This window comes from Beta vulgaris, chromosome 6, assembly GCF_026745355.1.
Source record: "Beta vulgaris subsp. vulgaris cultivar EL10 chromosome 6, EL10.2, whole genome shotgun sequence".
NCBI classification, from domain to species: Eukaryota; Viridiplantae; Streptophyta; class Magnoliopsida; order Caryophyllales; family Amaranthaceae; genus Beta; species Beta vulgaris.
Window position 1 is genome coordinate 69539882 of NC_079207.1, and position 70301 is coordinate 69610182.

At 34.9% G+C, this 70301-nt stretch overlaps 8 protein-coding genes across 10 annotated transcripts in view; 6 read left to right on the plus strand and 2 right to left on the minus strand.

The window, feature by feature from the left end:
* LOC104897829 (hypothetical protein) overlaps window positions 1-1489 on the plus strand; it is a 2775-nt gene extending 1286 nt beyond the window's left edge. Inside the window, exons 2-3 of the mRNA XM_010684778.4 lie at window positions 809-863; window positions 967-1489. Coding sequence (XP_010683080.1) covers window positions 809-863; window positions 967-1346 — 435 coding nt within the window. The 3' untranslated portion in view covers window positions 1347-1489. The remainder of the gene's footprint in view (window positions 1-808; window positions 864-966) is intronic.
* A 3052-nt stretch (window positions 1490-4541) lies between these two features.
* On the minus strand, window positions 4542-12070 carry LOC104897830 (hypothetical protein). The gene is made up of 7 exons (XM_010684779.4): window positions 11639-12070; window positions 10858-10969; window positions 9656-9815; window positions 7608-7756; window positions 7339-7490; window positions 5549-5663; window positions 4542-4839 (listed from the first exon to the last, which is right to left on the minus strand). The coding sequence occupies exons 1-7, from the start codon at window positions 11947-11949 to the stop codon at window positions 4699-4701; spliced, it is 1140 nt and encodes a 379-aa protein (XP_010683081.2). The 5' UTR covers window positions 11950-12070; the 3' UTR covers window positions 4542-4698.
* Window positions 12071-14287: 2217 nt separating this feature from the next.
* On the plus strand, window positions 14288-17775 carry LOC104897831 (cell division topological specificity factor homolog, chloroplastic). The gene is made up of 2 exons (XM_010684780.4): window positions 14288-14527; window positions 16858-17775. Exons 1-2 carry the CDS (start codon window positions 14432-14434, stop codon window positions 17464-17466), a joined length of 705 nt encoding a protein of 234 aa, XP_010683082.2. The 5' UTR covers window positions 14288-14431; the 3' UTR covers window positions 17467-17775.
* Window positions 17776-21805: 4030 nt separating this feature from the next.
* Window positions 21806-24449, plus strand: LOC104897832 (eukaryotic translation initiation factor 5A). The gene is made up of 5 exons (XM_010684781.4): window positions 21806-22075; window positions 23215-23337; window positions 23422-23478; window positions 23581-23655; window positions 24123-24449. Exons 1-5 carry the CDS (start codon window positions 21953-21955, stop codon window positions 24222-24224), a joined length of 480 nt encoding a protein of 159 aa, XP_010683083.2. The 5' UTR covers window positions 21806-21952; the 3' UTR covers window positions 24225-24449.
* Window positions 24450-28026: 3577 nt separating this feature from the next.
* LOC104897833 (uncharacterized) lies at window positions 28027-43500 on the plus strand. The gene is made up of 20 exons (XM_057395871.1): window positions 28027-28158; window positions 28248-28378; window positions 29351-29433; window positions 31888-32139; window positions 32344-32404; window positions 33150-33230; window positions 33299-33380; window positions 33566-33666; window positions 34304-34387; window positions 34469-34538; window positions 35857-36042; window positions 36907-37029; window positions 37124-37180; window positions 37528-37635; window positions 37905-38008; window positions 41191-41326; window positions 42083-42205; window positions 42300-42356; window positions 42445-42519; window positions 43114-43500. The coding sequence occupies exons 1-20, from the start codon at window positions 28054-28056 to the stop codon at window positions 43213-43215; spliced, it is 2121 nt and encodes a 706-aa protein (XP_057251854.1). The 5' UTR covers window positions 28027-28053; the 3' UTR covers window positions 43216-43500.
* Window positions 35775-38240, plus strand: LOC104897834 (eukaryotic translation initiation factor 5A). Its single transcript, XM_010684783.4, has 5 exons — window positions 35775-36042; window positions 36907-37029; window positions 37124-37180; window positions 37528-37602; window positions 37905-38240. Exons 1-5 carry the CDS (start codon window positions 35920-35922, stop codon window positions 38010-38012), a joined length of 486 nt encoding a protein of 161 aa, XP_010683085.1. The 5' UTR covers window positions 35775-35919; the 3' UTR covers window positions 38013-38240.
* Window positions 43501-45929: 2429 nt separating the features above from the next.
* On the plus strand, window positions 45930-48381 carry LOC104898072 (AAA-ATPase At3g50940). The gene is given in 2 exon segments (XM_048646433.2): window positions 45930-46504; window positions 46507-48381. Coding segments are annotated over 2 exon segments (1374 nt in total). The 5' UTR covers window positions 45930-46188; the 3' UTR covers window positions 47565-48381.
* Window positions 48164-53783, minus strand: LOC104897837 (isopentenyl phosphate kinase). Of its 3 annotated transcripts, none has more exons than XM_019250510.3 (12): window positions 53476-53783; window positions 52901-53119; window positions 52478-52575; window positions 52317-52359; window positions 51597-51655; window positions 51420-51476; window positions 50015-50050; window positions 49851-49928; window positions 49350-49416; window positions 49165-49227; window positions 48846-48949; window positions 48164-48597 (listed from the first exon to the last, which is right to left on the minus strand). In XM_019250510.3, exons 1-12 carry the CDS (start codon window positions 53528-53530, stop codon window positions 48499-48501), a joined length of 978 nt encoding a protein of 325 aa, XP_019106055.1. In that variant the 5' UTR covers window positions 53531-53783; the 3' UTR covers window positions 48164-48498. The 3 variants fall into 3 exon arrangements, with proteins under 3 accessions (XP_019106055.1, XP_019106056.1, XP_010683087.1); XM_019250511.3 differs by having other exon boundaries at window positions 51597-51658; window positions 52901-53124; XM_010684785.4 differs by having other exon boundaries at window positions 51597-51658; window positions 53476-53782.
* Between the last annotated feature and the right edge of the window lie 16518 nt (window positions 53784-70301).

The following is a 70301-nucleotide window of genomic DNA, read 5'->3' on the forward strand; positions in this document are numbered from 1 at the left end:
AGGTCATCCAAATGAGCAAGTGAGTAACAAAATATCCTTGGGTACGCTACACCTAGCTTTAATTATTACCGGGGAAATACCTTTGAATTTGTCCCAGAAAATGGTATAATGGCACTATTGTTAGACGTCTGGAAAAACCTTGATGCCCTCCCTCCCCATGTCCGACAGATCGACACTTCTGAGTTCTAAATGATCAGAGACTTTTGGTAAAATGGCTAGGTTGAGTAACGTTCGTGACGTTCGTCAACTCTGTGATGATGTTTTGATCTACAGGATTTAAGTGTTTCAATCCTAATGTATGAAGCATGCAATATATGAGCTTTTGTAGTACTTTGATTTCTTAGAACCAGAGCTATGTACATTGATCAATACCTCCTTAGACCCCACTGCAGTGAGACGCTTGTTGGGTTTCCCCCAAGATATAGATCTAAATCTCTTCCTTGAATTTACTTCTGCTGTATGAACCACTATTCTTATTGTAAAAGTGTGATCTTTAGAGTTTATGTAGCTATTTGGGGATTTTTTTTTGAGATGGGAGCAAGATCTATTACCTTTTCAGCTAAATATTCTTCCTAATCTTCGTTGTATTTTGGGAAAATATGCGTTCGTATTTATGACAAAACCAAGCATCATTTGATGTTAATATATGTCTAATATATCTACCTTTCGCTCCTGGTGTAGCAAGAACCAAATTTATGCATGGCCTTTTCATTTTGATGGTTATGGTGAAAAGTTGAAAAACTTTAATATCTTTATGCTCCTGCTTATTCTTGGTAGATCCTTATCCGGAAAATCCATGTTTCTGCAGGCCGTCTCAAGTGTAGTGGAAGAGAAGGCAAAATGGCTATTCAACAAGTTAAAGGGTAATGCATATAGTGTTCTTAAAACTTACATTCCTTTGATGGAACTTAGTTACTAATACACTATCTAGTTCGAAATCTCATGAATCGCCTTGCTTATATGCAGGAAAGCCAACAAAAAGTTTACCCGAACTTTTGAGAGACTACAACCTACCAACGGGCCTCTTCCCCGAGAACATAACATGCTACGAGTTTGACGAGACAAAAGCAAAGCTAATAGTGTACCTCCCCCACCCTTCCGAGGTGAGTTTTAAGGACTCATCAGTTATAAGATATGCTACACGAGTGAAAGCGATCTTGCTTAGGGGAAAGATGATGGGTATCGAGGGAATGAAGACCAAGGTGTTAGTATGGGTAAAAATTGCAAGTGTGGGTGTTGAAGGCTCTAAGTCTGACAAAGTATGGATCACTGCAGGAGTAAAGAAATCTAAGCCTAGAGATGCTTATGATACACCTCATATTGCTCGAAGAGTTGAAGAATTTTGAGCTTTTTAGGGGTCTTGGAAATTTGTCTAGTGGGGGGTAAAGTGATTGTTTTTGATCTATAATTATCTGATTCTTCAATCCTTATATCGTACGAAATGTTGGAGCTTCAAAAATTATATGATCATGTTCTTAATTTCTCATCACATCCTATGTGGGACAGGTTTGCATACATCAACATGAATAAGGATCTATTCTCCTCATGTCATGTTATTAAAATAATAATAGTAGAAATAAGTTAAGTTCAGCAAAAATATTTCTTGTAAAATAAGTTGAATTCGACAAAAATAAATTAAGTTCAGTAAAAATAAATTTAGTTTAACAAAAATCTACTCTAAGTTTCAGCATAAATAAGTTAAACAAAAATAAGTTACTTCAACAATAATAAGTTAAGTTTAGCAAAAATAAGCTAACTTAAGTAAAAATGAATTAAGTTAAATAAAAATAAGTTGGAGAGAATAGAGTATTAAGGCTCCGTTTGGTAGGGCGTAAAACGTTTTCCCGGAAAATTGTTTTCCTCTATTTTCAGTTTTACATTGTTTGGTTGGCAAAAGAGTGTAAAACCATTTTCCCTTGGGGTAAAATTACTCTCCCAAGGATGGAAAACCATTTTCCTTTCAAAATGAAGGGAAAACCATTTTCCTTCTCTCTCTTGTACACTCCTCTCATTACCTCCTTACTTTCCCTTTCATTTTCCTTTCATTTCATCATTTTTTTTACATCGAACCAAACAACGGAAAACTAATTTTGTAATTGTGTTTTCCATTGTAAATTGTTTTCCATGAAAACCATTTTACACTGAAAATATTTTACGCCCTACCAAACGGAGCCTAAGAGTTCAAATTTAAAACCCTAGCCTCCCTCTCTTTTTCTCTCTTTCAAACCTTAGCCTCCCCTCTCTTTTTCTCTCTCTCAAACCCTAGCCTCCCCTACCCCTTCTTCATTAATTAGGGGCTGCCATGGATATTCATCCATGGTAAGCCCCTTTTCCCCTTTTATTTTCAATTTTTAGTTCATTTTCTTGTTTTGTTCAATAAATTAGTACTCCCTCTGTTTTTTTTTATCTTTCTCACTTAGAATCTTGACACTATTCATGCATAGAAAGAATCTTCTCAAATGTTCTCAATTTATAAGAAAAAACATAGTCATGTGGGGTTTTGTTTGATTCGTCTCAATTAGTACTTTATTAATATTCAATCGTTATAATTTTTACTAATATATAATGAAAGATATTTAAGTTTTAAAACGTGCATTGGCAAACGTGCAAAGTCAAAGTAGGAATGATAAAAAAAAACAGAGGGAGTATCTCTTTATGAGATTTTCTCAAACTCTGTTATGGGGTTTTTAGTTTCTGTTTTGGAAATCTCCTTCTCCTCCATGGGAGTTGTGAGTATGGTTCTTTTGTTTTTAGGTATGAGAAATTATTCTCACTAGTTGAAGTTCGAGACTCAACATGAAGGTATTGGAATCTCGGATGCGGTCAACCTGACTCGATCAAGAATGTTCTTCTCAAACTATATCAGAATGATAGACTTCCTCATCAATAGCTGCTTGATTCAGCAAATACAAGGGGATGTGTTGTATTGTTCGATCTGGTTCATTATAGTTTCTTCGAAAACGAATTTGATTTAGTCTTGTTTAATTGTATCTTGTTTTACTTTAATACCTATTGTAGATGCCATTTGGCCTTCAATTAATGAAATTTCTCTTTAAAAAAAAATTAAGAGTTCAAATTTTGAGAGCTCATGCTCATAACTTAAATGATATAATAATGTATACTTATTACCTGACTTGGAAAAAAAAGTATTAATTTGACACAAAATTGCACCCAATAGTAAATGACTAGTATATCATCCGAACCAAACCAACAATCTTATTTGTTAATCGTTTATTGTTTTATCTATAATAAATACAAAAAATAGAATTTCGAAACCATAGAAAAGAAACTAAGTAAGTATTAAAAGTATAACTAATTTTTATTGTTTTATCTATAATAAATACAAAAAATAGAATTTCGAAACCATAGAAAAGAAACTAAGTAAGTATTAAAAGTATAACTAATTTTAAGAGTATTATACAACTTATATCACGACTTCGAAAATCTTAAAACCAAAAATTGAAAATTAATTGTGTTCCCGATCGAGTTCGACTTCCCCACTATAACCGTAGGCGGTATTAGGGGTGAGCACAACTGGGTACCCGGTAGAATTTCATAGACCCAAATCCAGTGGGTACTAAAAATCTGGAATTGGAACTGGTCCAACCGGATCCTAAATTTTTGGACTCAGACCCGAAACCGCTGGGTAGCAGGTCCAGAACTGGGTGTCCAGTTGTAAGTTTAACAACATACTAAGATGGCCAATTGAGCTATAAATTGTTAAAAAAAAAAAAAAAAGGGCCTAAAGGCCTACTAAGTACTAACTTTTTACCTAACAACTATTATCCTATTACAAGCATATTCTTATGCTATCAAATATCATTCATCTACATTCACCCAATTCAGCACCTCACAATTCAGATATGACAAAAACCCTATTCTAAGTACTGGGTACTCGAACCCAGACTCACTCCCACCGGGTACCCAGATCCGGAACTGGTTAAACCAGGTACCGGATTCGACCAAATTCTACCTAGAATTGGAACCAGATGCAACCGGATCCTTTTTTTGGACCCAGACCCGAACCTAGTTGGGCCGGGTCGGGTCCATACTGGGTCTGGATACCCATAATTTCTACTCACCCCGAGACAGTACTGTGCTGGGATTTCTATAATAAACTAAGGCTTTGTTCTTTTAGACTGAATTAATAAAAATCCAATTTAGTTTAGACATATTTATTTCAGTTTAGTTCATTTTAGTTTAGTTCAATTAGTTCCCTCTCACATTTTTCATTCTTTTCAGTTCAAACAAATTCAATTCAGTTCAATTTAGCCAAAAAGAAATGCGTGTTGAAAATTGAAAAGATGCGAGCTGCATAGGAAAAAGTTACTCTTCGCATATCAGTGACCAGTTTGTATACAGAAGATTCGTAAATAAAAATTACAATCAAAAGAAACATTATTCCCATCTAAAGTAGATGTAATTTTATGAGTATTAACTGAAACCTAAGCAAGTCTTAAATTTAATGAAACCTTAGTAGAGAAAACAATTGCAACTTACAGTTAGTGAATTCGAATTCCTTTTCATATTATACAAGAAAATTGAAAATCTCATTAATATTAGACCTGATATTGCATCAGTGGTCGCTGAAACATGTAGTATATCATTTGCTATAAGTTAGATACTATAAATAAAGAATCAAGTTGAAAACCATGCAAAATTTGGTTGCTGCCAAAAAAATAAACTTCTGCTAGCTGATCACACTGAACCAGCTGCCGAGTCCCGAATGATCTCGTATAATCCAATTACGTTCTCGATACTCAACAAGATGATGATGCACCACTCCAACAGATCTGATCTCCTATTCTGCAACACTTCTTGCAGGAAATGGATGTTGTGCTGCATTATCCCAGAAATAAAGCATAATGCAATTAAAACAAACTTCAAAATAATAGTTCTATCCACAATATATATCTATATGTAACTTAGGGATGGAAAACTTTTTTCTGCCTTAGTTTTCCTTTTTAAATCCCTTCTCCAACCAAACAAGGGAAAATGGGGAAAATCATTTTTCTGGGAAACGTTTTCCTCCAAACAAACGCAGCCTAAATACATATACTGCACATGGTAGTCTCTTCTCCTTGGTATTTGGTGCTACAGTAGAGTGTAGAACATTAATGCTCCGTTTGGTTGTTTAGTGTACAGTGATTTTCAGTGTACAATGATTTTCATGGAAAACACAACTCCAAAATTAGTTTTACGTTGTTTAGTTCCATGTAAGAAGAATGATGAAACGAAAGGAAAATGAAAGGGACAGTAAGGAGGTAGAGAAAAGAGCGTACAAAAGAGATAAGGAAAGGAAAACAGTTTTCCTTCATTATGAAGGGAAGATGGTTTTCCTTCATTGAGAGAGCAAATTTTACTCCTAGGGAAAATGATTTTACACTCTTTTGCAAACCAAACAATGTAAAATTAAAAATAGAGGAAAACAATTTTCCACAAAAATGTTTTACACCTTACCAAATGGAGCCTAAGAGATGGAGGGAATACAAGTTAAGCTAACTTTCTAGTTTAGCTGACCCCATGACAATCAGAGCAGGTATCATACCTCAACAAATTTCAGCTTGATATCAAGATTTCCAAAACGCTGAGTGACCTCGTACTCTTCACGGAGATACTCATTTATTTGTGCATATTTTGCCTCCCTCCAAGCAATCTCTGATCTGAATAATGTGAAAACAGAATCAACATTAATGATTAGAACAATAATGGTTCCTTCAATTTAAACGAAGCTAGTGTGCAGAAAGTTCGGTGGTAATCAATCAGATAGTGTGTAAATGGAAGCCTTTGACTGAAATTACAGCGAAGTAGGGAAACTTTCATGCTTTTATGCTGCAAAAGGATCTTGTCCAAGCAAGCAAAAACTCCACAAAATCCTTCACGAGTAGACACAATGCTTATAGATATTTTATTCTAGCCTCTAGGAGTTCCAAAGATATTGTCATCTTGTATTCTTCTTCCTAACTAGCTCTGTAACTTAAACAGGCTATTAAGATTGACGGGTCCTTCTGAACACTCTTATAAACATAAAAGAGACGTTAATATGAGCATTCCTGTTTTTTTAAGACATTCGAAGATTGCAAATTTCTCCAGACAATTGATAAGAAAGGCGTAGGCCCAGTATTGTATTACTATCTACTGGAACTGCTGCCTTCATGACTTCTGTTGGATTTGGCCATAGTATATGTTCAACAGATATGTTTTTGGAATAGTGTTTCAGGAACATAATTTGCAAGGAACATATTCAAATAATTCATTCAGTACAGAATTGTACATTGCATCATTGCCTCTAAAGAATTTGCATAATATGAACAAACTCTCTTTTCTGGAAAAAAAAAAAAGTTCAAACTGCCTACCTCTAATAATCTTCTCTCTGTTGGATTCCTCCTACCAATTCAACTCCCACAATCAGAAACTTTGTTGCTGCTTAACCTTTGTTTTCTTTAGTAAGCAGCTAATCCCCCCCCCCCCCAAAAAAAAAAAAAAAAATCAAGATCTCTGTTGACTAGACGCAGTAGAATTTGCAACAAACACATATACAACATGACTTCTTCCCCAATTACATACTTACATAGCAATATACACAAATTCGACAGCACTTCTTCCCCAGTTGCATAACAGAATCGTAATAAGCTGTCCATCTAACACAATTTTTCCATTACAGATGGGAAAGGCTATGTCATGCTATACAACCTTAATTGACTAGATATTAGGGAAGTGGAAATGTTTCAAACATCCAAGAATAAAAGAAGTATCCTCCTACTGTGAAATGGGCAATTAGAATACAGGAAAAGCTCAGGAAAAAGTAGTATACAATGGCTCCAATCTGGGTGCAACATCTGAGCCAAGTATTAAAGTTCTCAAGCCTCATCTGATCCCCCCCCCCCCAACCCCCCCAACCCCTGCATCCATTTACCCTCGCGGTTTTAAAAAGAAAATCAAATCGGAAGGTAAAAAGATCAAAAATCTGGGGGGGGATAAGAGAGGAGAAACATGTGTAGCATTTTGTTACAAAGGTTTAATACAGTATGTTCTAGCTATCAACTGGTTAAAAAATCTTTTTGACGATGAGCTGGTATTACTATAGTCAATATCAGTGAGATTACAATCCTTGTCACATATGATGAACATCCTTTACCAACCAATTGTCTCATAGTCATACTTGAAGAGCCTAGAAAGGTGAACAAAATAGATGGTTCAAATGACCCACCCGTTACTTAAACTGCCTGCTTACAATAAAAATAATCGGCAATTAACAGCTGAGAGTACAGCATTCTCATATCATGCCACATCTTTACATGCCACATAGACAATGACAAATTATAGTTGAGAAGCTACCTATCAAAAAGTCCAACTTTGAGGATTATATCAGCAATATTTGAATTTGCTTTGCCAACTAGTTGAAAAAGCTTCATCCTAGTCATCGTAAAAGTTCCAGTCTTCTCCATTCCACGATTTATATCTGCAAATTCTTCAACCATAACATCAACCTGAAATATGCAAGCAAAATATAACATAATCATTCTTCTTCTGTATATCTCAGTAATTAGACATTACACCTTTAAATAGATATATGTATGTATGTGCAGCAGAAATAGGAGAATCACCTGAGACACAAAATAGTCTAAAGCAATGCTCTGGCCTAGCACACTTCCAATAATGCGAATACCATCAGTGTCAAGATGTTTAAGAACTATAAAGTCAGCACCACCCTGCATATCTTCAGCAAGCCCAGGCTTCTCCTTTACCATGTAGTCTGCGGAATATAGAAGCACATTAATTCTGGAGACGAGACCGAAATACAAAGATCCTAGAAAGAAAATATAAATTGTGTGGTCTAGGCTGTTTGGTCGATTACACTATAGAAAAAGACATTGAACATATATTTGCATTACAGATTCCTTGAAAAGTACCGCACCTTCCTTATATTTCTTGTAGAAAATGTTCAATCTATCTTTGTTAGAGTAGAACTTTGATAGGGAAAACATACAATTTGTGTCCTGTATACTGACATCAGATGCCAAGGAAACATTCTCTCGACAAATATTGATGAAAACTTGACCCATGAAAAATTAGAAAAAATGCTACTAGAATGGCATGTTTCTTGTGAGTACCAATTGAAGAGTTTTGAGAAAGATCAAATTGATGAATGCTTTCTTAGCTTGCAGTTAAATAAAAACAAATATCTACAAAACTTCACTTTCTACAAAATTAGCTTAAATAAAGCTTCATCAATATGCCCACTTGAACCAAAGCAAACCCATACAAAACAAGCACATGGGCAACTATTTTTTCCACAAAAACAAATAATAGAAAAGGTGTATTTATAATAGAAATCTACTCCATCAAAATCTCAAACCAATAATTGGCTCTATTTTATAGCTTAACGAAAAATGAAGTTCCTGTTTGGTTGGCATGAAGTTCCTGGGAAGTAGAAGTATGTCAAGTTGTTTGTTGGAAAACAGAAAATGAAGCTCCTATGCTGCCTTAGGAGACGGAAATACATGGGATAAACAAATTCAAAAAAGATATATCTTCCCATGTTCAACTAAAAGACCACTAACTCGAACCAAAACAGAACTACTTGTCAAGTTGTTGTACTCTTGAGTCTTGACCTTTTTCCCCCAAAGTCCTAGAGTAGAATGTCAAATTATCAAAAAGATTGCATCACATGTAAATTGAGGCATGGCCCTTGCATTTATATTCTATATTTTAGTGTATACATAGTTTCTTGTCAAGATGGATGTTCCATATTTTAGTGTATATTAGTACTTGTTCACCTCAAAAATGAAAAACTTAGAGGTTACAGTATAGCTCTTATACAATGGGAGTCAATTGTATTAATTCAGACAATAAGTAGTACATATTAGGTATCCTTGATGAAACAATGTTATAACTTTTGTGACAATCACAATATTTCTGTCTGATCTCCTATAAGCCAAACCTACCGTTAATAGCCTAAGCCACAACTAGAAGGATTGTGAATAGGAGTTCAAAAGAAGTACATCGACTTTCAAAGAATTATAAAGATATTTCAAGCTTTTGTATGATGCTGTTTTCCAAATATCATGCTAACACGATTTACTTGTAAAGATACTGATTTCAGATCATCTTTTTTCTGTTTCCTCCTACTATAATCTTTTGAATTACAACCAAATTGGTTTGTCTTGATCTGAATGTTATTGCAGCATTACTAGCCCAAAGATTTTATCCAACCCAATGTAAATTTGATCAAGTTTGCACTTTGCTTTAATAGTTTGGATTTGGGACGAAAATTTGATCAAATTTGCTGTTGGGTTGAAATTTGTAAAACGAGAAATTTTCAAGCTGATATCAAGTTATCTCTAACCTGTGCAACTAAATGTCCCATCCATTACTTTTGCACCCCGTACTTCTGATCCAGTGAAGAATTTAAAACTTTATAAATTCTTACTTTAAGATTAATTAACATTGCAAATGAGTAAATTCCAATCTCTTCAACATGGCCGACTACACTATTTATTTTTTACATTGTTCAGAAAACATAACCCACGTAATAACAGATAACTACTGTAACTTACCAAAAAAAAAAAAAAAACCCCATGTCACACAGAAAGCACACATGATATTTCATTCAAGAAGATTCTAAAACTAGGAATTTCTCAAAAGAAATTACCATCTTTCCTCATCTCTGAAAGCAATCCAGAAGCATGTCTTCTAGCAATGTTCAGGAAGAAATCAACTTCATGATCCTCAACATTGAAAAGAATAGCTGATCCATATTGAAACACCACCATGTAGCGGTTGAAAATCACACTGTTCCCAACTCCCATGCCCTGAATCAAAGGCCACATATAAAGGCAATAAATCCTTGAGCAATTTCCAAATTTAAAAGTCTCTGTTAAAAAAAGACATAACTGTGACACCCTTTGAGTTGCTCTACCCTAAGTCTAGCCTATACGCTCCAAAAATGCAAATTAATCTTTGACAAAACAACTTAAACTTGTAACATAACTAAATAAGTCCCATTTTCCATAAAATAATATATACAGTCATTAACCATCGGGATTCATTCCTTTTTGCAAATTTTTGAAACATTCCTATACTGTCAGTGATAAAAAATAGTTTCACAAGATCCCGCTGACAGCTGACATGAATTATGCCACATGTGTATATGTTGAATGAAAAGTTTCTCACTGAGTGCATGTCACTCAACTTACAACAACAATGAATGCTAACTTATTGTTTAGTGATCCAATTTCCTGAAATACACCATATGTTTTCCAACAAGCTTAGCTGACAGAAAAGAGGCTCTGAAAAGTGAAAAGCCCAATTCAGCATTTAAGCAGTTTGATTATCCAGTAGGCCTAAGGAATCTTTGTTCCCCTTTCCTCTAAACTTAAATTTCCATCTTCAGATGAATGCTCCCTCAGTTCTTCTCTCACTCAATCTAATCTGATAAAAAGGATGGAAAACGAAAAGGGAGCTTCTTTACTGTCCTTATAGTCAGATATTGAGAGGTAACAAATTCAACAGTGTGTGCTAAAGCACAACACAAGAAGTGATGAACTTTCTAGTGTCAATTATGCTATAGCTATAATGTACATAATGGTATAAAACTAGAGTACTAGACAACAAATACTAGTGTAGAGGAACTACAACTGTGGACCATATAATTTTTTACAGAAGTTTGTCGAATGAAGACACAGGTTCCGATATAAACAGCTCAATTTTTCAAAGATCTCACTTGCAATCAATAAACACGTAGCAGAGCAAATAGTGACTTACTTTAAATAAGCAAAAGCTAGGAGTAACAAGAAACAACAGCCAGCTCAAGGAGAGTGAAACAAAAAAATGAGAATCCATAAATCATCTTACAATCATTGCCGAAGGTGTATTACAAAATCTGAGCGTCACATAATTTGAGGTGCGAGAGGTTGGAGGAACAACATTCCCAGCATTCTCTGCCTGCATGCTCCTCAAATCGATACTGCCAAAATCATGATTCTGAGAGGCCAAATGATGAAAACCACAACACATAGCAATAAGGCAAAGTGAGCATGAGGGAATCAAGCCCCAGATAGTACACGCCAGGGTGAAATACATCTCAAAGGAGAGATATCATCTGCAACAACTTTCTTTCTATAAAGTATTCCTATACTCTTTGAAGTAAAATTTGCAGGCCTATACCAACAGCTTCTCTTCAATTTGTCAAAAACAGATCATAGTTCTATGCAGTTTAAGCACAGTACTTACTACATTATATACAATTTTAACTTCATATTGCTAGTGAATACAGCAGTCAGCTACACTAATAGTAATAGATTCAGAACAGATGCATAACAAAATTCAGAAAACCAAAAGAAACAGTCTTTCTGCAGGTAGATTATATTTTACATATGTATGATAGTAGTACTAATTTTATACACCCAAATTGGAAAAATTAACATGATAATGTCGTGGTAATGAGAAATTTGTTCAAACAACAATTAGAAAACCCAGAAAAATATGAACTTTCAACTAATGATTAAATGTCCCACAAAACCCACATAAAAAAAATCAAGTACAATAATAATGGGCCCCATAAATATCAAAAAAACCCAGATGAAATAAACAAGCAAAATCAAATTTTTTTTAAAAAAAGGTGAAAAGGGTAAACCTTGTGGAAAGAAAGAATGCTTTGACAGGAATCTTGGCAGCTTCTTCTTGTTGTTGTTCATCCACATCAGTGCAGGATTGAACTTCATTTACATAATTATGAGAAGAATCACGAAAGCCATAATCCAAATCATGTGCAAGAGCAGCATAAGATGAAGATGGTGCAGAAGAAAAGGGTCTAAAACGACGAAATTGGGTAGTGGGATCTGAAGATAAGAGAAAGAGAGAAAGGGGACGAATAGAGTAAGATGGTGATGGTGCTGAAAATGAGGTTAGGCGGAGGAGGAGACGGTAAGCTGCCCATCTTCCCATTCACTGTGTCTGTCACAATGATGGTGGTGGTTTGTTCATCAACTATTTTTTCAGTTGGGTAGAAAAGTTTCAGGGTTCAAGATTTTGAGGCATACCGCTTACTCCTATACTATAGGAACATTTACACTAACATGAACCCCAATAGCCCAATAACCCCCAATCCCCATAGTCATATAGCCTTGAGTTTTGACTCTTGGCTAGGAAATAGGAATTATTGGGAATCAAGTGAAAAAATTAGGGGTTGGGACTTAGGAGAGGGGAAATATAGAGGTAGTTTGGAAAAAATTAAGATGTCGTTGTGGGCAGCAACGGTTGAGACCTCCTTCACGTATGTCCCAATTAGATCGGGATGGATAGGTTTTGCCGACGATGAGGCGGAGATGGGTATTGAAAATACGGTTTTTTCACGGGGAAGGGTGGTTAGGTTTAGGTTTAGGGTTTAGGATTAGGGTTAGGGTTAGGGTTAGGTTTAGAGGTTAATCTATACTAATATATTAAAAGGCGTGCGCAAACGAGAAACGGTGCCACGTGGCGCTCTCCCTAGGGAGTTTTAGTTCATGTAATCCATGTACAATAAAAAAAATTAGAAATTGCATAGTATAGGTTTTGATCCCATGACTTCAAGTTCGTATACTAAAGTTTTAACCACTAGACCAAGTTGTATTTAGTATTATCATATCAAAATACAGTATTAATAAATGAAATTTTTTCTTACCCGAGTTGAAAACAGAAAATTAGGGTTAATGACTAACGGCGGTTAACGCCGTTAGTCATTAAGGGCATTTAAGGGTACCCCGTGTATTAGTTTGAAACTTAGGGGTACCCTGTGAATTTTGAAAACTTGGAGGGTACCAAGTGAATTTTTGGAAAACTCGGGGGTACTTGGTGAAAAAACCGTTGAAAATAATATCCGTCATTAAGGTTGTGCAAATATCATGATCGGGTCGGAATCTGAATCGGGTCAGGTAGAAAACTCTTGTCCGGTATTCCACTGAAATCCCGATCCCGAGTTTCCGACCTAATCTAAATTAAAAAAAGTCTGATCCCGATTGATGGCCGTAATTTCTTTTTTTAGTAAAAATAAAATTAATTTTATTACCTTTTTAAGATTATTGTTGTTAGAAATTTTGAATTTTAATGTATCTTAATTATAAATATGTTAAAATCTAAAATAAAACGTTTTTTACATAAATACAAATTAAGGTCCAACATGTCCAAATCCGGACTGAAAATTTTCTGACACAGTCCCCAGATTCCGGTCCAACCGATTATGGGTTGGTTTGGTCCTTACCCGATGCACCCCCATATCTGTCATAAGTGATGGGCATGGATGTGGATATTGAATTGTACTCGCTCATTCTCTACCCTCCTCGCCTCATTTTCGCTTGACTCGCCTCGTCCTCGCCCACTCGGTTTCTCCTTTGTGTTAATCTTACCTACTTAACGAGAAACAACCATATCAAAATCCCTTTTTTATTTTTTTAAAAAAGGACCTACATAATTTTTCCTTTTGCAAATTTTTTTATAACCTCTACCAAAGTTGGTATGCAATGGGGCATGTTTGGTAAAACAAATGAGGCGAGCGTAGTCGTGTGGGTACTCAAGGATAGGGTTGTACAAAGACCCGATCCGGTTCCCGGTCCACAAAAATCCCAATACGAGTTTACTGTCCTGTTCGATCCAGTACAATCCCATAAATTTTCCGATCTCAATCCAAAAAAAATCACAGATTCTGGTCCAACCGGTTCTAGTACGGTGGACACCCCTGCCCAAGGGGGTGGTGAGGTTAAGATGGTTTCTAATTTATATAGTATCCCAATTGAGACAAGGATGTATTTGGATATTTCTCCACCACAGGCGGTGAGGCGAGGATTGAGATGAACAACTCGAATCGGTAAAAAAAATTGACTCAAATTGTCCCGACTCAAGGTTAAACTCAACTAGATACATAAACAAGTCGAATTGAACTAGCCTAATCTCGACTCATTAAGTTTGTAAGCTGATCAATAAGGTTTTAATCATAATATATTCTACATTTCAAAAGTCAATTATTTCTAGCATAAAATATTAAACAAATTGTTTGTAAGTTATTTGAAAATATCAAGAAGAAAAATGTTTACATCGAATACACAAGATAATAAATTAATTTTAAAAACTTTGTCAAGTCAATGGAGGTAGAGAATTTCAAATTCGATAGAAAATAACTCAATTCAATACGTTAACGAGTCGAATCGAACACATATCAACTCATGACCAACTCGCTCGATAAGCACCTCTAACTGCCCATGTAGAGTTGTAGACCATACAATTTACTCTCCATAATGAGTAATGAGTAATGACACGAGTTTCTCCTTACTCACCCAGTCACCCTAGACAAAAACAAAAGATGGAAATTCTGAGCTTACCGTTCAACAGCGCGAGCTAAAGAGTGAATGCGCCGGTATATTCCAGTGTAGAGAGAGAAAGAAAAGGCAGAGAGAAAATGGCGATTTCAGGGGATCTACGAGTATTTGCTACACTAGCACCTCATCGGACACATCAACTTCCTCTTCGAACCTCCTCGCATTCTTCTTCTAAGGTCAATTTCTTCTCTTTTTCCCCTCTTCCTTCCTCCATTTTACCCCTTCTACTATGTTTCTTGTCATTTCTCTCTGTTTTTCATGTATTAATTGCATAGAATTTTACTGGTTATGTTTCATTCTTTTACTGTAATTGCGAATTTAAGTGGGTATGCTTGTTTTTGAGGTTTTTTGGTTTGTGGGTTTGTGAGAAGTTTGGGGTAATCGTTGTTTTATAGGGTCAAATTGCACGCATCATATGGAAGTTTGAGTACCCCTTGATTTGTATGTTGTAATGGAGCTAGGATTGGATTTTTAAGCATCGGTGTGGGTGTTTGGGAAAGTTTTGCTAGAAATTTGAAAGAAACTTAATTTGGGGTTTGAAACTTGAGGGAAGAGCTGGGGGATTATACTGTTTTACGGACCGTTTTTCCCGTTGTTCCATGGTTGTGAGTTGTGACAATGGCATAGTTTGGCTTATCTTGTGTTTTCCAGAATTTATTTCGTCGTCCATTAGCTACAACTGTCTTTTTGGTTGGTACCGTATTGGCCCTTCTTTTTAGCAACATTACCCATTGATTCCGGTGAAATACTTGGAGCTCATGTAGCCCATGCTGGATTAATTGTTTTCTAGGCTGGAGCAAGTTTGTTTCGTTGCGGTCAGTGATGAAGGGTTGCTGCACTTTCAAATTCTCGATTGAGTAGCTCCTGGTTGAAGGATGGGATGGAATGGCTAATATGAATGTTTCGATTGTGATTGCAAAATATTAGGGTTATGAGGAGGAATGAAACAAAGCTGCCATGATTAGTGATTATTAATGGAATGTTTTGATGGATACTTTTGGAGAAGGATAGAATGTGGATGGTATTGTTGCTGTTGCGAATAATGAGATGTTATGGGAAGACTGGAAGAAGGTGTTGTGATTATTGGTGTAAATTTTTGATGGACGCTTCTAACGAAGGATAGAATACTGATGTTTCAACTTTCAATTGCAGTTGTGATTGAGTAGGGGTCTGGGATGAATGAGAGAAAGCCATTGTGAAAACTAGTGTAACATTTAGATGAAAGCTTCTAAAGAAGGATAGAATATGAAAATGTCAATCGAAGATGCAAATAATTAAGGGTTCTAAAAAGAATGAAAGAAATATATTTTGGAAAATAGTGTAAAATTTTGATGAATGCTTCTAAAGAAGAATGATGAGAGTTGTAGCAAGGTGTTTTGAAAATTTAAGTGTTATTATGGACAAAGGTGTGCTGGAAAATTCTAAAAGAAAAAAAAACTTGGGAAATGTTAGAATTGATAATGATGATTTAATTTTAGAAATAAGCTGTACTCCTAGAGGGGACTGAACGCGGACAACTATTTTGGGGAATTTTGATTTTAAGGGTGAGAAAACTCAACAGAGGGTTGTGATTATTTTTACCTGGAGGACTTGGTAAACAGTCTCTTGGTGGTTTACTGACAATGTGGAACTATGATATATTTGTAGAATGTATTGGTTCTAGAAATTAGCCTTTCTACTTTTGGGCCGTTGGCCTCTCTTCTATGTCAGCCAAACATCTTCCTTGTTGTCTATGCGCATTTTGTAGACTGATATTTCTCCTATTGTTTTGTTGGCTGAAGAAATTTCTGATGTAGATTTTAATCTTGCCCTCTATTATGGAAATGCTGGTATAGTGGTATGTAAATGAAATAATTAGTCCTCACTTTCTGTCCTTTTACTTTTCTCTCCCTCTTTGCCCGAAGTTTGCTTGCTCGAAGCCGATGTTTTCTGGTAAGAAAGAAAGTTCTGGTCCTGTAGACTCTTAGCTTAAGTGTAGATAATCTGTAATTACTAGCTAGAAAAATCTGTTGCTTTATGTTACATTGCTTGTTAGTATCAGCTATCTTTATGTACTGACTGTATACAAATTATCAGTAGGATTTCTTATCAAAAAAAGAAAAGATCAGTAGGATTTATAGTGATATATGGTACACCAATCAATCAATGGCACAATGCATACTGGGCTGGGGCTGTTCCCAATTCTTGACAGTTATGAGCAAAATGTTGTTCGTAACTGGGAGCTTCTGAGAATTAAGGGGGGAAAATATAGAGGTGTTTTGGATAAGTTGGAAGGAAAGTCCATTAAAGGGTCACGTTCCTAAACACTATCAACATTAAAACTCTGATGCATAATATGAGTCATGAGATATTGTTTCGAGTTTTTTCAGGGGTAGGTGATGATACTTTCTAGAAAATGTCGATATAAAGTATCTGTTTGAATGAGAACTTTAGACGTACAACCTATCAAGAAATGCCTGTTATTTAAGCCATTAAATTTTAAAATTTACTGCTTTACGATATGCAGGTAGATGTTTCTAGTTTCCCAAGTGGAGGGCTAAGTATCTCTGAGATTTCCCCTAGAAAGTTGACTAGTGTGTCTAATGGCTCCAGTTTCCGGTGCCAGTCCAATCTGTCATTTGGAGTCACAGGAGATGATAAAACAGCTGTAAAGTCTTTCAACCAAGATGCTGAGACTTTTTTATTGCATGCTATCAACTTGAACTTTTTCGAGCGTTTAAACTTAGCTTGGAAGATCGTTTTCCCGCCACCAAAAACAAGAAGAAGCTCCAATGCAATGATTGCTAAGCAGCGACTAAAGATGATCTTGTTTGCTGATCGATGTGCTGTTAGTGACGAAGCTAAACAGAAGATCGTGAAGAGCATTGTCAGTGCTTTGTCAGATTTTGTGGAGATTGAATCTCAGGAGAAGGTGCAGCTCAATGTCGCAACTGATATAGATCTCGGAACTGTGTGTTCTGTTACCGTGCCTGTAAGGCGAGTGAAACCGGAGTATCAGGAAGATGATGAAACTGGGTCGATAATGAGTATAGACTACAAAGACAATGGTGAGACATCTGGTGCTGTTGATGTCAGGTTTGATTTCTACATGCCAAATGAGAACTCATTGACATGAGCCATATATGAGTTACCTCTATTAACCTAGTTGCATCAAGTTTCTTAGTGATGGCAACTTTTGACCCTAAATTTAGATCAAGAAGATCTGGTTTCCGCACTTAAGGGTCTTTTCAGATTGTTTTGTTACTTCTTCATAACTAGTCTTTCTGTAAATATAAGATGTATTCTCCAAAGTCGTCGAAATATTTATTCTTTTCCCCCCCTTAACCTCTTTTGGCCATTGTTTCTGAATGTATGTGTTTGTGACGGATGATCGTTATCTGCCTCAGATATCTAGTTTTGTTTTCGCCTCTTGCTCATCAGCTTACTTTGACAATGTTTCTTGTTGATGATGCGCATCTGTTGGGGAGCGGGATCGCAGCTGAAAAGCATCTCTAGAAATGACACAGCCCATAAGCTGCGTATCACAATTTGTGATGTTTTCTCCTACTAAGCCATTGCTTTTTCAACTTGAGAAGGGATCTTTTGAGAGTGTGACACAGTTTATAGCCATGTCTAGTACTAAAACATCCCGGAAGAGCTAGGCATCCGGGAAGAGCTTGACCAAGAGTCATCTTCTTCTTTTTGGGTTTAGAATTTAGATTACTTGAGATTTAGTGTTTATTTGGTTGACATTGAAGAATGAGAACTAAAAGTTACCGAAAGTATATGAAGTTGTTTTTTGACAGTAATATGGGAGTAAAACTTTGTAAGAAGTTGTATTGGTTTTGATGGTTTCGGTGCACATTTCTTCCAGGCTTATTAGCCTATTATTTGAAAATTATAAATGTATTGTTATTCAAAGTTTCTTTCACCATGGGAAGTTATTCCCGTCCCTCACGCATACTAAACAAAATGATTCCCTCATTTGGAAAAAAATTCTCGCACAAAGGCACATCTTGATAAAAGCACTAAAATGGAAAATTGACAATGAAAATTCGATTTTTCCTGGCTTGACAACTGGGTTCAAAATGACAATTTGGCTAACCTACTCAATCTTACTACCAACAACGTAGATGTTAATCTCAAAGTAGCTTACTTTATTACCAAGTTTAAGACATGGAATATCTCCTTTCTCAAACGATTCCTTCCAGATCATATTATTAAAGTTATTAAAGGATCAGAATCCTAATCCCTATTCATGAAATTGACGACTCGCTAGTTTGGGGTCCAACCTGTTCAGACAATCATTCTGTCAAATCAGCAACATGGAGAACTCATAATGTTCAAAATACTACTCCTTGGAAATTTAAATGGATTAGAAATTAGACATTTCACCAAAATTGCAAATTTTTTTATGGCAAATATGTCATCAAAGCCTTGGTGTCAGACAAACTTTACACTCAAGAAAAATTATCCCATTTGAAATTTGTCCACTTTGCAACCGTCAATCGGAAACAATAGACCATCTTTTTGTTATTTGTTGAAAAGATGTTATGTTATGGCATTCCCCTCAAATTATTATATGACTAGAGGCAGCTAAACCTCCCAGGATTACCACTCCTAACTTTACTTCATAAATTCAAAAGTAACAGGAGCATGCCTAAAATAATCTTTCTTTTATGGAGTATTTGGAAAGAGATAAACGCGGTTATATTCTCCAACGAAGCTTGGAACTTTCACATAATCTTCCGAAGAGGGAAAATCAATTACATTGAGTGGCAGGCTAGAACAAATCTAGACCTCCATGAATCTCAAGGATCTCCCGTAAGGGGAGCACTACCCTCTTCCCATCCCCCTAATCATACCTTTATTCTCATCTCTTGGTTACCCCCGGCGACCCTCAAGCTTTCTCAAGCTCAATTTTCGACGGCTTCGTCAAGCAACTTTTAGCGGCAGCAGGCTTCATAATCAAAGACCACAAGGGCCAAGCTCTACATGCTAATGCCTACCACCTTGGGCCTGCTCCAGTTCTTGTAGCCGAAGCTTCCGCTTCACATCAAGGTCTTGTATTCGCCTCCCAACTCAACATTGACAACATTCTACTCAAGGGAGACAATCTTCTATTCATCAATGATGTAAAAAGCATTTGGAATGCACCCATGGGAAATCCAGGTTAACTCCTGCCAAATCTCTCATGTATATCGGAAAGCCAATAAAGCTACAAATTGGATAGCTAATGTTGGTCACTGAGTAATGATTCTTTTTCCATTTATCTTTGTAATGCTCTGATACTTTCTAAGATTCTTGTAATGGATGCATTATGTGTTCCACTCGAGCAGAGGGTTTCTCGACTATAGACCCATTTTTCACCCGTAAACAACAACTTGAAGCATATATGAAACCCAAAAAAAAAACAACTGGTAAGAACATGGACTCGAATATGTCAAGCACGCGAAAACAACCCGAACATAACCCACACCCGCCCAAAGTGTTCCGAAAATCGTGATCCGAATCAAACCCGAAAGCAATAATGCGACCTAAACTTTCTTGGCAATCAAGTTCAACAACCAAATAGAAATAAATAAAGAAACATAAAAGCTTATATATCAAAGCAAAGTCTAAATCACATGATAGTGTGACGCCATTAATCCAAAATAATAACATAAGTAAAAGAAGTAAAACTGTATTTTTTTTAAGAAACTGCAACTATTCTAGTTACTTGACACGATTTATACTAATTAGTATTTTTTTCAGTTGCCAGGGAAAGAAAGCCAACTTTAACCGAATAGACTCGATCGATCTTTTTTAAAAAACTCGGACATATGTTGACATGAGCCATCAAATCAGCACTTGACCCGAAATGTCACTATCCCGAGATGGGCCCAAATTCAATCTGAAAGTAACTCGATCGCAAAATTGACCTAAATATGACTGATTAAGAATGACCTAACCCGTATGATCTGTTTGCTACCTCCACCTAAAATCAACCTCATGTAAGTAAAACAAAAGAAAAGAGAAACCATTTAAATTCTTAAATTCGAAAAGTAAAAATGGTTACTAAGGCTATGTTCAATTCACCTTATTTTTGCTTATTTCATATCTAATTAGATCAGATCAGAAAAAATAAGTTCAGATCAGATCAGATCAGAAAAAATAAGTTCAGATCAGATCAGATCAGAAAAAATAAGTTCAGATCATATCATGCTTAATTATATTTAAAAACTCATTATTATTATTAATACTATTATCTACTAGTACATTTGTTCAAAACGATTATTATTGTTACTGTTGTACTTATTAATTATTAATATTGGTAATTATTATCAATCTTGTTGTTATCATTATAAATGTCATTGTTATCATTATTTTAAGTTATTTTGTTGTTATTAAATAATAGAAAATTAAAAAGCCACGTGTTAAGAACATAAGATTGATGCAAAAATAAGAAATATATAAAATATGATAACTCAAATTCATGACAACGAAACTACTAAGTTCAGATTACATTTCAAAATAAGCTAAGTGCGAGATACAAATTATAAATTTAGATCCGGTACACCCCTTTGTACCGAATTCCAAATCTCTCTAACTATTTGAAGTTGCACCCTATCCATTAGTAGTAAAAGAGAAATTAGTAGTAGTGCTTAGGTAAAGTTTCATAGTTGTTTGTATATCTTATTTTATTTTATATGAAAATAATGAGTTGAGTCTGCCCGACTTCTCAGGTGTGAAACTTTTTTTTTTTAAGGAAAAGTGTGAAACATTTTCGAAGTGCTCTTATAAATTAATGATTTGGGTTATATAATTATTTTTAGTAATTATTATTATTATTATTATTATTATTATTATTATTATTATTATTATTATAACTATTGTTGTTGTTATTATAATAATGATAATAATAATAATTATCATTATTAATAAAAGTGGTGTAAGAGTTGTGATAGAAATAAAATGGTAATAATAATAATACTATAAATAAGTTTGTATAACAATGAATTAGTACAAAGTAATAATATATTTTACAAAAGATAAGATCTTGTAAAACAAATCAGATCAGATCAGATAAAAAAAATGAGTTCAGATCAGATTAGATAAGTTCATATGAGAATTCAAAAATTATTAAAAGAGACGGTCTAATTTTAATATAAAAATAGACCTAGTCACTAAATAGATTAAACTAGTGACTGAACAAAATTAACTTAGTCACTATTGGACTAATTCTATTTTTAATCTGACTTATCATTGCCTAATTTTAATTTAAATAGGCGATCTCTTACAAGACAAACTCATGAGAATTTCAGGTGAAGTAAACATAATCTAAAAGTCAAAAGTTTGATCTTTCACCCATATGTCGAATTTCTTTATCTACAAAAAGGTGAAGGAATAATTTCGTTCTCAAATCTCATACCCAATTCGTTCTTATCAAAATACTATAGTCTATAGTGTACATGGTAGAGTACATGATAAAAAAAAAATCTCTATAAAAACCCACATCATAGCTTTCATTTCACGCGCACGCTTCTTCTCTCCCTCTGGTAACCTGTTGTTGCTTACTCCAATTAGGTTTTCTCCATTTTCTCTCTCCTCGATTCGAAGCTCTAGGTGGTGAAGAAGTAGCCATGTCTGACGAAGAACACCAGTTCGAATCGAAGGCTGATGCAGGTGCCTCTAAAACCTTCCCACAACAAGCTGGTACTATTCGCAAGAACGGTTACATTGTCATCAAGAATCGCCCTTGCAAGGTATTTTTTTCTTAGGGTTTTTCATTCATGTGTATAATTGATTTAGGGATTTCTATTCTCAATTTTACTACTATGAAGTTTTTGTTATGGTTTTTGGTTTTTAGTGAGGTCTTTTTGGATTCAATTTGATTGATTTTCATCATTTTTGTTGGATGTGTGAGGTTTTGTATATGTTATGGTTGACACTTGACAGGATTGTAATTTGATTTGTTTTGAGAGTGGATGATTTTTAGAATTTCATCCAATTTCATTTGATTTTACTCATTTTAGTATCATGTTTGTTTTCCTGGTTAATTTTTGGTCTTTTTGCTAAAAAATTACATGAATAACACACGTGTGTGCTTTATAATACTACTATGTAATATCACATGCTAAGTTAGTACTTTGTAACTATGTGAATTAATTTGTTATTGGTAGATGCTGATCATGAAATAAACTTGTGCCAATTATATATATGTTTTCCTGAGAAGTTTCTCTTGTAAGAGATCGCATACTTTTAAATTAAAATTAGGCAATGGTAAGTCCAATATTAAAAAGAGAATTAGCCCAGTGACTAAGTTAATCTCTTTCGGTGACTAGTTTAATCCATTTAGTGACTAGCTCTCCTTTTATATTAAAAAAATTAGACTGTCTCTTCTAGTAATTTTTGTGCACGTAATCTGTTTGAGAAAGTCAAGAGCTTCGGGTGTAATTTGCTATGATTATTTGTTTGTATGTAAATTATTATGAATTAGTCATTTGATTTGATTTGTGCAGTAATTTAAGTTTGATATGCCAGTGTCGATATTGTCAAGTGCTAAACAGGTTTGTTGTGGTAGAGATAAGGTGAAATTATGCTTGGGTGTAGTCATATTTACTATCGATTTTTTTCTGTTCAGTTGTGAATTTTTTTGTTGTTGTTTCGTTGTCACTGGAAGGTAAAAGATAGAGGGTTAACGGGTTGTTGAGGTTGGTAGTAATGTTCTTCAGGTTATTGTATATCTCAAGTGCTCTTTGAATGTCTTGTGATGAAAAGAGCGGTTCATAAGAATCAGATTTTGACATTGAACTAAAAGCTTACAACTGTATTTAGCATTTTAAGAAATTAGATAGTCAATGACATCTAATTGCTCATCAAAACTATTATTTTCATATGGCAGGTTGTTGAAGTTTCCACTTCTAAGACTGGCAAGCATGGGCATGCTAAATGTAACTTTGTCGGTATCGACATCTTCACTGGGAAGAAGCTTGAAGATATTGTTCCTTCCTCCCACAATTCTGATGTATGTTCTTATCAAAAAGCCTTTTAAAATGTGTTTATTCTGTCTTTATCCTTGAATTTGATGGATTTTATCATTGGTTTTTAGGTTCCCCATGTCAATCGTACCGATTATCAGCTCATTGACATATCTGAAGATGGTTTTGTAAGTATATTAGTATCTAATGTGGATTCGTTTGGCTTGTGCCTTCATTTTTTTGGTTGTCTAGTGTCTATTGTCCATTGTCTAAGACAATTAGTATTTCAGGTTAGTTTGCTGACTGACAGTGGAGACACTAAGGACGACTTGAAGCTGCCATCTGATGAGGCTCTGCTAAAGCAGGTATGTAACTATTGCCACTACTTGAATGAGTTTTAAGTTCTCTTATAGTCATGCTTTGGTGACAATTAATAGGCATTGTTATTCTTTTTGCACATTGAGCCAGAAGATATATTATCGAATATTCCTCGTACTAAAGGAACGGGACTCATGTGCTTGCCTTTTTGTTTTATTTTTTTTATCGGGTGGAGGCGTTTGTTTGGAGGGAAAAAAATATGCTAAGTGATGTGTCATGTGACTTGAGATATAAAAATGTTTGTGCCAATGTGCATCACATACCGTGTAATTCATGGAAGCTCATCATTAGCTTTTGCAGCATTAGGGATTAAGCGTTTGTGGAGAAGTGAGCTTCGATAACTAAATGAACTACTTGGGTGTTTTTATTTAGGATTATACCATACTCTTTTTATCTATAATTTTCATAGAATGGTCAATTGCTAATATCTTGTCATGGTTTATGTATAATATAGCTGAAGGATGGATTTGCCGAGGGAAAGGACATGATTGTGAGTGTGATGAATGCCATGGGAGAAGAACAAATTTGTGGCCTCAAGGACATTGGACCCAAGTAATTAACTTCTAATTGGCTCGAGTTGCCCGAGGCATTAGAGCATGAAATATATGTAATATCTAGCTTTACTGGGATTTTATGTGTTTTGAGTTTATGCTGGAAATGACTTTTATCATGGGGCTCATGCTAGCTCCTCTTCATAAGGTGGCCTCTTTGTATTTTTCACGTCCTGTTATCATTTGAATCATATAATTGATATTCGATGCCTTGATATGGAGTTGATTTATGTGATACTTTTTGCTATTTATATACTCAAATTTCTATCATTTGCTAAAGTTGAGATCTAGGGCTCTATATACCTCATATCTTACTTCTTAGATGGTCACTCGTAACGGAAAAGAAAGGAGAAGAATTAACATTGGTGAGTTCCTTGTCTACATATGCGATAACTTCCTCTAAAGAGATGCAAGAAAAATATTTGCATCAAAGTGTTTTGATAGAGGTTTCGGCCAAAATTGGCCAGTAATCGTAGCCCATTCCACACTATTTTTTTTTAGGACCATTCAACTTCGTATGCATTTTTATCTCAATTTTGGCTTCAGTCTTTGCTCGGGATAAAAGACTTTAGTATATGTACTTGAGGTTTTGATAAGAAATCTTATATTATGTAATTTTTAAATTTTTTTATTGTACATGAATCAAAACTTCCTAGTGGCATGGCCCCTGAACTGATAACATTTACTTTTTAACATTTTACTTTATAAATATAACATCAAACATTACTTGGTTTTGGTGGTTAAGACTTTAGTGTATAAGCTTGATGTCATTATTTCCCATAAACATTCCAAGGGATATCGCCACGTGGGTCATTATATCAAATAAACACTCCAAGGCGTAGTTCTTTGCTTAGTAACTTAATATGCATTTTTTCCATTCCCAAATATATTAAGGAAAAGTCAACATTTAAATTAAAGGTACAAATATACTAATGTAGACACTTAAAACATGATCAAAAGTTGGTTGAGATGGTAACTATATCATGTATAATAACGAGAGGTCACGGGTTCAAATCTTATTGTAAGTTAATTTTACTTTTGTTAATTGTCATGTACTTATTTTGGGACGTAAAATAAACACTCACACAATCCAACTTAGATATAAGTAAAATCACAATTAATTGGTAGCTAAGATGGTTAACAACTTTATCTAATTATTGCTAGTCCCTAAATCAACCCTTATTATTAATAGTGTTTCGTTATGAATTTATGTTTTAAAAGTAAAAAAATGTTTAAATGTTGAAAAAATTTAGAAGTTAGAAAGATAAAACTTAGTATTTATTACATTTAAGATTATTGTTGTTAGAATTATTAAATTTGAATGTATCTCATTTATAAAAAAATTAAATCTAATTTTTTTATATAAAAAAAATACAGATTTCGGTGCAATAGTCCAAAATTGGACAGGGCTAGAAACATTTCGGTCCAAAATTTCCGGTTCAACCCTGATCTACATAATTCCTTGATTCCGATCAACCAATTCCGACCCAGTTGTGGACCGTCGCACACGTAGAGTATAGCTTATGACAACTTAGTTTTATTTTTATTTTTTACGATTATTTATACCTCATCCGGTTGAATGCGTGAAGCACACTAAAGGTGGTAAATGGGTCGTGTCATGTCAAATTCGTGTCGGGTTCATCGGTAAACGAGTTGAACACCCTCAATCCTAAACCGACCCATTTATTAAACAGGTTGCCCCGAGCCCCCGACCCATTTATTGACTCATTTATCTAGCGCGTATATGTACATAAATAAAAACAAAATGTACGTCATATATATCTTAACTCGCGTCTAATATACTAATATCTTACCTAATGACCAAATTGAACAAGCAAAGAATAAATATTATATATTTATGAAAATATTTGAATTATTTCAAGCCTAACTGATAATATTGATAGTAAATAATAGTTAAATGGATTGTCGAGTCAGATTGGGGTTGAAATGTTTAAATCTAAGCCAACCCGATTAATAAACGGGACATGTCAAGCCTAAATTTATGTGCATACTTCAATATCGCACCTAAAAAAAATGAAAGGAAATATTATTAACAATTTATCAGTTTAAGATACTATTCTTTCATACTAAATTAATAAAAATACAGTTCAGTTCAACTCAAATCAACGGAGTTGGGATCGGTTTAAAAAAAAAAAACTAGGTTTCCAATGAGTGTTTTATCTAGGGGAGATTTGATTAGTGTTTACAGTGGCTCTTTGAGCGGGAATTCAAATAAAAGTAGGAGCTTAGGCTATGTTCAGTTCACCTTATTTTTGCTTATTTCAGATCTAATCAGATCAGATCAGATCAGATCAGAAAAAATAAGTTCAGATCAGATCAGATCAGAAAAAATAAGTTCAGATCAGATCAGATCAGATCAGATCATACCAGATCAGATCAGATCAGATCAGTTCAGATCATATCATGCTTATATTTAAAAACTTATTATTATTAAATATCTTTCACTACATATTAATAAAAATTATAATAATTGAATATTAATAAAGTACTCATTGAGACGAATCAAACAAGACCCCACATGACTATATTTTTTCTTATATATTAGAAAAATCTAAAAGATTATCTCTAATTGTGAATAGTGTCAAGATTCTAAGTGACAAAGATAAAAAAATACAAAGGGGTATTATTATTTACTAGTACATTTGTTCAAAAGAATTATTATTGTTGTTGTTGTTGTACTTATTAATTATTAATATTGGTAATTATTATTTAATCTTGTTGTTACCATTATAAATGTCATTGTATTATTATATTAAGTTATTTTGTTGTTATTAAATAATAGAAAATTAAAAGCCACATGTTAAGAACATAAGATTGACGCAAAAATAAGAAATATAAAAATATGATATCTCAAATTCATGACAACGAAACTACTAATTTCGGATTACATTTCAAAATAAGCTAAGTGTGAATACAAATTATAAATTTAGATTCGGTATACCTCTTCTACCGAATTCAAATCTCTCTAGCTATTTGAAGTTGCACGATATTTATTTATTTTTTGCTCAAGTCATAGTTGTTTGTATATCTTGTTCTATTTTATATAAAAAAAAAGAGTTCAGTTTGCCGACTTCTCAAGTGTGAAATTTTTTTTAAGGGAAAGTGTGAAACATTGTATAAGTGCTCTTATAAAATAATGACTTGAGTTATATAATTTTTTAGTAATAATAATAATTATGATTATAATTATTATTGTTGTTCTTATAATAATGATAATAATAATAATTATTATTAATAATAAAAGTTTGTAATAGAAATAAAATGATAATAATAGTAACACTATAAAGAAGATCTTATAATGTATTGCATAATAATGATTTACAAAGTAATAATATAATAGTAATAATATATTTTATAAAAGATAAGATCTTGTTGAAAAAATAAGTTCAGATCAGATCAGATCAGATCAGATCAGATCAAATCAGATCAGATCAAATCAGATCAGATCAGATCAGATCAGATCAGAAAAAATAAGTTCAGATCAGATCAGATCAGAAAAAATAAGTTCAGATCAGATCAGATCAGATAAGTTCAGATCAGAAAATTTCAGGTGAACTGAACATAGCCTTAGTGCTTAAAACTTCATTCTCCAACAGTTTTCTAGGGCAAACACCCCCATCAAATTCCACATTAATCCCACATTCCCTCCATCTTTCCACCTCAAATTCAACAATTTTCAGACCTGCAAATCCAACTAAATTAGTGTAGAAACAAACCATTCGCACGTAAATAAATTTCCCCAATTTTGAATTTAGAAACTAAAATTCCAAATATTTCTCTTTTTTCTGCCTTATTTTTCAATTTCTGAGGAAAATGAGTGGAAATTCTTTGAATTTCGAAGAACCCATCAAAGATGCAATTACCCGAGTGCGATTTTCCCCAGAATCCAACAATCTTCTCATCGCATCATGGGATTCTGTGAGTATAAAATCTTTGCTTTACTTTTAATTTTTTTTTGAATTTCTGTAGTTAATTATTTGATTTTTTTCTTTTTTACAAATTACTAGAGTATGAGATTGGTGGATGTTGATAGCAATAAACTCAGATTAGTAGCTCAAAGTGAAGCTGCAGTTCTTGATTGCTGTTTTCAAAATGAGTCCGTTGCTTTTTCTGCTGCTTCAGATGGTTCTATTTTCAGGTACTTAATTTTTTATTGAAGTTTCCGCAAATTTCAAATTTGTTTTAGCTTTAGCATTGTTTAATGCTGGTTTTCAAAGGGTTCTAACGGTCAAAAATGTTAAGTAAAAAAGGTTGGTTCTTGTGTAGATTGATTTGTATTCCTGAGTTTTTTCAACTTACCTTGTTTGGTATGTTCTTCATGGGAGCAGTCAAAATTGATCTCCCCTGAAAAGGTCGAGTTTCGCAAACTTATGGAAGATAAGGAAGAGAGAGAACTGGGGGGGGGGGTGAGAGGGAGGAATTCATGGGAAGGAATTGCCTATCAAACATCCCCATTAAGAATTTTCTACTAAAATTTTCTATGCGCACGAGTTGTAATATCATGCCACAATGAAGGTGGAAGGTTGCTTAAAGTAATGTAAAGGTATGTTGGAGCTTCATTGGCTTTGCTGAGGTTAGCTTTGCGTTGTGTAGTTGGCAATTAGTACACAACTACAGGATTGTATCAAACTTTTGAAGTATGCTAGGATAGGTTGGAGTCCCCAAAATTACTAGGCTGCATATTGGACGACTTTCATCCAATACCTTGCCTCAAATAGTTAAGGTATACATGATATGGTATGCGTTGTCGAGTTGGAATTATGTAATATACAATCAAGTATTTATTTGGAACTAATTATTGCTATGTTTGAGATATAAGGAAGGTATAGGAAATCAGTTTTTTCTACTATGGGGGTAGTATATGCTTGCTTAATTTTTTGTTAGATCTAAGGAAGACTAGACAATATAGGTACTAAATTACCTGAAGGATTATCTGGGAATCATTAGGTTTGGTTCCATTCATGGTTCACCCTTTTGTATGGTGTGTAAAAGTACTTCCTGTGGCCTACATACAATGTTTGATGTATTTGGAATTTCGTATATTGATCTGGTGGCGTACTATATCTGTGAATAACATGGCAATTAATTTGCTCCAGCTGAATTCTCTTAGGTATGACTTACAATCTGGAGCTTCTGAAATTATGGGAAAGCATGAAGATTCAGCCACCTGCATTGAATATTCTCCGGAAACAAGTAAGTAATATTTGGAGTAGGAACTGATGTGTGTTTTACCAATATTTTATGAGTTAAAAATCTGATGAAATGCTTTGTGGGGTGATTTTCTGATAGCATTGGTGTCTGATTGTGCAACTAAAAGGAAATCATATTTTATGCTTTAGTTATTAGTATTTTAAGTATAGATATTGTAATGCGTCTCTCTTGAAATATTATATGAACTTATCATAAATGAAGGGGTTATATATCAGATTTAGTTATTAGTAGTTTAAGTATAGATTTTGTAATGTGGCTCTCTTTGAAATAGTATATGAACTTATCATAAATGAAGGGGTTATATATCACAGTGCCAGATGCCATTATGTTTTAGAGTGACTAATTTTTTTTTTTTTTTTTTTTTTTTTTTGCGTAGTGGAATATATATTGCCATTCATCACTTTGTTATATTTTACAACAGTGTGGTTGCATCGATAAAGATGGCCAAACAGTGTGACATTTAGGAGTACTCATAAGAAATTATTGTTAATTAGGCATGTCTATTGATGACTAATATCAAGAGATTATGAATATGATATGGCATGGTCTCAAGCAGAGCCAACTAAATCTGGGTGTTAGTTTAACACAGCCTAAAACTAAGTGTTCAACCAAATCGGTTAACCGAAAAACACTATAGAAGCACAAGCACTAGACTGGTGAACAAGCATCACAGAAGTTTTAGAGTGAACTCAAACTTCTTATAAACTCAATTCAATGATTTTTTATATTTAAACATTATACCCTAAGGCAATTTCAACCTCTTCTCTTTCATAAGCAACATGTCTAGAAGTAGTTTTCATGTGTTTGCTTGGGAAGTCTCTAGCATATCGAACCCTTCCTCGACAGTTGAGCATTAACCTGTATTGAGTTTCATGGTAACTTGAGCTTTTACCTTATTCCTCTTCCTTGGCTGAACCGATCTTTCTTTCTCCAAAATTTCGTATTTTAGTGGAGTTTTTTACTATTCCCCCTTGGATTGGTAACTAGATCTAGTAAAAGGTTTCAACTTTAAAGCCTTATGTTACCTTCCAACCTTCATAGCTTAGATACAAACTTTATGAAAAGATAAATAGGGTCACAATTTCACTTCTCTCTCTATGGTTGGGTTCAAACTAATAACAAGTAGCCTCTTGCAATAGTCCTTCTTTGGGTCGTAAAGCGTGTTTGATCTTTGAAATTCTTTTACGTAGTTTTAAACTAATACTTTCCGGCTGCAAAGAATTGTATTTTATGAACAAATCTTGTGAATAGGTGCATGGAACAAATCGATTGCTCATCCCTTTCTAATTTGAAATTTAGTCCATTATCTATTTTTCTCCCTATCCTATCTCTTTCCCTCTCTCATGCTCTCATACATAAATAAGCCTACTTCGATACATATAAAATACCATGCCTGAATAGGTCGTGACTTCTTCATGTAATATTCGTTAGTAAAGGCCCACATTGCCATTATTTTCATGAACGAAAATTTGAGTCTTTTGAACAAGGAATGAAGTCACTCCAGACTAGCTTGAGTAGCCATAAGTGTTTTTACAATTTCCAATGTCCCATTGGGAAGTTAGATAGATGAATTGGAGATCAAGTATGTTGCATGCAACTGTGCAACTCATATTGTAACTAGGGGGAAGGGAAATAGCACTAGCTAGGAGAGACAACTACTTCACTTGGTTGAAATTCTCATAAGTGGAGTAGATAAACATTAAATTTAAACATTGCAATTTTATTTTTTTTTCAAATTGTCGCTTGTAAAGCCTTGCTTCCCCCAGAATACTACCCAGTCAAGCGATTCTCTTCCCGTGCCCTTCCTATCGCTCTAAAAATCCACTCCATGATTTTGTAGGTAAAGATTGATCCCTAGAAATGTCTAATTTTCTTATCCTTTAGTTAGGGGTGTTTTAAAGACCATTTTTGAAGCTTCTAGTTCTTGGTTAGGTAATTTATAAAATATTTGCCTTTTTATTCTTCACCAAAGAGTCTTGAAGTCGTGAATTTCATGGATCGGACGAACAACCTTATAGCCTGTCGGCATAAAAATGCTTGAGATTTATGCATGCAAACTGTGGAGGCATGCTATGAATTAACATAGCTTGGACACCATTAATAGCATAAATTAAGGAAGAATAGAAGATTTGATTAATAAATTGAAAATACAGCAATAAAAAGGATAATTACAAGCTTTCGAGAGGCTTGTTCTCTCCCATTGAACTAATAAGAGCTCACCCAATTTTTCCTAACAATTTTCAACATGTTTTTCTCTAATTATCCCTATATATAGTGTAATTTCCTTAACACAACTACCTAGCTTACTCCCCAAGCTACTAATTAAGATAATACCTAAATTACCCTTCCCCATAATATCAAGCTCCGTCATTAGAGAATTGGTTATTTTTAGAGTTCTAATACATGCACTTTAATGTCAGTCACTTGTTTCTATAGGCAAAGTGGTAACAGCTGGTTGGGATGGAAAAGTGTTATGTTGGGACTCACGCTCAACTAAGGTTTCACGTGCTTTGGTTGGCTTCAATTCACAAGTGGATTCCATTTCACTCTGCGGCATCGAATTGTTGGTGGCTATTGGATCCTCAGTACGTAAATATGACATGCGGAAATTGAATGAAGCAATCCAAGCAGAGGATTTATCAATGGACGTTTGGATAAGATGTGTACGCTCCATGGTGTGCAAGAAAGGTAGTTTTTCTTGTTATCGAATCCTTTACTTTTATTTAAGACATCCTTGAACATATGTTTTCGTGAATTTTATTAAAAAATATTTCGACTGAATGGATGACATAAGTTAGTTTTGCAATAATTCCAATTTAATTCCTTTCTTTCATCTATTTCTATCTCGTGATGAGAGCACGTATTTACTCAAATCCCTTTATTTGGATGTAGGCTTTGCTGTTGGGTCGGTAGATGGTCACGTAACATTACAATCAAATTCAGATGACATGGGGTAACTTACTAGCGTATAAGGCTGGAATTTTGTGTGTGGTTTGCTCATGCAATATAGAAAGTCATTCTCCTTGTTTTTCTCATGTGATTTATTCTTTAAAGATGGATGGCCATATGAAGACTGTTTAAGCATTTCGAGCAGCCATAGCTCCCCAGGTTTTAAATTGTTATGTTAAAAGATAATCTATGCCAAAAGAAGCTGAGGAGACACACTTGGTTCCTGAAAATGTTTAATCAGTCTCAAGTGACTTGATGCAGAAGTTATTTCTTATTAGTTAAAGGACCCAAAATCACCTGGTTAACAGAGATGCTATGAGTAAAGTTTCATCACCTTGGTCCAGTTCCATAGAAAACTTCTGCACACATGTCTCTATGAAGTTTACTTTTTTAAGGTTTCCCTTTAACGTGGAAGATTCCCGGCAACCTAGCTATCTCTATGCTTATTTTTATATCTTTGACTAGATGTCATGAGGAAATGGGATGAATCTTGATGGATGTTAAACAATAGTTTTTAACTGTAGATTTTGTGTTTTGTTTCTGTAATATGTGCCAAATATAGTTTTATTCACGTCAATTTTTTTACACAATAGACTGCATATATGCTTCTCAGAATTAGTCAATGCTGATTCATGTGGCTCTGTTTTTCTCTGATAACTCTTTTTAGATCTCTGGTCCTCATTTAGTCGCTGACTTTCGTAACCTTTTCAAGTTATATATTTTGAGAAATGCTGTGCAATCCTTCACAGGTATACGTTTCGCTGTGGTCCAAAATCAAAGAAAGTAAAACATCATCTTGTCACCGTGAATGATATTGCCTTCAACCAATTGTATGTATCCTTATAGTTCTGCTAAGATTATGTGTTGAAGCACGTATAATAATATGGTGGCTTGACAGTCTCCCAGGTGTGTTTGTCACCGGTGATTATGAGGGTCATGTCATTGCATGGGATGGTTCAAGCAGGAAGAGATTATTGGAGGTAACTTCTTTTGCTCTTGAAGCATTTATATCTTATCATTTAAAACTGCAGATGTGCAATTTTCCAACATCAGAACCGAGAGTTTGATACTGCTATTGTATCTTGAGTTTGCTTATTTCTCGGATGTGGTTATTTCATGATGGTCACTTCATTTTCATAGCTTTTTCTGTGAATTATTTTTGCAGCTTCCAAGATATCCAAATAGCATCGCTTCATTATCATATAACCATACAGGCGAGCTTTTGGCAGTTGCTTCAAGCTATACATACCAAGAAGCTAATGAATTGTAAGAACTCTTCCCTCTCCCTCCTGTCCTCGAATTTGTTTCATTGCGTGTGATGTTGTACTTGTCATCTCTTTAAGATTCCATGAACAAATCTTAAACTGGTGCCAGTGACTGATATAGTGGGCTGCTCTGAAACCGTTGTGCTTATATATTACAATGCTACATTTTCACTTCTATGATATTCAAAGGGAGTGATAATAATCCAGATCTGTTGTAGAATAATAGATGTAATAAGATTTTGGCCGTCAAGTAGAGCCAAAAGGCCCAAAACTCTATTACTCTGCCAATATCCCTTAATTGTAAAACAAATGTCTCTTTCTTTTGTTGGCGTTATACTTGTATTTCCAGTCCTTGAATTACAACGGCCAAAATTTACACTCGTCTTTTCTCTGAATTTCAACTTTTGAATCTTGGAAATGACAGGATTGTTATATTTGCTCTTAGATCCCATCATGCAGAAAACTGCATAAATTTGAATACAGAAGTATCACATTCTTACATCTCTTGTTCGTGTCTTGCACTGATCTTTACGGATTTGTTCTCTTCACTTGAAGATATTGCACCCTACATGATGATTTAAGCATGTTTTTTTTGGTAATTCTAGAGCATACTGAAGTGAATGTTTTACTTTGAACAGAGAAGACCATCCTCAAATATTCATACAAGAACTAGGTGAAAGTATTTTGAAATCTGCAGCACCTGGGAGTTCCTGTCGGAGATAGTGATGGTGTTTTGGACAATGTAGATTCTTCCTCCACTGGTGCCTGTTACATTTTGCAAGTGGTTCATATTTGTGCAGCAGCTGCAACGACGAAGCTGTAACATACACAGTCGGACTCGTGACTGTTTTTGTATTGAAGTACAGGAATATTGTATCATAACATCTGATTAGATTTCCACTGTTTATAATCTGAATTTCCTTTCAATTCTCCATGAATTCTCGGTCTCTCTTTACTCTTCAGTAGATTGTTATACTTCCTCTGTTTCATATTACTCGCTACACTTTTCAATATACGGGCTCCTATGCAATTTTTGGAGAAGAAAGTTGTAGAGAGTAAAAAGAAAAGGGACCCGTGTGAGAGGAAAGAGATAGAGAGAGAGAGAGTTTATTGCCCAAAAAAGAAGTGTAGCAAGTAATACGAAACTTCCTACAATGGAAAGTGCAGCGAGTATTATAAAACGAAGGAAGTATATCTATGATTTAGTTTTTCATCGGTTATTCAAGGTTGTTGGCTAGCTTTTCTTATTCCTATAGAGGGGACTTGAATACTGGATTGTGCTAATTATCATGGTTCTTGATCTGTCTCTGCTGCTTATATTGCTGTTAAATTTTCAAATAAGCAAATAAAGCAACGATGATGAGGAGATTAATGACTTCATGGGGATGATCAAATGAGGATTATAATGGTATTAAGTTGAAGCTTGATTGAAGCTAGAAAAAGTATAGAAAGAGCAAGTTCATATGTGCCTTTGGACAGGTTTAGTTAGAGACTCATAGAAGAACAAATCGCTTCGGGTTTAATCATGTTGTGTTGGTAGTAACCAAAAAAGCATTACATACATTTTCTAAAATGGTATTTACTCCGCCTTTATTTAATGGTTACACTTTGTGTTTTTTATACTTTATGTTTGACTATTTTTGTGATTAACGGGTAACGAAAAATATAATTTACCCATTGGTCGGGCCGAGCTATAATTTTGTGCTCAAAGCCCGCTATTTCAGACCAAAATGGGTGGGCTTTTCGGGCCAAAAATAGACTAATAAAAACTCATTTTTGACTTGTCCAAAGCAAAAAAAATCGGACCGGACCCGACCACGGGACAAAAATTCTGCCCAAAATTCGGCCCAAAAACAGGTCGGACCGGATCAAAATGATGAGCTCTACCCTAAACACAATGATGTACACAAGATTCGATTTCAAATGATGATTACCACCTCCACAAGATTTATTTTAACAACTACTCGTTACATAGGATTGAACCCGATAAGGAGTTAGAAAGAATTTGGTTCAAGGTAACGAAAACAAATAGAGGAAGAGAACGGTAACAAACCTTTATCGAGAGTTTAGGGGTAATTGATTCCGTTTGTTATATAAAAGGTAAAGCACAGTCCTGCTTAGTTTCCACGCGCACGGCGCTTCTATGATCTATCGTCTCTCGTGACTCGTCTCCTTGTGTGGGTTGAATTAGGGTTTTCTCAATTTTCTCTCTCTCCTCGATTCGAAGCTCGTCGAAGAAGAAGAAGCAGTAACCATGTCTGACGAAGAGCATCAGTTCGAATCAAAGGCTGATTCTGGAGCCTCTAAGACCTTCCCACAGCAAGCTGGTACTATTCGCAAGAACGGTTACATCGTCATCAAGAATCGCCCTTGCAAGGTTTACCTCTTTTTTTAGGGTTTTCATTCATCTTCAATTTCTCTCATTTTTTTAATATGTTTTTCTTGTATTAGCATCAAATATAATCATTTCATTGCAATTCTTACTTTGTATCTGTTATTATTGTTATTGTTATTGTTGTTGTTGTTGTTGTTGTTGTTGTTGTTGTTGTTGCTGTTGTTGTTCATAGATTAGAGCTCAGCTAGATTTTCTGTGTTGCTGATGACTGTGATGAGTTTCTATTTTTTTTTTATATTGTTATTTTCGTTGTTTAAGTGTGATTGTATTAGTAGTGTAAATATCACTGAAAATTTAATTATTCATTGTGTGAGATCTGTTGGGATGCCTCTCACTAGATCGCATCCGCTTCAAGTGTGCTGTTAATGGAAAAATATTATACCTTTCAATAAAAATTCGACGAAATCCTGAAAGGCGGAGGTGTTCTGTGAATGTCTCGAATGATTGGGATCAATAGCAATTATAGGCTGGCTGATTATGTTTCGGCATTATTTGTGTTGTGTATTAATTTACTGAGCTGTTCTACTGTATTTTTTTGTTACTATAGGCTAATCATATGTTTAGGCTTGAGATAGTTCGATTATGATAGTATTATGATAGTCTCGAATGATTGGGATGAATCATGGTTGTTTCTTGGTCACTTACAATTTGAAGGGAAGAGGGTTAATGGGTTGTCGATCATGACGTGCTTTGGTGTGCTTTTGACCTCTTATACTGGCAGCTTGATAAGAGCAGAAGAATTTGTTTGTGACCTCAAATTAAAATTATTTTCGATACAACTATTAGTGAATTGAGGATGCTCACTAACATCAAATTGCTCTTACTAATCTGGTTTTGATATGGCAGGTTGTTGAAGTTTCCACTTCTAAGACTGGCAAGCACGGCCATGCTAAGTGTAACTTTGTTGGTATTGACATCTTCACTGGAAAGAAGCTCGAAGATATTGTTCCTTCGTCCCATAACTGTGATGTATGGTCCTAATATAATACCTCTTTTTCATGTCTTTTGACTTCTAGATTTTGTCTTCTCTTTGAACTTAATGGATTTCATCATTCGGTTTCAGGTTCCCCATGTCAATCGTACTGATTACCAGCTCATTGACATAGCTGAGGATGATTTTGTAAGTATAATTGTATATTATGGGGGTGTTTGACAATTGATTGTTGGTTGTTAGTGTTAGCCTTTATTTTAGCTGTTTGACTACTGGTTGTTTGTAACAGTGTTTGATAAAATTAATTGTAATGCAGAAGCCACAAGCTACTTGAAGCAACATTTGGTTTTTCGCTAGCCAAAAAGCCATTTTATCAAATAGAATTATTTTATTCTGGCTATTTCACCTGATTAGGAAGCCAAAAGCCAATGAAAAAGCCACCCAAGAGCTGTTTACCAAACATTCCAATATGCTTTGTTTGGCTTGAGCCTTCAATTTTCGGTTGTTTATTGTCTAACCCAAATACTAATTTTCAGGTTAGCTTGCTGACTGAGACTGGAGACACCAAGGATGACCTGAAGCTGCCATCTGATGAAGCTCTGCTAAAACAGGTTACCTTATTATTGGCTACAATGCCGGTCACAGTATGTTTAAGATTGACAAAATCTATAATTATCCCATGTTTGTGAAATTGCTGGAATGTGTACAATCTTATTTTTATTTAGTCAAGGAACAAGACTTTTTTCTTGTTTTTTTATCAACAAAATCACAATCATACATGCTTCAGCTTCCCTGCAAGCTCTACCATTAGCTTTTTGGCGGCATTTCATAAGAGCTATGTAAATGAAATGAATTTGCGCATATCTGTAAATTGAGAAGTGACTAATAATTTGTGTTTCCTTATGTACAACAGCTCAAGGAGGGATTTGCGGATGGGAAAGATCTGATTGTGAGCGTGCAGAGTGCTATGGGAGAAGAACAAATTTGTGGTGTCAAGGATATTGGTGGTGGATCCAAGTAGGCAGTAGCTGATTTCTAATGAACCTGCAATATATGCTATATTAGCTTTACTGTGATTTAATGTGTGAGAATATATGCTGGAAATGACTTCTATCATGGGGCTTCATGTTAGCTCTTTTGTCATGGTTGCTCTCTTTTTGGACGATCCATCATCGAATTTCACGTGCTGTTTCCTTTAAATTATGTATTGAGATTTGATGCTTTGAAATGGAGATAGACTTATATATGATTTGATCTAGTCTTTATACCATCTTATCGTGAATGGGCTCATTCTCTTTGGAATGAGCCAATTAGGTGAATGGAAAGTGAAACCCTCCTATTTTTAGTCGACTAGATCGCCTTAGTGTTTGTTCATTGTTGTAGATCTATAATCAGTATAGAATGGTGCGTTTGCTAGTTTTTGTTAGACTTGTAGTTCTATAATCACAAGTTTAATAAGGTTTTGACTTCTTACGTTTTGGGTTTTGTTTTCAGATGGTAGGCTAGACTTAAACATTGACATCTATTATATTGGCCTTACAGTCTCTTACACCCTTACGTAATGAGCACTTTGTAATAAAATAAGAAAAAGAAACTGTTCATGGTGAAATGGAAGACCGCCTCAATTAAATTTCCCCAAGGTCTTCTATCATTAAGATTTAGGGCCTGTTATTTTTGGCATAAAACAGCTAGACTGAATTGAACTGATCTGAACTGAAATGAAATGAATAGTGATATGTGAGAGTAAAAGTATTGTCAAGAGCTGAAGAACTGGTCTGAACTGGTCTGAACTGATCTGAACTGGACTGAGAATAAGCTGGAGAGAACAGGCTCTTAGAGGACGTTTGGTATAATTAAAGGAAATGGAATGGAAAAGATTTGGATAAAGAGGGAAAATGGAAATAATAATTGTTAACTTTAATAGTTGTTTGGTATTATAGTGGAATGGAAACAATTGAGAGATTTATGATTGAGAAAAGAAACGTGATTTGTTTCCACTACTTTAATAAGAGTAACAAATGGCGGGATTGTGTTTTCTTTCGAAAATGGTATTGTTACTTAACATTCATACCAAACAATTAGAAATTGAAAAGCTTATTTAAATTCATTTTCTACGTCAAGTTTTTCTATACCAAACACCCTCTAATGTCATACTATACTTATAGTATAGTCAATCGATTCATATAGCTCCTTGAAAATATTAGAACTAATTAAATCATTATGCTATATACTTGGAGTAACTAATAGAATAGCATGGGTGGTAGCCTCAAGATTGCGACCATAATTAGTTTCAGGCTTTCAGTTCGTGTATTGCGCTATGTCAAAAGTCAGTATCCAAACAAGATATAGAGAGAATAATTTAAATTAAAGCGATAAAAAATATGATTACAAATTCGAGCCAACATTCCACTATGAGTCTATGAACAACATCCCTTTAATTACTTATGACGTACTAATATTGCATACATGGGAAACCTTCGCAAAAATGAAGGTTTCTTTTCTTAAAAAAGATTGAACTTTTTCTCCGTAAACTCTGAAATTTATAGGGATAATATAAATAACTTGAATAAAGTTTGTACATTGTGTATTAGGTATAGTATGATATAGTCGGTTTTTTTTATATAATATAGTCACTTTTTGAATAGTCAGTATTTGTATGTTTCAATTTTTTTATATAGTACTACCCCCGTTTCGAAATATAAGGCACGCATGATGTTCAAGGTTGAACTTTTGATCGTTAATTACTCTCATTTTATGCTGATAAAAAAATTTTAAAAACATTGTTCTTATAGTATTTTTCAAGAGAATCCAATGATATAATTTTTATAATTTTTTCTATTATATTATGAGAGATATCTGTGGTCAAAGCAAATTTTCGTAAAGCGTGAATGTCTTATACTACCTCTGTTCTTATTTAGTAGCAACATTCACCTTTTTGCACAAACTCTGAAATTTGTTCAAAGAACTTAGGGCCTGTTCTCCCTAGAGGTGGGCATGGGCCGTCCCGACACAATTTGGGCCCGGCCCGAGCCCGCTTGAGGCCCGACCCGACCCGACCCGTTGTCCGCTACGTGGGCCGCGGGCCTGTCACGGTCAAGAAATTTTATTTCCGGCCCGCACCGGCACGAGCCCGCGGGCCGAACGCTCATTTTTTTTTTTTTTACCCTAAAACTGTCAAAAATACAATATTAAACATTGGTCGGCCCGCGGGAAGCACGATCTCGGCCCGTGGACAAATTTTTAAAATTTCAAGCTCGGCCCGGCACGCCATTTACTCAAGCCCGCGGGCCGACCCCGTGAACAGGCCCGGCCCATGCCCACCTCTAGCTCTCCCCAACTTCTTTTCAGTTCAGTTCAGTTCAATTCAGTTCAATTCAATTCAGTTCAGTTCAGTTCAGCTCTGGACAATAGTTTTACTCTCACATATCACTAATCATTTCAGTTCAATTCAGTTAAGTTCAGTTCAATTCAGTTAAATTCAATTCAATTCAGTTCATTTTAACTGTTTTATGTCGAGGAGAACAGACCCTTAGCTATAGCAAACTTGAACCTCATCAAGATTTCATGCAAATAAGTTCAATTTCCAAAAACAGCACTTTCCAAAAATCGGTAAGCAAACTTTAAAGCAGGTTTTACCATATAAAATGAACGAATCTGCTGATGAAATTTTACACCATACTCGAGATATCAATTAAGGACATGTATACCAAATTTCATCAGAATCCAAAGAGTTTAAGCCATGGAAAACGTGACCACAATACAGGTAGTACATTAGCTTTCCAAAAATCAAGCCAATTAGCACAATAATCGTTGAGGTCGATATTTATTGGAGAACAGTTGATATGCATCAATTTCACACGTTTCATTTTTCTTGGGTTGCATTTTGGCTCGTGTCTACTGTTAGACACCACCATTAAATGGTAGACACGAATCCACCATCTATCAATTATCTATCCGTACCAAAGATACCTTGGCTTAGTGGTTAAAATTAAGGTACTGTGAACGATAGGCCACAAATTCGAATCCCCCTCCCTTTCATCTATCCGTAGTGACAGCAACAAATCCCCATATAAAAAGCAGAGTATTGCTTTCATTTAACGCGTACGGCGACCTTTGAGGCTCTTGATAGTTGATATTGGCTAAATTAGGTTTTCTTCATTTTCTCTCTCCTCTCAACTCTCAACTCTCAACTCCATCTGAAGAAAAGTAGCCATGTCTGACGAAGAACACCAGTTCGAATCCAAGGCTGATGCCGGAGCTTCTAAAACTTTCCCTCAGCAAGCTGGTACTATTCGCAAGAATGGTTACATTGTCATCAAAAATCGCCCTTGCAAGGTACTACATACATCTCTTTTAAATCTGATTTTTTTGTGTATTTTTTGAGAAATTTAACATGAAATTGAGACTTTTGACTCCGTTTTTTCAGATCGTATGTTAGGGTTTTGCATTGAAATAATTTGTTCTATAGTTAGTGGTCAACTGATTGCATTTTTTTATCCTAATTCTTTTCGATATGTTGTTACTGGTTTTGGTAGGAAAACATCAATTGAAATTGATTTGAAGCTATTGTTATTATTTGAATTGATCTGTTATTGGAATTGAAGATATATTTGTGGACAAATAGCTCTCTCATAGGTCAAACTTCAAAGTGTATTCACTTATGTGAAAAGCTTAATGATCTATGATATTTCTAGACCGTGTGTGTGCGTTGAATTTTTCGTGGTGGATGTGGTTAGTGGAGACAGTATAATTATGCTTTGGCTGAATTTTTATTTGAGTTTTGAGTCCTTGGTGTGGTGATGTCAATAAAATATTTGGACTGTTCTACGGCATATGCATATTTCTGGAGGCCTATATGACTTGATGCTTGTTTTGTGGATTGATGAAGTTAATGAATAGAAGTATTTGGAGAAGGTCAGGGTTATCATGAGTTCAGTTGTTTCTTTGTCGCGTAAAGGTTGTTGATGTGCACTAGTATTTCAGCGTCTGTTTTGATGTCTAATGTTGGCTTGAGGCGATGTAATAACGAGGTTTTTTCTGTCAAAAGAGTTAGCATTTCGAAGAAGTTACAATTTTTTTTTTATATGGCAGGTTGTTGAAGTTTCCACTTCTAAGACTGGCAAGCACGGCCATGCTAAGTGTAACTTTGTCGGTATTGACATCTTCACCGGGAAGAAACTTGAAGATATCGTTCCTTCCTCCCACAATTCTGATGTATGTTCCTATTGAATACCATCTTAAAGCGTCTTCCTTGTTCTTTGTTCTGTCTTTTCTTTTTAACATAATGGATTTTATCATTGGTTTTTAGGTTCCCCATGTCAATCGTACTGATTATCAGCTCATTGACATATCTGAGGATGGTTTTGTAAGTATATTAGTATCTAATTTGAAATGTCTTTGGCTTGAGCCTTCAACTTTTGTTTGTCTATTGTCTAAGCCAATTACTGTTTCAGGTTAGCTTGCTGACTGATAGTGGCGACACTAAGGATGACTTGAAGCTGCCAACTGATGAGGCTCTGCTAAAGCAGGTATATACTCACAGTATGCTGTATGCTGCTGCTTATGGCCGTAATGTGCAATGTCCCTCTTCTATGTTCTTGAAATGTTACTGTGTTGTTAGTTTGTTACTAAGCTCTAATCATAAACCCTACTACGTTAATTATTAATGTTACTATTGGGTCCAATTCTTACTAGTGTGTGGCATTGTTTGCTGAAGTGCTTGTCGTTGAGGATTTAAGTACTCTTATACCCATATGGTGATGTTAATTGCCTTTGGTATATGCGATTTACATTGAGCCGGAAGGTTTATTGTCCAATTTTTCATATTTTTAAGGAGTGGGACTAGCTCGCTTGCTTTTTATTTTTTGTTGGTTAAGGTTAAGTGTTAGAAGTGAAAGAAAATATGAAGTGCTGTGTCTTGTGATTTGAGATGTATAATGAATTTGCCAATGTGCATCATATAAGGCACGATCATGCCACATGCTTCAGCTTCCATAACAATCTCATCATCAGCTTATTGTGGCATTTTAATATTTTTCGAAGGAGCCTCAAAACCCCACAGCCTGAAAACGTAATGAATTAGTACTTGTTACTAATATTTTGCTATGTTTTATGTACAATAGCTGAAGGATGGATTTGCCGAGGGAAAAGACCTGATTGTGAGCGTGATGAACGCCATGGGAGAAGAACAAATTTGTGGCCTCAAGGACATTGGACCCAAGTAACTTCAGCTCGACTCAAGCTGCCTGAGGCACCAGAGCATGAATTATATGTCATATTTAGCTTTACTGGGATATTTTATGTGGTTGAGTTCATGCCGGAAACGTCTTGTGTCATGGGGCCACATGTTAATCCCTATTTGCAAGGTTAACTCTTTATGTTGACAATTTATCATCAAATTTCGGGTGTCTCTCTTTTAATCATGTATTGGTGCTTTTGGTATTTGCTCTTTATAACTCATGTTTTCATGGTTTGTTTTTGGATCAAAGTGGAAAATCCCCATTCTTTTATTTGGCTGATTGTCATAGTTTCAAATTCACAATCGGTCATAGGCCTATTTGAACAATTATATTGATCTGCCTGCCTGTCTGTTTGTCTTAGGTCCAGTTCTATATACCTCTGGTTTTTTATCACGTTTCTCAATGTATAACTTTAATCAGTTATATCTTTGATTACTATCAATAGGTAAAATTATAAAAAGTTGATATTCTACAATGTACAATATTGCAAATTCAACAAGTTTGCATTCACTCCATTATTTATTTATTTTTTGATTAGGAAATCAAGTCAGCCCAAGGGGTAGTCCCTACAAGGCTACTAGCCTGTAGGAAATACCAACACATTGGCTGGTAAGGCATGTCTAGCATGTTAAGGAATACCTCAGCATAATGCTGGGGGTAAGGATTGAATCCCTGACCTTCCATTATTCCTTATTGATGTTCTTACATGAATCTTAGTGCTATTTAGTATTATATAGAAGTAGGATTTTATGTGATTTGTTCTAATGAATACTTTAATAATATCAAGTTATTTAATTTTTTTTACTAATATAAAACTATATATATCAAGTATTCGTATATGATTATATTTTTTTTAAGTATAAATCACAAAATGTTGTATGGTATATTTTATATAAAAAATGTATGAACATGTGATTAACTTGACTTCTGACATTATTTACAAACTTCATTCTTCTTTTGTTTAATAACGTATTTCAATTTTCTTCTATTCAATAAAATATTGTTCTTCTAATATAAAAACAGTGCATTTGTACCAATACAAGATATTCTTGCCTTAAGAGATGTTCTGTTTTAGTTTAAAAAAATTCATATATGAACTGTATTTCTGTAGTCAGTAAATATTGTTTTTCAAGAACATATAGTTGGGTTAAGCCGGCCATTGTTATTAAAACCCCTTTTCGAATTATGCAGTCGTACCCTTCGATTCTACGTAATTACTTAATTCAGTTCAGTTATTTTATGTTGAAGAGAACAAACCCTTAGTACAAATATTCACATAGCAAGATTGTAATATGATTCTACGATCCTATAGTTTTACTATCTGATTCTATCATAAAAAATTTGTGAATAGAAATGTCATTAATAATATGGGTAAATTTTTAACACGAGTTATTTACCATATAGTAGCACAATTGTCACTATTTTACCCAAATTTGTACGATCTTATGATCATACGACTTAATTCTATTGATTCAATCGTACCAAACACTGCAATCAAAAGTAGAATTCTGATCCTAATAACATTGGGGCCAAGTCACTTTGGTTAAACTTGTTTTATGTAATTTTTATTTCCGGGTGGGATTCGGGTCGCTTTTTTTGAAACGGATGGCTCGGACAATTTAGTATAACAAGTCACTTTTCGCCAAAGCAGTATTGCTTTATGGGAAGGAACCAATACAAATTAACTCAACTTACCTCTACTATCCAACCTAGCCACGATGTGAGCTACAATATTACATGATCATTAAATAAGAGAAAACACATAATAATGAAGGATTCGAGTCTAATTCGTTTATATGCAACTGGGCTAGTCGGGTCAACTCAAATTGGGTTTATTTCAGGTCAAGTTAATATTTAAATTAAATATAAAATGTAACAATAATAATAATTTCAAAAACAAAATATTTTAAGTCAATAATTAAAGTAAATAATACAATATAAAAAAGTTAAATTTTGGCGTACTTTAGCGAGGAATCATAATTAAGGGTAATGATCGGATTGTTGAGGTTGGGTCAAAAATCGAGTTTGGGTCGGTTCACGTCTCAAGTCAATTGCAAATTGCCATTTTGGCATAATTCAAGTCTTGAGGCCGAGTCGTGAAGGATCGGGATTGTCAGGTCTACTACACACTCTCTCCCGAATTTCTCTCTTTACTCTCGTGCTCTTCCTCGACTTTCTTTCCTCTCACAATTTTTTGTTGATGCATATGAGCTACGAAGGCAGTTAAAGTACGAAGAAAGGGAAGGGGATTCGAACCTGTGACCTATCGTTCACAGTACCTCAGGGATAACCACTAAGCCAAGACATCCTTGGTCCTCTCACAAATTTATTGGTGGTATGTTCTACAATAGAACGAAATCAGTAAAATTAGAATGAAATCACGAAGATTTGATTTTAATCTAATCAAACGTTTATAAAAAAAGTATAAAATCTTTGAGATACTGAAAATCAAGGGGGTTTCAAACATCAAAATCCCGTGTGATTCTATTCCTTATTAGAGTTATAAGTGTGTACATGGTATCATTACTCGTTAGTTATGACGAGGACAACTTGTTGTCTTGAAAGGGTCACTTATGGTAGATGTGACCTTTTTAAGATACAAGGTCACACGTTGTTTAAAAGTGCTCTCTTTAACTTACAAAGTGATCCTTTCAGGATACAAAATGAGATAAATTTTTGTAAGACAACTTTACACAAGACTTCGAGGAGGAATAAGGGGATACCCTCTTGTACCAACTAGTTTTATTGCTTAGTTACTATATAAGCTTTGGTAAATCAAAGTCTTCTACTTCATTTTCTCCCTACATCTTTGTTAAAAGAGATCCAAACAGTCGACTTTTAAGATACCACTATATCAGTGATTCTAATAACTTACATTCTTCTTGTTTGTTTGTTGCAATTTGTAGTGTGTTTTTCTCGCCCTCAAAATAAAATACAACATATATAGTACAAAATTCCATGGCTGCAAAGCTGCCTTCAGCCACATCAGTGCTATCAGCCTACTCAGCTTTTGCAGCATCAGTAATGGTGGTGAAAGCCGTGTTGAATGAAGTCCAAAACATCACATCGCAAATAATCCCTCAAATCCTCCAAGAAAAGATCATATTAAAACTCAATAAAGTATTCCAAATTTGTTGTTCTTCGGATGAAATTTTGACCTTAATAATAGAAGAGCACTGCAATGGTCTCACCAAAAATCAAATCTTTGCAGCTTCCCAGACCTACTTGAACACCAAAATCAACAGCTCGAACAATCGGCTCAATGTAAGCAAAGCAGACGAGACAAGGACTTCTCGGTCACCATCGATAAAGGAGAAGAGATCTTTGATTCCTTCGAGGGGATAGCGTTGAGGTGGGTGATGCTGGTGAGCAATGACGAATCACAAAGGAGGAATGGAGAGGAAGAGCGTAAGTCTGCGGAGTTGAGTTTTCTAAAAGAACACAAAGAGAAGGTTTTAAAGAAGTATCTTCCTTTTGTGTTAGAAACTGCAAGAAAAATCCAGGAAGAAAACAGAGTACTTAAGCTCTACAAGCTCGGGGGTTACTGTGGTGAGTCGTCCATTGATCTCCAACATCCATCAACATTCGACACATTAGCCATGGACCCCGAGGTTAAGAGGGCACTCATTGATGATCTTGATAGGTTTGTGAGGAGGAGAGATTTTTATCGTCGTGTGGGTAAGATATGGAAGAGGGGTTACTTGCTGTATGGACCTCCAGGTACGGGGAAATCCAGCTTGATTGCTGCCATGGGAAACTACCTGAAGTTCCATATATATGACTTTGACCTCCCTAATAGGGGGCATGTGGATTTTAGACGATTGTTGGTCTCAACTGCAAATAGGTCCATAATAGTGATTGAGGATATAGATTGCAACGGAACCAAGTTTCAGAACAGGCAGCAGCAGCAGTTGTATGGTAGTGAAGATAAAAACATGGGTGACTTGCACCAAACTAAAGGAGGTTCGGAAGACGATGAATCATTATCACTTTCGGGGCTCTTGAACTTCATTGATGGGCTGTGGTCGAGTTGTGGGGATGAGAGGATCATCGTGTTCACAACCAACTACAAGGAGAGGCTTGATCCAGCCTTGTTAAGGCCAGGCCGAATGGACATGCACATTCACTTGTCTTATTTAACTTTTGGTGGGTTTAAGGTTTTAGCCTCAAACTATCTTAATATCAGTAGCCACCCATTGTTCGCTCAAATTGAAGAGCTCATAAAAGAGGTAAAAGTTACTCCTGCAACAGCTGCAGAGGAGCTGATGAGCAGCGACGATATCAATGAAGTGCTTGAAAGGTTTGTGCAATTCCTCCTCAAGGAAAAAAAATGAACAAACCAAGAAAAAGCCATAAATACTGAGTGGTATAGAAATTATCAGGAAGCAGAGCAAAAAAATTGTACTGTATCAGCTTTTACCCCTCATCATGTAATTTGAACTACAATTTGATGACTAAATACAGACAATGAGAATAAAACAGATAAATCTGGCTTCAATTTCTTTGCATGTTAGTGATGGTTGATCCAAAACTTCTTAATCAGTACCAGGAAATATTAACATTAAGAAAGAAGTGCCATACTTCAAACCTGACATCCGATATGGAGGCATAAGGCATATAAGATGTGCCCACTCCACATAGTATTACCTTGGATATGAAGACATAAATTGAACGTTTTAATTCCCGGGAATATCCAACTTTGGTCCCTTATCGTGTAATTTGAACTAACAATGTGATAACTAAATACTGATTATGGGAGTAGAACAGATCACTCTGGTTTCATCTTCTTTGCATGTTATTTCAGAATGCTTGCTCAAAAACTTCACTATCTAAATAAATGGCAATAGTTCAGAATGCGACTGACCTGTTATGAAGAGATCCTAACCATCAACTCTACCTTACTATGATAAAGAAGAGACACAGACTACAGATGTGATCTAAACAATGTCATACTTGTCAAACAATGAATGAACTTGAAGATGACAGTTATGAACACACAACACACTGTAAGCTTATCAATTGATGTTATGGTTCCTCCAGCAAGCTAATGGTGGCTGCAAGGTTACAGAATATTACTACACTAAAAAAAATGGGAGGTCACTGTCCAAAAATGGTGAAATTCTGCTGATTAAGAGTTTTGAAAAGTGTACACGAAGTCGCGGATCCTATGCTTTAGTGTTTCATGTGGTCAGTGATTACCAGTGATAACGGATTTAGATATGATCTGCTGCCTCAAACATCATACGACAAGTTGTTTATAAGCTGTAACTATTTTCTCATGAATCGAATGGCTGTACCGAGCCAATCATCAGGAACGTTCCCTTTCAATTCCCCTTTCAAGGCCTTCAAGGAATGATCTGTGGCTGCCTGCAGCAGAGAAAGCAAACTCAGAAAGGCCTTTCTTCACAAATTAAGTAAAAGGCGAAGAAGTTGCAGCCAACACTGAATCTTGAACCCCCCCCCCCCTTCCCCCAACTTTTTTATTTTAAAGTGGCGGGAGGAGTAGGTGGCTCGTAACAAAGAGCCCGATGATATACAATGTTGCAGTCCACAATCCCTCCACAATATTGTTTTTCTCGAATTCTCGTACGACTACGAGGGAAGTGTAATATTACCTTTACAATAAACACATCAATGCCAAGTTTTGCAATAGCTGCAGCTTCAGATATTTTGGTCACCATACCCCCTGTTGTGTCGTGAGCTGCTACAGTGATCTCAACTGTTAATCCAGTAAATGGACTGGAATCAGAATCAAATACATCTTTTGTCTTCACAGAGATAGCAATGTTAAAAGTTTATCTCATGTGATGATGCAAAAGGACTTTTTCCGTAGATTTGCCACAAGACATTTTGTAATTAAGAAGTTACAACATCCGCTAAAATGTGCATAATCTATCGACTATACATGCACATTATCTGCTATTAATTATTTACCTTTCTCATTCATAGTTTTTGGGGCAGGCTTTACGACACGCCAGCTTCCCTCTTCATCGACAGCTGTTACAATATAATATGAATTATGCTTTTATAAAAAACCTAAAATTGATGACCCAGATATAAATTTGTCAAAACTTTTAAACTGAGATATAATAACATAACACAAACAGTTACTAGCTCACCTATCTCTCGTAACAAAATTGCGCCGGGTTCTGAAGGAGGACGGTCATATACACCAAAGACATCTGTCTAGATAAATGATTGAATAGGATAACATGTGTAAACTGAAACTGATTGCAACACTATTTTACTAGAGTGGACATGATAGAAGCTAGTATAAAACTGATATAAAGATGGAGCTCAAAGTATGTAGAATAGAACAGCTGCAACTGATCAAATTCAATCACCTTTTGTTTTCATACATTTCTACTCAATATAATCCTTCTTTTCTATAACCTTACTGCTCCAGAACAGACTATGGAACATATTGCACATGTGACAGGAAATGAAGTCAGCATTAAAGGTTTGTCGGCAGGGAAGCTAATGGATAGAAATATTTGGCAAGCAACTGCATTTTTTGGCTTTTACATGTCCATGTGAAATAAAAAACTTTGTCATACCTTGAACAGTATACAAGCTGAGGACCTCTCTGCAAAATAGGTATGAACCAACAAAAAGGATACAAGAAAAACAACATATTCAGGCTTCAAGTGTTCTGCCAAATGTCGTATCATTACATCCCCACTCAAAATTGTGCAACCCTGTTGGTAAAAATCATATAAGCAAATAGGCATTTTTATATTAACCTACGTAGGCTAAGAGAAGAACTAGATATAAGATGGAAAACCTGTGAGTGATCAAATACTGCATCCCCATGCAGGACCTAATAAACAAGAAAAATTAATCTTCATGCATGTATCAGATTCGTCAAAAAAAATTAACAATAACCATAACATGCAAGAACAATGGTCTTGTTCGGTTAACAGACAATTGAAGTCTTCTGATCTTGGTGTTTGGTAAACAGAGGACTAGAAAATCGAGTTAGAAATATAGCTCTAGATTTAAAAAGACTGTCGGGGGAGCTTTCTAGTGAGAGAAGATTAAGCACGTTTAGGTGAACTGACAAAATGTGCCCAAATAAATGCCAAAAATTACTATCCTACAAAGTTTACACAACAGTAAATTGTGCCAATGTCCTTGTTGGTCAATTTACACAATCAAGTATCTGTCAACTAATTACAGACACTGTTATACAAACAGCTACTACAGTCAACTAATTAAAGTATTAAACCAACTAATACATTAATATACTAGCTACCTAATGCAATCAGCTATCCGCAGATCGGCATACAGAGCCAATAGCCCAAAACAGGCTGGCAACATGTTAAAGGAAAAAAGTCATTTGTATCAATGTTAAAAAATCTCAAGGCATATTGTGCCTTAGTGCACCGTATTGAAGTGAGGCGCAACAAAGAAAAATTTATAAGTTTTGATGTAATAAAATGTGTGCCTTGGGTGTTCTTTAGTGCGCTTTTTTTGTGCTCCTCTTTGATATCGCCTCGCCTAGCAGTAAACAGGAGCTTGGCCCTATCGCCTTGCACCTCGGGTGTGCTTTCTAATACACAGATTTAAATATGATCCCTTTCCTTCTAGAACAGCATTTTCCTACTGTAATCAGAAAACACAACACTGCATTTTGACCTGAAATCAGTTGGTTCTCAGTCAGGCTACTCCTTCGCTTAGGAGAAGTATCCTGTCTGACTGACCCTATCATGATTGAATCACATTATGACCTAGTCATCATCCACACTCAACCTTCATTCTAGGCTAATGCTTCTCCCATGAATGAAAGAGTAAGCTAATGACACATTTATGTGTGCATTCTTACTGCTTAAAGCGTGAAATATGTCTCAGGTCATGTTATCAAGTCTATCTGTGAGCATCATTTCCTGATCAAGCAGGACGGACCCAAAAAATAAAGTCCCCTTCTGAAGAATATCCTCCAACTGTCCAGTCCATAAGAAGTTTGAAACACTTCTACTACACATTTAAATATGAGCACAAGATTGAGACAAAGGCATACAGGTCCAGACTTGAGAAGTTAATCAGCAGAAGGAAAGAAATCTATGAAGATGTAATGATGCCATCACGCCAGAGTTGTAATTCAGATAAAAAGAAAGTAACTTCGCTTGAGATTCCATACTGAAATTAAATAGGAAATTTAAATAATTGCAAATGAACAATAGACATACAGGGATGAAACCAGAGTCTATAGATTTAGCCACTGTAGCGATATCGGCAGAGGCAACCTGTAAACAAAATTTCTACACTTATTAAATTATGTATTACGATGAATAATGTCAAGGGTTTTGTTTGCAGGAGAAAAGCATATGAACTAACTACAATTAACATTGGTAATAGCCACTGACATTCCTTTGAAACGTCGTCCATCCACACGAAAATGGAGATATTCCAACTGAAGGGATACCTTCTGTGACGTAACAAAAGAATTTGTCAGATGTCAAATTATATACACCACAAGCACACAAGAAAGACGCATGCAAGTATAGCGCAGAGGCTGAGAGGCATAATAAACCATATTGTAAGAGGCTACAGCATGTAACATTCAAAGCTTGTTCCAGAAAACTTAAGCCACTGCATTTTTAAGGACTAAGCTGGAGTTTTAGATCCCATGTGAAGTGTGAACAATGAGAAACCTTAGTATATCAGATATCACAGTATTTGTTACATGGCAGAACTGGCATCCCCAATTAGTTTTCACCTCCGACAGTGCTTCCTTTCCGAACAAAAAGATAGCACACGTCATGAAACTATGGCCTTCCTTGCTATCAATGTCAATTTCTAATTCAATATCTTTGAAAACCAGGTTTCCATAATCAATAGTGAAGGTTGTAGTAGGTTTCGTTTGTTCAGTACATAAGGCTAACAAAACTTAGTACAAATATGACCAAGTTTTAACTTCACTATCTACCTTTTTCATAGAATATACGAAATCTTGAAACAAATAATTGTGAACTGCCAGTGGTAGCGAACATGCCCTGAACAGTCAAAAATCAATTTATACACCTTCACTCTAACAGGAAGAAACAAAGATAATCAAACCAAAATACTTGCAACACTAGATATACCTTGAGCAAGTGCCCTCACAATTTCTAGATTCAGTGATGTGACCTGTAAAAAAAAATATAATCACGCAGAGCACAGGAATTTCCGTATTTTCAATGAGCTTTTTCAAAAAAGTTGCAACTAGCAACGCAACGGAGACAATTCTGTCAGCAGAATTTCTTACTGAAATTCGGGTAGCAACAAAGCCAGCTTTGACAAGAGGCTGATCCAGTCCTCCCTTGTGTACCCCTGATTTGCTTGCTTGGAAATGACCGAACGAGCCTAAAAGCAAAGTCAAAGTTCTTAAGCTTAGTATCTCCTAAGAGACAATAAAATGAAGTAAACACCAAATTTGACGGCCAAAACATAATAAATCTTCTACTTCCTCCGTTCCAAATGAGATGTTACACTTTCTATTTTAAGAAGTTTCAAATTAGATGTTACACTCTCATTTTGGGTAATAACTTCTCTCTATCTCTCTCCTATCACATGAGACCCTTTTGTTTTCTTTCTCTATCTCTCTCCTCTCCAAAAATTGTCTAGGAGTCCGCGATTTTAAAAGTGTAACATCTAAATTGAATCGGAGGAAGTAAATAAATCAACTAACCAGCTCCATGAACAACAACAAAGTTGCTAGAATCCAACATAGAGTGATCAACAATTTCTTCTACATTTACACAAATTTCTGATTCCCCAGCTCTTTTACTCCAATCCATATCCACAACTTCACCAGACATCATTGCTTGCCTCAAATGTATCGAAACCATTCTCAGATTTTCTTCATTTATCTTCTCCAATTCATTCTTGCATGTTATTGCAGCACCTCCTAAACTTGACAGCAAAAAACTAATCAATTTTGAGAAAAAACAAAAGAAAATACAGAACACCCACATCTCAGTTACTGCATTGAACTGATCAATTAAACCAGCTTCAAACAAACCCACATCAAATTCTTGCATTCAATCTGATCTAAACACAAATTAATTAACAAATAAATTTTCAAAAGATAAAAAATTTCCCAACCCCTTCACATTTTTTTTGGGTTTACTCAAAATTAAGTCAATAATTAACATCAGTAAAGCTAATTATTCATGTTGAAGAGAGTGATGAGCCATTAATGGATAACTAAGCAAAGTAATAATAATTTGAAGTAGGAGAGAGAAAACATAGGGAAGAACAGACCGAGCTTGACGATGCAGCGTAGTGGTTTAGTGAGGGAGATTGAAGATTTATCCATGGAATCCTGCTTGCTGATGTTAGCTTGTATTGTGTCACTCTATTCTTCAATCTTCAGTCAGAGATGCAGTTCACGAAATATTTAATGATTCAATCAGTCAGAAACATGAAAAGTAGCTGCTTTTTTGAACTTTCGCTTTCTTTGAGGAAGAGGATGTACAACTACAAGTACACTCCTGTGAGAAATTCCTATATTTGATCCGGAAGAAGGGAATAACGTTTATACTATGGCAATTGTCCATGTTTAAATAACTTAGAAACACACATTTCGTACATTTGAATCTAGTATTGAATAAGAACGATTGAATTTTGATTTAAATAGGAACAAGTTTTTGTTTTCTCAATAAAAAAAATTAGGCAAATCTTATAATTAGTTAATTTCTCCTATTTTTAATTAGAATGATTTACTGATGTAGCGTTAGAAAAGAAAATTCAATTTGGTGTCAAGCTAAAAGTAATTTCATAATAGGAAAATTTGTCAAAAACCACCTTTTATAACCACTTTTTTGTGAGAAACCACCTTTTATAAAAAATTGGTTAATTAGCCACCTTTTTGGTTCTTTTTTAGTTGGAAGGCACCACTTGTCGGAAAATTGGCATTGACTAACGATTTCCGGTGTTGACCATCACGTGCATGGAACATGATGTCACAAAACCCTTCTTTTTTCATTTTTTTCCCCGATTTCCCCCCCAAACACATTCAATTCATCTCTCTATCTTCCTTCGATTCGTCTACCTGTTTTGTATTTCAATTAGCCACCTTTTGTGTTTCAATTTCACTAATTTCAAGTTGGTTCCAAGTTCAAATCTTATTATATAGCTCTAAGAATTTCAAATGCACAAATGAAATGAAGGGAGAGAGAGAGAGAGAGAGATATGAAGGAAGAATTTGGGGGGGGAGGGGGGAATTGGGGGAAATTGGAGGGTGAGGATAGTCGAGGGGTTGTCGGCGGGTTGCGAGGGGGGGTTGCCCGGGGATGCGAGGGGGAAGGGGGTTGCCAGGGGTTGTGAGGGTGGAGGGTGGGTTGTCGGGGATGCGATGGGGGAGGGGGGAGAAGTATAAAGGGGAAGAATAACGAAAATCTAGTGGTTAACGCCGGAAAATCGAGGTCAACCACCGGATTCCGACAAGTGGTGGCTTCCAACATAAAAAAGAACCAAAAAGGTGGCTAATTAACCAATTTTTTTTAGAAGGTGGTTTCTCACAAAAAGGTGGTTATAAAAGGTGGTTTCTGACAAATTTGCCTTCATAATATCAATATGGTGTGCTAGTGCTTTAGATTCGTTAGTTTCTATTCTTGTCGCTGAACCTTGGAGTCTAAGAGAAGGCATTAGAGGGGCTATTTCTTTGGGCATTAGAAATCTTATTATTCATGGCGACAATTTGGCTAGTATCCAATCTATTAAAAACATTTGAAAAATTTCTTGGACTATTAACTCTCTTATATTAGATGCAGGTGAAGATATGAAGCAGTTTGAGTATGTTCAGATTCGTCATACTTTACAAAAGGCTAATGCTGCTGCGAATTGGATGGCTTATCGAGGTCACAAGACCACTAATCTTACTTAGTGATTTGATGTTCCTGATTTCCCTTTCGCTGTAAGCGCCCGCAAGGATGCTTTAAGGTGGTCCAAATCGTAGGATCCATCCTCGTTGTTTCTTTCCTTCTTAAAAAAATGGTGTCCTCCTAGGTTCGGGTAAGCGAGGCTATTTTTGTAGGTTTGACAGAAATAGCTATTGCAAAGTGTAACAAGCCAAAACCCAAAAGCCCACTACATCTTCTCCTCACTTCCCTTACTTTCACCACATACAAACCAAAATCCAGAGCTTCTCCTTTGTCTTTCCAGTCGAACATATACCACCATTGTCGACGACATCACATCCTCGCCAGAATCCTCAATCCTGTGGTCCTCCCATTGCTTGTTCTACCAGTAATCGTGGCATGCTTAACTAGATTTTTTATTAAGTACTCTATTTTCATGTTAAGAAGGTCACATACTAGTTTTTGGTCATGCTAATACTATGCTTAAAACGTGGGGAAAGCTCATAAAATTGAAAAATGGCGTGTGTTAGAGAGGACTCGTGAACTTTAACAACAAAGAGAATATGGTTACATATGGTGGAGACTCAAAGTCCAGTAGGTGTATGATGTATAGGGCTCCTAGAAGAAACTCAAATACTTTGAATAATAATAGTATGTGAAGTTCTTTGCTCATATAGACAAAACTAAAATACTTGGGATAACAATCTTAAGTGAATTTCTTATATGTGCTTAGTGCTTACTTGTGCTTATTTTATGGTGCTATGGGACATTATTGTTCATATTCTATTACAAATGGCGTACTATTGTAGATTTACATTTGACAGATGAACGACATATGATCCTTTCATGAGATACCAACTGCATATGCACTAGTAGATGTTATCCACATCTAAACCTAACATGAGCACTAAAAGTGGAAATAATTTTAGCTAAACCTCCATTTTACATTTAAACCTAACATTAAACTGGTGTTTGGCAATTAGAGTTTTGGAGCAAAAATAGAGTTTTGGAGCAAAAATAGAGTTTTGGATCACTTTTAGAGTTTTTACTAGCCAAAAACTCTAAAAGGCGTGTTTGGTAAAAGAAAGTTTTAAAGAGAATTTTGAAATAAAAACTCTCAAAATGAAAAAGCTCCTAATAGTAGCTTTTTCTTTAGAGGATCAGGTAAAAGAATGTCCAATGACTTTTTTGTCTCTAATAATAATACTACACATGTATTAAAATGTTTATAAATGTCATTTCAAACAAACAAATGGCAATAAGTTTTTAGCAATCAATTAATTGTTACCAAACACATTTATAAAAAAAAGTTGTCAAATCTGCTGAAAAAGAAGTTAAATCTCTAACAGCAAACTCTAAACTCTACAATGTGGAGTTACTTTTTGTTGAACACCAAATTGTGGAATTACTTTATGCTAAAAACCAAATAAAGATTTACGTTATTTTCTTACTTCATTTTGGAAAACGCTCCTTTATTTATTAATAAGAAATAGGGAGACTAAAAATGGCGATTCGTCGGGGAGACAAACGGAGAAATGAGTGTGACACCGATAAAACGGCGTTGTAGTTACAGAAAATTGCCATCCATGGTAGATAGGAGTTACAGAGAGAGGAGTTAGAGAGAGAGAGGAGTTGGAGATTGAGAGAGAGAGAGAGAGAGAGAGGAGTTGATGGCTGATGAGAGAATGGGGAAAAAAAAGAGAATAGGTTTGAGAGCAAAGTCTAAAAAATATAAAACAAAGCGGGCTGCGCTTAGTGATATGCGTCGGCTCCTCAAGCCCATCCAATGAGCTTCTTCAAGGCTCCTATATTTTGGCTCGCGAATTTACCACGTCAAAAATCTGCGTCGCACCATGGGCCAGTCCGACGCGAATAGTTTAATCATCAGCGTCGCGTGCTACTGAACATCCGACGCAAATATTTTTTTTACTCGTTTGTTGTGGTTATTGCGTCGGACCTTTGCTAACATCCGACGCAAATAGTTTGTTCCTAAACATTTGCATCAGTCGGTCTTATGTTCGACGCAAATAAGGAGACGCAAATTATCATTTTTAATAGTAACTTCTAGCGGATCAATCACTTCAGGCTCGTTGAGCACCTAAATCACCTTCCTTTGAAGATTCATCGCATGAGCGCAGATAATCCCAGGGTTCGGGTATCGCATTGAGATGAGTCCCATTTGTTCCCGTCCCAATGCGACCATCGATAGCTTTCTCTATTGAAATGGAATCCCCGGTCTCTTTCTCAATTCATCGATTTGGATCTAAGTTTTCACCAGAAAAAGCCAATAGAAAGATTCGATTAAGTTTAGGGAAAGCAAACAAAGAAAGCCAATCGGAAATGATTTTATCACTACGCGAATCAAAAAGAAAAGTCGGAGCGAGAATCACCTTAGGGCTAGGCCACCTGCCCGACTATCTATTGTGCATGCCTTAACCTAGCAAAAGACATCAGAGGTATAAAGTAAGGTTGATGCAGAATAAGTGATATTCTTGGTCTTCCTTCTCTTGGAAGAAGAATGGTTGTTATGGAATCAGTTTCAAGTGGTGGGATCATATTCATATATAATAGTGGAATCCCCTCTCGTTAAAGGAGTTATCTCTCCCTCAAAGTAGAACGAGCATAATTGAAGACAGATGGTAGCCTATTCTAAGTAGTAGATCTCGTGTACTATCCAAAGTCTTCTTAGTAGTCTTCGTCTGCTCTCAATGTCTAGGACAAGCTCTTAATTAAATAGAAATTCCATTAGACTCTCGGAGTTGAGAACGACTCCACTTTTTTCCTTGAGCTCGACACTAGTTTTAGCCTTTCTCAAGGCACCTTGTCTTCTTTGGCGGGAAGGGATACTAATAGTGGTGCGGTATCTCGAATTCCCCTTTCGAAATAGGAAGAATAGCGTATTAAATGATAGTAACCCTCGGGGAGCTACTCTTGAATCTTGATAAAGAAGTATATTATATAATATTATCACGAGTTCATAACTATCAAACTTTTGGCGTTCGTTCACTAGTGGAAAAAAATTAATTTTGCTACTTATCAAATGTTTCGGTTGACTAATCAAACCGAGCATTTGTGAAAATTTTAATTAAAAAATTCACAAATGCTCGGGTTGATTAGTCAATTTCAATATGCTCTCATTAGGGTTATTCCACCGAACTCTAGATGATTTTATGTAGATTTCGTTGTTATCCGTGTTTAAGCAAAAATTCAAATTTTAGCCTTTGGGATTGGCTTTTAGGCCCAGAGTATAATTTGTTGGTGTTACTTGGTGCTAAGTTTGGTGTGAAGGGGAGAGAAAGAAGAATATATAATGAAGTATAATGTTATCATGACTATCAAACTTTTCCCTTAGTTGATTGCGTTATAGGGTTACTCAACTTAACCCTAAATGACATTAGGTAAATTTTATTATTATCCATGTTTAAGCATAAATAAAAACTTTGGCCTTTTTTTTTTTTTTTAGAAGGAAAGAAAACTAGGTTACACCCTAATACTAGGATAACCTAACTTATCTTTTCGGATGACAAGAGGGAGACCCGGGGGGAGATCGGAAGAGGAGAGCCACAGATGTTGAAGATTTTTGCCCCAGTTCGCTAGCAAATCCGCCGCCTGATTAGCTTCCTTATAGCAATGGTGAGCCATAAAAAAAGCCATCTTCTTAATATCCTGCTCTACATCATCAATAAGGTTAGCAATTTCCTAGGGAACACGCCACACCCTCCTAATTGAATTAATTACCACTAAGTTATCTCCTTCTACCATGAGTTTACTGATTCCAAGAGAAATAGCAGTCTTAAGACCGGTATACAAGCCCATAGTTTCTGCCATCAAGATAGACCAATGCGGAGATAGAGCCTTAGCTCCCATCATAATTGGTTTCCCACAGCTATTTCTGATAATAAAGCCAAATGAACAGTGCTGAGACTTCGACCCGTCGAAATTTAGCTTGAACCAGCCTTCAGGAGGGGGAGACCAATGGACTGATTGGGGGGAGGAAGAATTTTGTTGTGGGTGCTTCTTGGTCGAAATGTCGTATCCTTCTGTATTGTCTTCACAAGAGCTAAACCATGCCTCGCAATAATTTTTGATAATCATGGCTGCATTTTTAATGTTAATGGTTTCCTCATTAAAGCATACTTTGTTTCGCAAGAACCATACAAACCACCATCCAATAATCACTTTTTGGATATAAACTTTGGCCTTTGGGCTTGCCTCTTAGGCCGTATATAGCCTAATTTCGCAATAAGTCCGAAAATTCCATCTTGTCGACTCCATTTTTCAGAGATTGTGAAAAAAAAATAGCTTGATCGATCTAAAGGTGGTATAATGTCGGATCATATTCGAATCAACTTTGTGCTCATTCTGAAACTGGTTTGTTTCGAGTTCGTCTTAAATCCATTGCATTTCGTGCTAGGTGCGCATTTGATGACTCGTCCCAACATCGAACCAGGTTGAATTGAGTCGGTCAGAATTGATTCGTGTTAATTTAGACTGGATCAATCAGGTAAGCTCGACCTTGAAAAAAGTGCATTATTTCGTATAAGATTTATATTTGGGTCTAAAATGTCGGGTTATTTTCTTTAAAATTGTACGCTTTCTTTCCGGAGCAAAGAAATAAAAACAGATGAATTAACTTTTTAGTTCACAAAAAAGGGCGCATTATTTTCCCTATAACAATTAAATTTGAATATTAATCTTAACATTCATTTTTCCATATTTGTAGTCCACCATTTTCTCATGACATTAATCCTTGGCATTTCTTATCATTTTAGGATACAAACACTTGGACACTAACACATTAGGTACCGACACTTAGACAGTAATAGTGTACTGACTTATATTACTATAATACATTAAGACATCAACACTTAGACACAAGCAAACACAATTGGAATTTTTTAAGAGTTTCACATGAGTTATTGATGAGAGGGATCAAGATTCAAGGGGGTCAGGTTGGGTAGAGTCGTGTCATGTCACTTTCGTGCCGCGTAGGCCATGTTTGGGTTAATCTTTGAGTGCATATCATATTTCGGTTAAGTTGTATTTGACCCAAGTTCATTCAAGTTGATTTTATTTTGAGTGGTTATTTTTAGGTGAAAACGGATTTAAGATCGGACAAACAAATACTTCCTTCGTTTATTTTTACTTGCAACACTTTCGTGAAAGGAAAATAATTAATTACTTGCAACGTTTTCTATTCTTGCTTTTCCTTTCTCTTTATCTCTCTTCAATTACATAGGACTCTCTATTTCTTCTCTACCTCTTTCCTACCCAAATTTTGCATTGAAGTTGATGGAAAAAAAAAGTGTTGCAAATAAAAAAACGGAGGAAATACAAGTATGTTTCGGCAGCTCTAGATGGATCACTTGGCCCGACAAACACGAACCAACTTTTCACAAGTTATATAAATGCGGGCCCTTGGAAAATTGATTCCAAATGAGCCGAAAACACCAAAGTTATTATTGAAAATGGACCATTGGACACCTATATCCTATAGAGTAGATATTATTAGTTGCCAAAAAGAAAAAAAAAAGGAGTAGATATAATTGTCAGTAGGGACCACATAGAAGCAAAGTAATGAACCACGTTGTATACAGTATTAGATTAGAGTATTAGACTATTAGTTGTGCACGATAACTAGTGGCTATTTTACAATCAGCCAGATTTCATCACTACTCTACTACTACTATTGAACTTACTTGCCACTTGCCACTTGCCACTTGCCACAACATTTCAAATTTCAATTATAAATACAATTCATAGGTGATCCTCATCACTAGCTAAAAATTCGATGTGCAGTTTGGATTAGGGCATAATTCAATCCGATTCGAACAAAATTTGAATTTTAGTTTTTCAATCCAAATCCAAACCAATTATGTTTTGAATTCGATCCAACCTGATCCGAATTTCCATACTCTAGATTGGATCCGATCCGAAAATCCGATTTTTTTGAAAAATGTAGTTTTTCGATGAAATAAATTTAACACAACAACAACCTAATAGATTTAGGAAATGAGGAATTAAGTGCAATTGGTGTTTTAGGGAAGTGAAAGTATTGGGTCAGACCGTCTGACCCAATAGCTTCCGTCGGACGGGCTTAGCCATCAAAAACGCGCGGGCTTTCTTTTTTTTCATATTTGTTTTGTTGATCAGCAGTTTTGTTTATTTTTAGAAAAAACATATAACGGTTATTAGGTCATTATCTTTTTTCGATTTTGAAACTGTTTTTTGGATTTCTACTTGATTCTCGCTAGTTTTAAAACTGATTCTTCTTCATTTCAAAGAAACCGATATATTATTTACTGATTATTTCTAGAATTTTTCTGCTTCTCTGCTTCTCTGCTTCTCTGCTGTTGAAACTTAGCGTGTTTTTTTGTTCGTAATTCATTACTTTTGCATCGCAAATATGGTGAAGAGGATTAGAGATGATGATTCTAGGTATAATTTCGTTTGTTTTTGCTGCAAATTTTTTTTTGTTTTCAAAATTTGAGCGTTTTTGTTGTTGTAATTGTAATGTAGCCCGAAGTCGAAGAAGGTGAAGAGTGTCGCATCTTCAGGAAAAATTTTGGCACTGTCTACTGCTGGGAAGAAGAAAGAGAAAGATGGTGATTATGATCCAAGGTAGATTTCAAGTTCTTAGAGTAATTTAGATATTTTTTTTCCTTTTTTTGGATGTTTTCAGTTTATCAGAGTATTTATTTCATGTTTTTAGGGTTTGTGATTATAGTATTCTTTCAGTTGCTACTTGTATTATTTCAGTTGATGTTGTTTTCAGTTGATATTTATATTCCTTCAGTTGATTCTTGTATTGTTTCAGTTGATTCTAGTATTGTTTCAGTTGCTTCTTATATTCTTTCAGTTGATTTTGTTTTGTTTCATTTAGACATTTCTACCTTTCTTTTGGTGTTTTTCATTTGTTTTTCTTTACTTTTTAAAAAAAAAAATAAAGATGTGTAACTGAAAACTGAAAAGTGTAACTGAAAAATGAAGTAGTGTAACTGAAACAATGTAAATTGTAACTGAATATTTTTAGTCTCATTGGAAAACAATGAAATAAAGAGTCATTATACTAAATGAAGTAGTAAGAAGACCAACTGAAAAATAAAGAAGTCTAGCTGACAACTAAATAAGTCTAACTGAAAACTAAATAAGTCTATCTGAAGCACTATATAGACTAGCTGAAAAACGGAGAAGTCTATCTGAAAAACAAACAAGTCTATCTGAAGCACTATATAGACTAGCTGAAAAACGAACAAGTCTATCTGAAGCACTTTAATACTAGCTGAAAAACGAACAAGTCTATCTGAAGCACTATATAGACTAGCTGAAAAACGAACAAGTCTATCTGAAGCACTTTATATACTAGCTGAAAAACGAACAAGTCTATCTGAAGCACTTTATATACTAGCTGAAAAACGAACAAGTCTATCTGAAGCACTATATTGACTAGCTGATAAACGAACAAGTCTAACTGAAGCAATGTAAATTTGCAATGAAAATTTTAAGTGTAATTGGAATAGAATGAAATGAAAGAATAATTATACTAAATGAAATAATAAGGACTAGCTGATAAACCAACAAGTTTAAGTGAAGCACAATATTGAAGTTACTTTGAATGACTGTAGAGACTAGCTGAGGAACAAACAAGTCTAACTGAAGCACTATATAGACTATCTGAAAAACAATCAAGTCTAACTGAAGCACTATATAGACTAGCTGAAAAATAAACAAGTCTAACTGAAGCACTATATAGACTAGCTGAAAAATAAACAAGTCTAACTGAAGCACTATGTAGACTAGCTGAAAAATAAACAAGGCTACTTGAAGCACAACAAATACTAGCTGAAAAATAAAGAACTTACTTTGAAGGACTGTAAAGAGTAACTGAAAAATAAACTAGTCTAACTGAAGCACAATCTATATAAGCTGAAATGCAAACAAGTCTAACTGAAGCACTATATAGACTATCTGAAACACAAAGAAGTCTAACTGAAGCACTATATAGACTACCTTAAAAATAATCTAGGCTATTGTTTCAGTTGATGGTGGTCTGCTTTTAGTTGATGTTGGTATTCTTTCAGTTGATCTTTGTATTTTTTCAGTTGATGCTGTTTTTTTTTCAGTTAGTTTTATTGTTTGATTAAACTTTCTTTCTTTCAGATGTGATAAATCCTTGTCTAAGAAGAAAAGCAAATCTGATGTTATCACCAATCAAGTTTTCATTTTCAAGATCTAATCCCGATCAACAGAAAGACACATTTGATAGATCGTATGTTTTTTTCATTATTCTCCTTTTATATTATATGATTGTGTTTTTTTTTTATGTTTTAAAGTTATTTTTGTTCACTTTTGTTAGGAATTTCACTGAGCAAGAAATAAAGTCAATTAATCTACAAGTATTGTCAGACTATTCCCATTTAAATGAAGTGGTTAGTAATTTAGTGATGAGCAAAAAAGAGACATTAGGGATATTGGGTTTGGGAGTCTCTTAGATATTAGGATAAAGAAGTTTTGTCCTAATCTGAATTTGGAGGTGTTGTTGAATTACAATGCATCTGGAATGATGTTTTCAACAAAGAATGGTAAACTGATTTTTAATAAGTTTACCTTTAGTGATGTTTTGGGGTTACCTGTGTCAGATAGAGCAGTAGAGGTTATAGATGATGACGCCTTTAGGAGGAAAGGTAGTCAGATAGAGGCTGGAAGTGCCAGGAAGGATTGGCATAGGTTTCTTGGTATTTCTGATCCCAAGAAGGTATATATTGGTAGAAAAAATTGGGATGATTTGTTTAAGAAATATGAATCCGGGGATGATTTCAAGAAGTTATTTGTTATCTTTTCGTTGTCCAAGCTTCTATGTCCTATAGCTGATTTAGGGCCTGTGCTGAAATGTGCCAAGAGTTTAGAAGATGCATCTGCAATTTCAAGTTATGACTGGTGTGGATATATATTGAGAAGTCTTTGTGCTGCTGTTTTGGACTGTCATCAGTCTATTATGATTAAGAAGATTGAGCTTGGACAGAAGAAAGTACATTCAAGCTTCGGGGATGCGTCAGCGCTTTGACTCTTGCTGTTATTCACAACTTCAAGTGTCGTAATCTGGATTATTCAAATGTCAGTAAGCCATTTATCAGTTATTGGCAGGATGAGAAGGATTTGACTGATGTTGTGAAGCAGTTTGAGATCAACATGGATTTTATTCTGCCGGTGAAGCGTGAAAAACAGAAGGTTGAGTTTAAAACTCCCATGTTAGTGTTGCTAGTAGGAAGTCTGGTTCTCCTATAATTAAGGTGGTTGAGGGTCCATCACCTTCAACTAGGCAGCTTATCATGGATCTTCCTCATAGTTTGATGACTGATGAGGAAATAGATGCTCTTGATGTTCCTGTGAGTTTCATTTATCTTATGTTTTTATTTTTTTTACTCTTGAACTCTAAGTGAAGACTGTTGACCTCTAACTGAAATAATGTCAGTTCTAGCTGAAGAGCAAATAAGTCTAACTGAAAAGTAAAGAAGTGTAACTTAGAAATAAAGAAGTCTAACTGAAACTATGTAACTGAAGAGTTAATAAGTTAACTGAAAATTATATTAGTCTAACTGAAAACTAAATAAGTCTAACTTAGAAGTAAATAAGTCTAGCTGAAAACTAAATAAGTCTAACTGAAAATTAAAGAAGTCTAACTGAAGAGTACATAAGTCTAACTGAAAACTAAAAAAGTCTAACTGAAGAGTACATAAGTCTAACTGAAAATAAATAAGTCTAACTGAAAACTAAATAAGTCTATCTGGAAACTAAATTAGTGTAACTGAAAACTAAATAAGTTTATTTATATTTCATTTAAGTTTTCATTTGATAGTTTGATTCTTTCAGATGGTCCTTATATTTTGTTTATGTTGTTTCTGTGTCATCATCATATTGATTTGTTTGTTTATTTTATTTTGCTCTTTTAATTGAAGGAATATGTGAAGAACATGCACAAGTTGAAGAGGAATGCGCTTGCATTCTGTCAAGTGAATTTGGAGATTGCCCAGAATATTCGGAGGAAGGCGAGAAGCTGTCTCAAGACAGTATTTCTCTGGATGATAGTGAAGTATTTAACCCAGATTTTCTGAGTCAAATTGACGACATATGCAAGCGTCATTTGGAAGCGAAAGACAGTGCAAAAAAGTTGATCCTACAATTTCACTATTGGTGAAGCGGCCTGTTGAATTGGAGTTTGGAAGAATTGAAAATGTTCCTGATTTGGATTCTGGTGTTCATGGAGTTGATTTGAAAGAAGGAAGTAAGTTCCTTTCATTATATTATTTTCATGTTGTAGTTTTGTAATCTGGTTGGAATAAAAATTTTAGACTCTAACTGAAAGAAATGTTTAACTGAAGAATGAAATAGCTAACTTTGAGACTCTAACTGAAAGAATAAAAAGACCAACTGAAAACTTTGACAGTCTAACTGAAATAATATGAACACTAGCTGAAAATGAGATGAATACTAAATGAATTTTTTCAATTCACTTAAGTTTTCATTTGATTGCTGGATTTTTTCAGTTTATTTTTTTTTTCATCTGTTGGAAACATTGTTTCAGTTTATGTGTATTTAGTTGTTTTTTTATGTTTTGAATGAAGATGATGAAAAAGAAGGAGAGGAGGATGAGAAGAAGATGAATGCTGATGATGATCAGCATAAAGAAGATGATGATGATGATGATGATGATGATGATGGTGATGATAAGGATCACCAGAATTATAATGAGACAAAGGATGATGATGCTGATGATAATGGTGATCCTGGTCTTCAAGAGATGAAGACAAAGGAGGAGATAAGGATGTGGTCTTCATGGAGATGAAGACAAAGGAGGAGATAATGGTGATCCTGGTCTTCAAGGAGATGAAGACAAAGTAGGAGATAAGGATGCTGGTCTTCATGGAGATGGAGAGGAAGGTGAAGTAAGTTCTTCTTATTGTATTGTTTAGTTTGCTTAAATGAAAAAGTTAAATAGCTAACTGAAAGAATAAAAAGACCAACTGAAAAGTCTGATATTCTAACTGAAATAATATTAATACTAGCTGAATATCATATAAATACAAATGAAACTTTTTGTATTTGTTTTTATTTAATCTGGTGGAAAAATAGTTTTAGTTTGTCAATGAATTATTCATTTTTGATTTTGTGTTTTTCAGTTATTGTGTATTTATTTATTTTTTTTATTGTTTTTGTTTTTGAATGAAGATAATGAGAAAGAACCGAAGGAAGATGATAATAAGAAGACTGGCAATGCTGATGATGATTGTGGTCTTCAAGGAGATAAAGAGGAAGGAGGAAATAAAGATGGATGCTGGGGTTCATGCAGAAGGAGAGAAAGGAGGAAGTAAGTTTCTTTTATACTTTTCCTAATTGAAAGAATTCAAAGACCAACTGAAAAATGTGATGCTCTAAAGGAAATAATATCTTATAAATAGCAACTGAGCTACTGTTTTAGTTTGTAACAATATGAAAACGAACTGAAAAATAAATAGGAAGTAAGCACTATAAAGATTACCTAACAATAACTGATGAAGTATTATAAAGTGTATCTGGAAATGATTGTAATAGTATCAAATAAAAGAATAATTATACTAAATGAAATAAATTAAGGACCAACTGAAAAGAAAATAAGTCTAACTGAAAATTAAATAAGTCTAACTGAAAAGTATATCAACTGAAAACTAAATTAGTCTAACTGAATCAGTCTAAGTGAAGAGCAAATAAGTCTAACTGAAGAGCAAATAGGTTTAACTGAAGAGCAAATATGTCTAACTGAAGAGCAAATAGGTCTAACTGAAGAGTAAATAAGTCTAACTGAAGTGTAAATAAGTCTAACTAAAGAGTTAATAAGTCTAACTGAAAACTAAATAAGTCTAACTGAAAACTAAATTAGTCTAACTGAAGAGTAAATAAGTCTAACTGAAGAGAAAATAAGTCTAACTGAAGTGTAAATAAGTCTAGCTGAAGAGTTAATAAGTCTAACTGAAAACTAAATTACTCTAACTGAACACTTAATAAGTCTAACTTAATCAGTGTAATTTAAGAGTAAATAAGTCTAACGGAAGAGTAAATAAGTCTAACTGAAGTATTATAAAGACTAGCTGAAAAAATAAACAAGTCTAACTGAAGGACTATAAAGACTACCTGAACAATAAACAAGTCAAACTGAAAGAATATTCAGACCAACTGAAAATTTTGATACTCTAACTGAAATAGTCTTAATACCAACTGAATATCATATAAATATCAAATGGAACTTTTTATATTTATTTTTTTTTTGTTTTTTGTTTTTGAATTAAGATGTTGAGAAAGAACAACCAAAGGAAGCTGATAGGAAGAGGAGGAATGCTGATGATGATCAAGTCAAAGGGGCTAAGGATAAGGATAAGTCTAAAATTTCTACACACGTCCCTACTCGCACCGCTGCTGGTATTGATATTGTTGATCTTCATACTCCAACTCCTCCTCCTCCTCCTCCTGTTGTTGAAGCTGTTGAGAATGTATATAGCAGAAAGTCTTGGAGAGTTGATTCTTCTGCTAAAAGGAAAAACATTGCTGATTTCGATGGCCCTTCATTCCAACTATTAACTCCTAGTCCTGTTGTTGAGGATCTTGCAGACAGTGCAGAGAGTGGTGAGGGTGTTGGAAGTTCAATTCCAATCATCACTCCAGTAAATGTAAAATATCCTCGAGTAAGTATAGTTTTAGTTTCTGTTTTAATTTGTTTATTTTTCTGTTTCAGTTAGTGTATGTTTCTTGTCATTTAGTATATCTTTTATTTCAGTTAGTGTATGTTTGTTGTCAGTAGTATTAGTTTATGTTTGAGTTAGTGTAAGTTTCATGTCAGTTAGTGTTTGTTTCTCTCAGTTAGTATTATTTTATGTTTCAGTTAGTGTATCTTTCTTGTCAGTTAGTAATAGTTTATTTTTCATTTGGTTTATGTTTCTTGTCAGTTAGTATCTGTCTCTATTTTCAGTTAGTGTATGTTTATCTTTCAGTTAGTATATCTGTCATTTTTTTTTGATATTTTAATTGAATGCAGGGTGATGGTTCTTATTCTGATCAATCATCATACAAATCCTACAAACCTCAGAAACAATCAAAGTCAGAAATCCCTTCAACACCTGAATTATTGAAGGGGTGGGACTATGACCCTTCTTCAGAGAAAGTTGGGAAAGTTGTGAGAGTTAAGGAACCAGGTGATGATTATGACGATGAAGGTTTGGAGGACCTGATTGATAGGATTGCTGATCAAGGAGTTGAATCATCATCTGATAAGGCTAAAAAAGAAGAGGATGAGAAGGAAGCTGGTGTTGTTTCATCTTCTACCCCTGGATTGCATGTTGTTCCTGTCAACAACCATGGCATAATATTATGTCGAAGTTTGCAGCATTATAATAGATATTTGAGTGATCTGTCTCCTGACCAGAGGTTGCTGGTTGATTATCTATTTTACAATGAGTATGAAGATGTTGCATATATGTCATTGGATACAGATTCTGAGGAAGTGAAGATGAAAAATGACATTATGCAAAGTGAACTAACAAGTGATCTCATTGTGGATTTTGATAATCCTCATAGCAACTATGCGGTTCAGCTGTACAAATTCGACTTAATTAGCATGCCTCGTCAAGGGTGGCTGACAAGTGGAGTTATTGACGCATGCGCCTTCATGTTCAATAGGCAAGAAGAGGAATCACCTTCTGCAACAAGGAGATTCTGGTTTAATATTATGCCTTTTGTAAGTGTTGTTATTGCTTAGTTTTATATGTTTGTTTTCATTTGGTCATAGTATTTTGTCAGTTGGTCATTTCTGTTTTTCAGTTTGTCATGTTATGTTTTTCAGTTGGTCATATTATGTTTTCAGTCTAATAAAAAGTAAATAAGTGTAACTGACAACTAAATAAGTCTAACTGAAAACTTAATAAGCCTAGCTGAATAATAAATAAGTGTAACTGAAAAATAAAGAAGTCTAACTGAGAACTAAATGAGTCTAACTGAAAAGTAAATTACTCTAACTGAGTAGTAAATAAGTCTAACTGAAAACTTAATGAGTCTAACTGAAAACTTAATGAGTCTAACTGAAAACTAAATAAGTCTAACTGTAAACTAAATGAGTCTAACTGAAAAGTAAATATGTCTAACTGAGAAGTAAATAAGTCTAACTGAAAACTTAATGAGTCTCACTGAGAACTTAATGAGTCTAACTGAAAACTTAATGAGTCTAACTGAAAACTAAATAAGTCTAACTGAAAACTAAATAAATCTAACTGACATTTTAAAAAGTCTAACTGAAAACTAAATTTATTTCTGTGTTTCAGTTTGTCATAATATCTATTTTCTTTTGTTATAGAACTATATCAATTGGTTATGTGCTGAGAAGGTAAAAAAGGTTCAGATTGAGAGTGAGATTGCTGAAAATGAGATTATTTTGAAGAAGCTGGAGGGCACTAGTCAGTATGATCAGAAGTTGAAGGAATGGGAAGAAAACAAGAAAAAGCTTATTACAAGAGATGATGATTTATTCAACAAGAAATGTAAGGAAGCTATTTCTTCATGGGTGAAATCATTTCCAGGGAATGATATTCGAGAAGCTGAACTGGTTAGTTGTATTATTGTTAACCATTTTTTTATTTGTTTTGATTTCACTTAGTATTATTTTATGTTTTCTTTAGTGTTTGTTTGTTCAGTTAGTGTAATTTTCTCTTTCAGTTAGTGTATGTTACTTGTCAGTTAGTCCTATATTATGTTTTCAGTTAGTGTATGTTTTTAGTTCAGCTAGTGTTTTTAGTATTTCAGCTAGTGTATGTTACTCTGTCAGGTAGACTTATTGCTTTTGCATCTTATGTTTATCTTCCAGATTTTTGTTCCTGTTCACAAGGATGATCATTATACTGTCTTGGTGCTGAACAAGAAAGCAAAAAGGATTGAAAATATCGACAATCGTACAGACATGAAGGACATTGATAGATATAAGCATGAGGAATTTAATGGTCTTACATACTTTGTACGTACCTTTTTATGAGCATTTGTATTTTTTTTTTTTGTTCCATTTTATTACTTGTTTTTAAATTGTTGTTTACTTTTTGATCTTCAAATGCAGTGTCGTGCTTTTGATTCTTTTATGCAAGAGACTATGAGATGTCGTGATTTTGATCGTCTCCACCATTGGCAAACAACAACTCTTTACTTCCCTTGGAGAAATAA

Bases quoted from the DNA above. Each gene is read 5' to 3' on its own strand.
- LOC104897830 (XM_010684779.4), bottom strand. From the start codon at position 11,949: ATGGGAAGATGGGCAGCTTACCGTCTCCTCCTCCGCCTAACCTCATTT. The intron at 9,816-10,857 runs GTAAGATGATTT...CCTTTGATTCAG, and splicing joins ATACACCTTCGGCAATGATT to GGCATGGGAGTTGGGAACAG. The intron at 7,757-9,655 runs GTAATTTCTTTT...TATATTCCGCAG, and splicing joins TTCAGAGATGAGGAAAGATG to ACTACATGGTAAAGGAGAAG.
- LOC104897831 (XM_010684780.4), top strand. From the start codon at position 14,432: ATGGCGATTTCAGGGGATCTACGAGTATTTGCTACACTAGCACCTCAT. The intron at 14,528-16,857 runs GTCAATTTCTTC...TACGATATGCAG, and splicing joins CCTCGCATTCTTCTTCTAAG to GTAGATGTTTCTAGTTTCCC.
- LOC104897832 (XM_010684781.4), top strand. From the start codon at position 21,953: ATGTCTGACGAAGAACACCAGTTCGAATCGAAGGCTGATGCAGGTGCC. The intron at 23,338-23,421 runs GTATGTTCTTAT...ATTGGTTTTTAG, and splicing joins CTTCCTCCCACAATTCTGAT to GTTCCCCATGTCAATCGTAC. The intron at 23,479-23,580 runs GTAAGTATATTA...TTAGTATTTCAG, and splicing joins ACATATCTGAAGATGGTTTT to GTTAGTTTGCTGACTGACAG.
- LOC104897833 (XM_057395871.1), top strand. From the start codon at position 28,054: ATGAGTGGAAATTCTTTGAATTTCGAAGAACCCATCAAAGATGCAATT. The intron at 28,159-28,247 runs GTGAGTATAAAA...ACAAATTACTAG, and splicing joins TCATCGCATCATGGGATTCT to AGTATGAGATTGGTGGATGT. The intron at 42,520-43,113 runs GTATATACTCAC...TATGTACAATAG, and splicing joins ATGAGGCTCTGCTAAAGCAG to CTGAAGGATGGATTTGCCGA.
- LOC104897834 (XM_010684783.4), top strand. From the start codon at position 35,920: ATGTCTGACGAAGAGCATCAGTTCGAATCAAAGGCTGATTCTGGAGCC. The intron at 37,181-37,527 runs GTAAGTATAATT...ACTAATTTTCAG, and splicing joins ACATAGCTGAGGATGATTTT to GTTAGCTTGCTGACTGAGAC. The intron at 37,603-37,904 runs GTTACCTTATTA...TATGTACAACAG, and splicing joins ATGAAGCTCTGCTAAAACAG to CTCAAGGAGGGATTTGCGGA.
- LOC104897837 (XM_010684785.4), bottom strand. From the start codon at position 53,530: ATGGATAAATCTTCAATCTCCCTCACTAAACCACTACGCTGCATCGTC. The intron at 52,576-52,900 runs GTTAGTTGATTT...CTTTGCTTTTAG, and splicing joins TGTTGTTGTTCATGGAGCTG to GCTCGTTCGGTCATTTCCAA. The intron at 48,950-49,164 runs GTAAATAATTAA...CTGGATTAACAG, and splicing joins AAAAACTATGAATGAGAAAG to TTGAGATCACTGTAGCAGCT.